The sequence below is a fragment of the Tenrec ecaudatus genome, chromosome 15 (genome assembly GCF_050624435.1).
Source record: "Tenrec ecaudatus isolate mTenEca1 chromosome 15, mTenEca1.hap1, whole genome shotgun sequence".
In the NCBI taxonomy this organism is placed as follows: Eukaryota; Metazoa; Chordata; class Mammalia; order Afrosoricida; family Tenrecidae; genus Tenrec; species Tenrec ecaudatus.
In genome coordinates, this window is record NC_134544.1 from 90,054,466 (window position 1) to 90,126,554 (window position 72,089).

At 41.8% G+C, this 72,089-nt stretch overlaps 1 protein-coding gene, 1 non-coding gene and 1 pseudogene across 2 annotated transcripts; 2 read left to right on the forward strand and 1 right to left on the reverse strand.

Annotated features, from left to right (window-relative positions):
- Positions 1–20,875: 20,875 nt before the first annotated feature.
- On the reverse strand, positions 20,876–22,697 carry LOC142427585 (uncharacterized). Its single transcript, XM_075532790.1, is given in 2 exon segments — positions 20,876–21,146; positions 21,148–22,697. Coding segments are annotated over 2 exon segments (1,821 nt in total).
- Positions 22,698–37,955: 15,258 nt separating this feature from the next.
- Positions 37,956–39,072, forward strand: LOC142427826 (heterogeneous nuclear ribonucleoprotein A/B pseudogene; annotated as a pseudogene).
- A 4,718-nt stretch (positions 39,073–43,790) lies between these two features.
- On the forward strand, positions 43,791–43,954 carry LOC142428176 (U1 spliceosomal RNA). Its single transcript, XR_012780148.1, has one exon. It is a non-coding gene; the product is annotated as a U1 spliceosomal RNA (small nuclear RNA).
- Positions 43,955–72,089: the final 28,135 nt, after the last annotated feature.

Here is a 72,089-nt window from a genome sequence, read left to right on the forward strand (position 1 = left end):
GGAAAAAGTCAACTGCTACAAATGATGAAACTGGCAGACATGAAGTGCTTGTGGAAGAAGACCGTCGAGTTACCATTGAGGAGGTAACTTATGAAGTGAGAATATCACATGGTTCTGTATTTTAAATTTTAAGTGATAATTTTGGTTTCTTGATTGGTGCCAGAAACCAGTACACATACATCAATGAGCTCAAAATATTGATATTACACAATTGTTTTAAAAGAAAACTGAAATTAATGAAGCCAGCTTTTGGTAATGAAACTTAATTATTGATAAATCTTGGATGAATCACTATGATCCAAAGAGAAAGACACAATGAAAACAGTTACTTCTGAGGGAATCATCTAGGTCGATATTCAAGGGATAAAGTTCAATTCAGAATATGACAGCGATTTTATGGATTCTAACAGGTAGGTCTGGAGTGAAATTCTCATAAGACATAGAAAACCTAAGAATATTACTATGAATAAGTTTAAAGAAAATGAAACATGACATTAGTGAGAAAACATCCTAGAATGTTGCACAAAAGATCTTTTCTATCTATCATGACAATACACCAGCTCATTCTTCAAGAGTTGGAAAGGTTGTCCATAGAGGATTTTACACCAAGGACAAACCTTACACCATGGACACTGAAGAGCTGACTTTCCCCTGCATATTTCTGGGTGTCCCCAAAAGTAAGAGAACTTCCTTGAGGCTTGTGGAACTTTCATTCTGATGTGCTGTCAATCAAGGGGGATAGAATTCTTTGGGGGAAAGTTTAGAAGAATAGCTTTACATTTTAATTTTTGTTTAGTAAAAATGTTTAAAATTGTAGAGAAACATTTTGTATATATATATATATATATATATATATATATATATATATATATATATATATATATATATATATATATATATATCCTATATCTCAGAGACGGAGCAATATGGCGACTGAGTAGCACACATGGGAGGGACTCCACAAAGGCCAGTGGAAAATAACTGCAAGAGGGATATCCTATACTTCCAGAATGAAGGATTATCAGCATAAAGTAGACACAAATTTAGTAAAAGATCAGTAACCTTTGCTGATAGACTCCACGTTGATATCGACTCTCAACACTAGCCGGCTGTGTGAAGACCCCCAAATCTCTAGACCTAATTTTCCCAGTCAAGGAGCTAGCTTGGATGATGAAGGTGCTGAGATTCAGGGACATAAGTCTACAAGACCAGCATGAGGCTGATATATGCACAAAAAGACTTGGCTTGCAGAACAAGGCAGGAGAGCTCTAGTAGGATGCCCTGGAAGCCTTAGCTCCCGAATAACAGAGATAGTACAACCTATCTGTGGTAGTCAAAAAATCTGGTGTCAACTTGACACTGTTAAGGGTGAAGGGGTAGAGTTTAACCTGTCACCCAGGCTGCAGCTTGATGACCTCATTTAGAGGTCCAATTGAGATTAATATCTCACTGGAGGCCAGACACATACTCTCTGCTTCGTCTTCCTACTGACAAGACACATAGAGCTAGGCTGATGGAGCCAGAGACCTGAAACTGGAGGAGCCACATGGAGACCCATGCCAGCACTGAGAGGCTTCCACCACCACTGGATCCAGAAGACTTTTCACCCATTGGCTTGCGATCTTCCTGTATTCAACATCATTGCATGGCTTCGTGCGTCTAAAGAAGAATTTATGTACTAGTATTCACATGTGGGGTAATACCAGACTTATGGAATGATCTAGACTGGAATAGGATGTTTTCATAATGTAAAATTGCTCATTAGTATCAAGTTCTCTCATACACACATGTGAGTATTTCAGGATTGTTTCTCTAGTCAACCCAGACTAACACACTACCCAAGAAGTGTGGCAATCACTCTACAGTACAGCCTGCAGTGATCACAAATAGTGATTAGAGTAACTCTCCACAGAAACTGGGGGAGGTGAGTTCCAGGTTAGAGATATGCAGGCAATTAGTTAGGGAATGGACCACATCAAAGCAGAAGGTGCCTCCCATAGGACTCTCATCTTCAGTAGGAAGTGTGCAGGCCAGATTCAGAACTGTCCAAAATCTCTTTGTGTCTTTATTTATCTATTTTCAGTCTCTCTTTTTCAGTTAGATGATATGATTCAGGAATGGTCATGCTTCCCAATGCAAATCTGTTCACATTCTCAATATGCCATATTCATGGATAAGGATACTGAATATAAAGGAAATGTCAATACTACCTAATGAGATATTTAAATAAAATTCAATTCCAATCCAAATACCAACTTAATCATTTAAAGAAATGAAAACGGCAACAACGACAACAAAAACCTATGACTGACTTCATACGGAGAGTCCCAGGATAAGCAAGAGACCCCAAAAGAATAAGAACAAGGTAGGGGCCTCACAGAAACCAACCTTACAATTATTACAGCCACAGCCATCAAAACAATCTGGCATTCATACAATGACAGGCATTTTGACCAATGGAACAGAATAGAAAACAAATAAATAATCCATCCACAAGCAGGCAACTGATCTTCAATAAAGGTCCAAGGGGAATTTATAAGGGACAGCAACATTCTTTTCAACAATGGTGCCGGCACAATTGAATCACAACCCTCAGAAGATGAAAGAGACCTGAAACTACAGCTCATGTACAAAAACGAACACAAGATGATCAAGGACCTAACGTCAATCCCAGAGCTATAGGGTCCATCTATAAGGAAGCAGGGACACATGTAAGTGCCCCATTGCAGGGCACTCGTACACTGTCAAACAGAGCAAAAGAAGTACACACAAAGAAACAATATAGATGAGAGCGACCTTCTAAAAATCAGACATTTTTGCATCAAAAGAATAAAAGGGGAAACCAAGCAACAAATAAAACAACAACAACAACAAAATTCTTGTAATTTTAGGCTGCAGTGTTGTATGTCTATTTCGTGTACAACTATAGACAACTGAAGCAAATATGATTGAATTTTCCTTGGAGCCAAATTTTTCATCATTTCCACCTTTCAGAATTTTGAGAGATTCAGTGCACCTTGATTAAGTGACCAACCAAGCCTAACTCCAGGAGATGGGGGACTGCAAAGGAAACCCATCTGCGTCTAGAGTTGGATGTGTTGCTCCTTCAGAGTAAAGGGAGCACTCAGGAGCTCATTGAGAACATGTGTACCAACCCTGTTAGGAAAATGATGTGCAGATGGGTAATGTCATGTGGGTGACATTTAAGGAGACCCCTATGAACCACTGCTATGAAATTATCTGAGATGATTGTGGCAGTCAAACTCAGACATGGAAGTGAGCTGAACTCATGTGCAGCTACATCACGGTCTCAAGCTTAAATCAGTCAGACAAGCACCAAGGGTAGACGGTGAGATGGGGGCTTGGTAAAATGAACAGGATCAGGTGATGCTCTGCGAGTGCACATATGAAAAGGGAACTGACTCAATTATCTCCAAATGAAAAATGCTAGTGTCCTGTGCTTATACCCCTGGATTGTACTGATATCTATGTGTCTTCGTTTCAAAGCAATTGCTTATTCCCTTCAGCAAATTCTGGCCCAAGGAAGTCCAGGTAACCAAAACCTTGTGCTTGGATTTCCCCATTGTAATATATATATATATATATATATATATATATATATATATATATATATATATATATATATATATATATATATATATTCAGTAAATGAATGGTGTCAAAGCTTAGTCTGGGGAAAATATTTTAAACTGTGTTATTGAGGCTAACAAAAGAAACTCCATTTTTGTGAGCTGCTAAGTGACTTACCTGTTCCTCCCTCCCATCTCAAAACGTAGACTGCTAGTTGACCTGTCCTTTCTCCCTCCCCTTATGGGAAAGTATCTGCTTGTGATTAATTTTAGCATGTACTCCCATGTTCCCAGGTTCTGGACACAATTAGTTTTGACTATTCTTCAATATATCATTTGTTCTGATTCAATATTGCTTCCTTTGATGTTGTAATCTGAACGGTGTAGTTAATCTTATGGTTATGGTAACCAGGTTGTTATAGTCAATTTTGGCATTGTTTCTTTTATGATAAGGAATGTACCTGGTAATGCATGCTTGGTTTTTTTAGTTGCAGAATGTTATAATCAATGCTGTGCCCTGTAATGCTCCCTAAGCCTAAAGAATAGTAGCATTAATTTTTCTTTCTTCTTCTGTCCATGCTTGAGTACATCTTAGACAAAGGATAAATAAGCTTTTTGCCTTTAAAAGATTGACTGAAATGTGGACTTGGGACTGCAAACAACAAATCACTTTTAGATTCTAGCCATCCAGTTATAACCAAATAAAGACTCTTCTAAATTATCAAGACATTATACTGACTGTCATTTATTTGAAAATGATACATTATGAAGAAAGTATTTGAAGAAAGTAGCATGGCTAGAGATAGTGGCGCAGCTTCTAGAGTCAATAATATGAACAGTTTTACAAAAGTAGACTCTCCTTGAGTTTAGGGAATAAATGTAAGGTGAGACCCATGAGCAGTTGTAATGGGGCTGTGTCCAGAGCACAAATGGAGAGGTTGTCGCTGGTTGGAGATGCTCCCATTTCAATTGAACCAGAGCCCCCTGGGTAAGGGACATTTAAGAGTGTCTGCGCACATTCTCTAAATGTTGAGGATCAACTGCATGGATGGACCTAATGTTAATGGAGAGTGCCTGTTGGGTCTCAAGAAAGTGTCTTTTGGTTCAAGATCTAAAACACTGTTCTTGGTTCTTCTTACTCTGATTATTTTCTCAAATGATGGTTTTCCACCTACTGCTCTTCTGAATTTTTATACTTGAAACCAGGATTCGACTGATTTGACATCATTTTCGATATTCCAGAAAACAAAGGTGCGTGTGTGCATGTCTATTGAGAATCTTGCATTTTTTAGCGGCTACAGAGTGAAAACATTATCTTGTCTTAAGCCCAACTTTTATAGGCCACGTGTTCTTCCCTGAGACCCTTTGGCACTCGAATCTCTTTACTTACACTGAGAGTGACCTCGATCATTAGGCTCTGGGATGTGGTGTGTCTATTGCTTGTAAGAGAAGTGGAGTTGGTGATGACCATGACCCAAGGTTGGGAAAATCCTGGCTGAATAAGCTTAGTAGCAGGACAATGCCAACTGGAAACATTCTGTCAGAGGCTTCAGGTCAGATGTGCATAAATAAAATGCAAAGCTAGGAGTGAGACATATCTTTCTACCCAGTGTCTGGTTTAACCTCTCCTGATCTTCAGAATTTGGACTGACCAGACCCCACCACCACGTGATTGATTCCTTCAAGCTTTCATGAATTTCTGGTGGATGTTGCAGTGATTCTCAGAAACCAGATACATGAGGGGATCTCCTCAAGGGAGGAGTGGGTGGGAATTGGAACTGAATGGCTTCATACAAGAGTTGGACCTTTGAGACATTATCAAGCCCAACTCCTTGGGACTGATTTGGTGTTAATGCTTCTAATAGATATTACTCTCACACATGTAAAACTTCTCAGTAATATGAGGATGTTAATTAGGAGGTGTCAGGGTGGACAGGAAAAAAATGGGTCTTGGAGAGTGTGATCTGAAGATGCCTTGGTGTCCAATGGATGTTTTCAACAAACCCTGTCCTGCCCACTCTCTGGGACACAGGACTTATAGAAGTCCAAGGTAGGGCAAGGGCAATGAGAGGCTGGAAGAAGAGAACACTGGACTCAGAAATTCTGGACATTCTTTGTCCTTTACCACACACCTCTTCAGAAAAACCTTCTTTCATTATAGACTAAGATGCATATGAGCTAAAGGAAGCAGTTACCCTAGAATGGGCTCAGAAGGAAGAGGGGAGTCTGGTCTCTAACACTTTCTGCTTATAAGGACAGGGCTCCCTCACATACAAATTATTCTTCAGGCACCAAGGTAAAATTTACCATTGGGCTAAGAAGGCTATCAGTCCTCTTCAGACAGGGCTATAGGTCTCTTGGGAAAGCAAAGCTGTGGTCTAAAGATGCTATTGCTGTGTGTTCTCCTGTGCCTGGTGACAGTTCCCCAAGGTGGGGGTCTCAGACATCTGACTTGAGTCTATGGGGATGGTTGTGACTTCAAGTCACTGACTGGGACCATCTGTTTTTGTTTGCAGGGATCCTGTCCCAGGTGCAGCTTCGTGTCAGGCCCAGGATTGGTGAAGTCCTCCCAGGAGCTTTCCCTCACCTGCAGTATCTCTGGTATCCCCATCACCAGTGTTTACACCTGGAGCTGGTTCCGCCAGCCCTTGGGGAAGGGACTGCAGTGGATGGGAGATATAAGGTATGATGGTAATACATATTATAATCCGTTCTTCCAAACTGGACTCTCCATCAGCAGAGACACACCGAAGAATCAGTTCTCCCTGCAGCTGAGCTGCGTGACTGCTGAGGACACGGCCGTGTTTACTGTGCAATGAACACAGCGAGGGGAAGTCAATGTGAGCCCAGACACAAACATCCCCTGCAGGGAAGACACTGGGCAGCAGGGGCCACGCAGGACCCACAGAGCACAGACACCCAGGCCTACACAGGCACAGATGGATGACAGGGAGAATTTCCTGTTGGAATCGGGGTTCCCTCACTTAGCTCTCAGCATCCCCAAGGATGGTGTTTTTTACTCTCTACATTTTCTCCTCACTGAAAGCTTGAGAAGGAACTAGCCTTCTCAATTCACAGTACAAATAGTCAACAGATTAACATGGTCATTCTCATTATATCTCTTAATCAAAGTTTGTTGAAGGGTCAGGTCTCTGGAGATGTCTCTCTGCATTGCTCCCTGTGGGCTGTGGGTAGTGACTGACAAAAGATCTCTAGGTCTGAGAAAATAATTGTGGTGACTTCTGGGGCCAAACTTGTGTCATGTCTTCAGGGATGCTTGCTACCCATTGTCTCCCTTGATGCAGAAACAAAGCATATGGAGACCCTCAACACTGGGAACAGGTGCACTGGAGTGACCTATCTTCTTGGCGGAGTCCTATGTGAGATTCCTCTTTGGAGTCATAAAGAGTCCACATTCTTTGGAAGGACAGTTTTGATTTTAAAAATAGCAAATGTAGAATTGGGGTCATGATAATTGGGAGGGGAGGAAGCATTCAGGAAATACAGGAAGGTTTTGAGTTTCATGGTTGCTACACTGAACCCTGAGTGACTCATCTCCACCGCACAACCCCTCAGGAAGGGATGTCCAACTGTCTACAGATGGGCATTGGGTCCCCCATCACGCACTCCCCCTCATTCACGATGATGTGATTCCCACCACCACCACCCCCGGCCTTTGTTGTTTGAGACCTGGTCTCCTCTGTCCTTCAGGATCACCTATGTTGGTGTGCTGCTTCCGTGTGAGCTTTGTTGCTTGTGGGTTAGATGGCCGCTTGTTTGCTTTCAAGCCTTTAAGTCCCCAGACACTATATCTCTCAGTAGCCGGACACCATCAGCCTTCTTCACCACACTTGCTTATGCACACTTCGTCTTCAGCGATTATGTGAGGAAGGTGATCACACAATGATTGTTTTTGTTCCTTGGTGTCTACTACATGGTCCATTCAGCACCTTGTATTTACTTAGGCCATGTGTTTTGTTGCTTCTGAGCTAGATGGCTGCTTGTTTGCCTTCAAGCCTTTAAGACCCCAGACGCTATATCTTTCGATAGCCGGGCACCATCAGCTTGCTTTACCACGTTTGCTTACACACAGGTCTGTCTTCAGTGATCATGTCGGGAAGGTGGGTGCGATAGTTTATTGTGCCAGCCTGGCCGATAAACACAAGTAGGATTAACAGAAGGGCAGAGGGATAAATGGCTCGGTGAGCTTCGCCTTGCTTGTTCTGTGCCTCAATTCAAAGTGGTGCACTACCTGTGGGATGCCTAGCCTGTGGACTTTGTCGCTGTAAGTTAAGGTCCCTTTAAGCCCACATGATTGGAATGTTCATCTCTGGAGCTGGGGACCGACAGTTGATGACAGTTGAGGACCTGCCTTCCTGTTTGTTGCCTGGAGATATATATCCCAGCTCTCTCTACAGAAGGGGACTGGCAACTGGCAGCTCTCAAGCCTTAAAGGACTGCTAGTGTCTCACTGCTTTATAATTTAACTGTTAATTTCTTGTATTATCTATCTGTATATAATTTAACGGTTCATTTCTTGTATTATATATCTATCTTTATAAGTATATTTATATATAATTACTAGCAACCTGGTTTGTCTCTCTAGAGAACCCTGTCCAACACAGTGGGTATCATGCAATGACCGTTTAGCAGGGCGAGGTGCTATTGTATTGGGGGAGTATGCATGAGGAGGCCCAATGTCCATCTGCTACCCTACTATTGAACCTATAAATATATGCACATAGGCCTATTGGCCCCATAATCATAAATATATGTACATATGTACATGTCTGTATTTAGGCTTCTCTGTATGCACTTTGCCTCCTACTCCTTTCCTCTATTTCCTTTCTCCTTCCTCCCGTCCCACTACCATGTTCAGCCTTCATTCTGGTTTCAGTAATTCCTCTCAGTTACCTTGCCCTTGGCACTCCCTACCAGTCCTCCCCTCTCCTCCCTCCTCTGGTTTTGAACCACTCACTGTTCCCTTGTCCCTGTGTTGTGCGACACCCCAATTCTACCTTGTGGACCTGGTTATACCAGAGGATGTACAGCGGTGCAGTAGGGATGTGGAAACACAGGGAATCTAGGACGGACGAACCCCTCAACACCCACGGAAGGAGTGGCGACACCAGGAGGGAAGGGGGTGTAGAAAGGGAGAAACGATCTTGCAGATCTATGTGTAACCTCTTCTCTGGGAGATGGGCAATGGGGAGGTGGGTGAGGGGAGATGCCGGGCAGTATAAGATAAGATATAATAATTATTTATAAACTGTTAAGGGACCAGGGGAAAGGGGGGAGCGGGGAGGGAAGGGGAAAAAAAGGAAAACCGAGCTGATTCCAGGAACCCAAGTGGAAGGTGAATTTTGAGAATGACGAGTGCAACGAATGTATAAGGGTGCTTTGCTCAATTGATGTATGTACGCATTGTGATAAGAGTTGTATGAGCCCCAATAAAAAGATTTATTAATAAAAAATAGCAAATGTGTCACGAGAGGAGGAAATTTCAGACTAATATCTAAGAATGCTCTTTAAAATTGAGAATAGTGAGCCTTCTCACATATTTTGAACATGTTATTGGGGAACCAGTCCCGAGAGAAGAACATCCTGTTTAGTAAAGTGTCAGCAAAACAGGAAAATGCTCAGTTAGATGCGCAGACAGAGTGGCTGCAAACATGGTCTCAAAGTTAGGAGCATGTGAGGATAATTCAAGACTTGGCAGTTTATGTGTTTGTTCTCTTGTACACACAGTTATTGTGAGTAAAACCGACTCAAAAACACCGAACAACATCCCTGATGAAGTGCGGTACAGAACATTTAGATTAATTCTGGTTAGCCAAGTAATTACCTAAAATAACAATATATTACAGCTTTTTATATTCAGAAAGTGATAAATTATTTAATATTTAAAATTCAATACATATACCATTCCTTATTAAATTTAACTATATGGCTATCATAATCAGGAAAATAAAGTTTAATAAATAAGTAATAAACATGATATACAAATATACTCTCCCTGATACAACATTGGATTTCACATTGGAATGCCAAGTACAAGATCAGCAGTTCAAAATCACCAGCCAATCCAAGAGAGAGTGATAAGGCTCTGAAAAGATGTGCCAGGATTATAAATTGTATCATTAAAATCCAAAAGGGGGGATAGTATCAGGGCGTAAATTGTGAGATTATGGTGTGCAGAAAGCTGTGGGTGACACTGAAAACTCAATACACACTTACAGGAAAAACTCAAAACATACTTACAGGATTTACACCGGTTATAAGCCTCCGGAAATTTCCCTCGAACCTTAATTGAGGAATGGAAATAACCTGGTGCTCAGATTGAGAGCATTGGAGAAAGGACTAAAGTAAATTAAAATGGCAAATCTGACTTGAATGATTAAAACTTTATCATTTGATCTCCCTTTTGATACCCTTTGTGCTTGATTTGGTTTTTAATATTTTCTGTGGGTTTTTTTTCCAGGTACAGGTTTATTGCTATGGTGTTTTGTCATTGTTGGTAATTTTTTTGACTCCTGGTTAGGTCTTTTTCTATATTTTGAAATTTTTAAACCCCAGGATGGGTGAATCTACAGAGACAATAATTAGAATTAGGGTTCTGGGGGCTATGGCAGGGGATGTGGCAGGTAAAGGGAAGTTAACATAAAGGATTTCAAGAAGGAAGACAATGTTTTGAAACGGATTGTGGTAGTGACTGTACAACACTGCTTAATAGGACTGAATTATAGAATAGTATGATGTCTGAAATAGATAATCATAAAGTGTTTTTAAGTCAATATTAAAGAATCTTAGTTGATAAACAAATGTTTCAGAACACTTTTATTTTGAACATATTTAAAAATTACTTTTATATAGCACAGTTGCACATTCAAAAGGGAGTCTAAAATTGATTATCTAATACATATGTGTCAATTTCTCAATGAAGGAAAAAGATTTCTGGCGGCTGAAACAACACTAAGGAGCAATCTCTTCGGTCCTAGAGGGTCACTGTGAGTGTGGGTTCACTTGGTGCCAGTGGGTTATGGAAATTGTGTCTCCAATTTGTATCTTATTTTGATTGCATTTCTCCAGTAGTTTGTTTTCTGTGTGTTCTGTATTTTGTTTAACAGTATTTAATATTATTATCAGGAATTGTTCTATTTTTCCATTATCTTGGTCTCCACATAATTTTCTTCATGGTATTCTTATTTTAATTATGCCCTTTCATCTGTGACATCACTTATGATATCATTTATAATATTTTTATTAAGATGTTAATGGTTTATATTGTTTATTTTGTAGTTTATTTACTCAATCCTGTCATGGAGAATTTTACAATCGCCCCACATCAATTTTAGAGCATCGTCCCCTGCCCCGCCATAGGTAAATTGCCTCTAAGATGATTTATGCAATCACAATCTGTCCTAGTGCTCCCACCCCCTCCCATCTTCATTAGTTACTCCCCAAATCCTGTTTCCCTCCCGATCTCCCCCTACCTATTCCTATAGACCCTTATAGACATTATTATCAACATGCATCCGCTCTACCTGTACTTCACTGCTGGATGACCCAACAAAAACAAACAAAAATGCGCTAAGGTGGTAAGGGTAAAAACATAATAGTATAAAGAAAAACATACAAACAATGTGCAAGAAGGAAAAGACCACCAAAAATATTCAAAAAGCCAGGGAAGAGGTTTCTGTCATAGAACCAGTAAGAAATGCTTGCGCCCAGAACAAATTGAAGTCTCGTCTGTTTGGTGGTCCCCTGGCCAAGTGTTGAATTCAACCTTGCATAATCAGGATGACCATGGTCTCTGACAGTAAGGTTGACGGAGACTCTTGCCTGTGACTAGAGCCATCTGCCAGTGGCTCAGTCTGACCAGATGCTCTGCAGATGGGTTTGGGGCTCTCACCATGCCCATAGGCCTCCACAAATTGGGTGTTCACAATGTGTGCTCTGATGCTTTTCTCCTCACTGTACTGCTGTTTTGTAATTGCCATCTTTGGGTCACACGAGCTGCTGTGCTTTCTCAGTGTGGAGTTAGCAGACTCCTTGCTTAGATGGCTGCTTGTTTGAATACAAGCTTTTAAGACCGCAGACACTGTTCTGATTGATAGTCAGGCACCTTCTGGTTTCTTCACCACTTTGCTGTAGCACCCTTATATCAAGTGATCATTTCATTAAGCTGAGGATCAAGCAGGGCCATGATGTAAGAACTGATTGTTCTTAAATTGGGGATAGGATTTAGTGCAAGCTCCAAACCCATTCCTTGATCTATTCCTTTATTTCCTTTTATTTGATAAAATTAAAATGATTTAACTTGGGAACCACTGTATAGGTCTCATTGTCCCATAGTTCAATTCTGTCAAAACTAATTGTGGAATTGCTTGCATACTTATAACATGTTTTCCAAATGATAGGGTTCCTTCCTAGACTTCTGGAAATCATCTCCCTTTTGTCTCCTCCACCCTTCAAGCACCCTAAACCCTTGTTATACTTTCTTTCCCTGTGGGCTCAACATCCCTAGGTTTCATTTTCTGAAAAATAATAAAACAAATTACACTGCTTCAAGACGGTGAGCCCCAATGGCGGCACACCTCTGAGAGACAGGCTAATGTAGATGAGTATAAGCAGACTACAATAGGACAGCCACACAGGGTTGCCAGGATAATACAGGTCTTAACACAGCACACTCGCTGTACCAAGACTTGTTTGTTTGACAACCAATAGTACACAGCTCTTGGTACAGGTCTTTTCTTCAACCCGACACCATGTGTTTTCCTGCTTAAATCCTCAGGTTACAGTGAGTCTGGGGTAGAATCAAATTCCCCCAGTGGAGTTCCCATTTGGGGATCTCACAGATGCAGCTCTGCAGCATGACTTGTACTCTGAGAGTCAGGATTCAGTTTCCCACTGTTCTGTGACATCTGGCCTAGCTTCCCAGGTAACCCCAGAGTCCTAGGTCAGCTCTGCTCTCCCAGTGCAAGACATGAAATACCCTCCCTACCTGTTGATCCCAAGAGCACCTGCAGTCCCTCCTTCCCCCAGTTGGCTGTCAGCTCTCCTTTCCCACACCCCAACAGACACGCACTTATGTTCACCCAAAATTGACTGTTCCATCCCCACTCTCCAGAGCTGCCCACCCCTACCATCACTAAGCCTCAACCCTTTGAGAGGGCCACCACCCTCTCCAGGGGACCTCACCCCAGATCCATATTGCTACCACTCAGCATCCTACCCCCTTTCCTGCCACCAATGGATCCCAGCTATAAGGTCAGGAAGTGCCCTCTGGCCAAATGACCTCCACTGTACTTACCTTGAACAGGATTTGTGGTTCATGGCACCGGTCCAGCTCTTTCCCAGGTGATCTAGTTCCCAGCCAGAAGACCTGATGGCCAGTAAACTTGAGCTTGTGCCCATTCTGCTACCTTTTCCAAGTGCAGTGGACTTAGATAGCATTTGTCCTTTTGTGCTTGACTAACTTCACTCAGCATGTCTTCCAGATTCCACCACGACTTGAGGTGTTTCATTGCTGCTTTTTAGGGATTCTATTTATTTGTGTGTATGTATCAGAGTGTTTTAAAAAATGTATCTACTCTTCTCTTGATGGGAATTTATTTGTTTCCAGCTTCGTGCTATTGTGAACTGTGCTGCAATGATCATGGGGGAACACATGTCTGTTCATCATCTCTTTCTTATTTCTTTGGGGTATATGCCCAGTGATGGTATTGGTGGGTCATATGGTAGTTCAATTTCCATCTGTTTTATGTATCGCCATATCTCCTTCCACAGTGGCTGTACATATTTACATGCCTACTAGCAGTGTACAAGAGTCCCTATCCCACCAGGCCCTCTCCACCCTTTATTGTTCTCAGTTATGTTTTGTTTTGAAATTGGGATACAGTACTGGGCTTTAGTTGGTATCACATTGTTGTTTTGATTTCCAGTTCCTGGATGACTAAAGACCTGGAACATTTCCACATGTGTTTATTAGCCATTTAACTGTCATCTTGTGTGAATTGTCTGTTCAGGTCTTTTGCCCATCTTATCAAAAGTTTGTTTTTTCCTTGCTATAAGCTTGTAACATTCTGTGGATCTTAGTAATTAGTCTTTTATCTGATGTGTCATTAGATGGAAAATATCATTTTCCAGTCTGTGGGCTCTCTTTTTACTCTTTTATTAAATAAACTTTTGATTTACACAAGTGTCTTCTTTTTCATAGGTCCCATTGATCTATTTTACCTTCTATGGAGTATGTTTCTTTTGTTAATTCTGCCAGCCCATGTATTCCCTGAACTAGGCCTCCTAGCAATGTCCCAATTTTCTCACTAATGATCCTGCTAGCTCAGGATTTTACATATAGGTCTTTAATCCACCTCGAGTTTATTTTCGTGCATGGAATAAGATATCCAGGTGGATATCCAAATTCTTCTGCCGGTGGACATCCAGATTTTCCAGCACCATTTATTGAGGAGGGCACCTGCTTCCTATTTAATGTCTTTTGGGTTATTGTAAAAATCAATTGTATGTGGATATTTTTATTGTTGATTTTCTGTCCTGATTCATTGGCCTGAGAATATTGGTCTTTAAAAAAAAGTTTATATGCTGTTGGATTCCATTGGCCAGGACTTTGTTGAGGATTTTAGCATCTATATTCATGAGAGATACCGGTCTGCATTTACAGAGGTTATTGTGGTTTGGGGCAAGGGAGGAGTATAATCAATCTACTAGAGTCCCTTATGGACTCTGTGAATTATTCTTAGAAGAGTGCACTTTTATTGTGCTTATAACAGTGGTTTCCTATACAGCTCAGAATTATCCGCTGTTTATGCGTGGTCCTGGGGTGTAAGTTTTCTAGTACAGTGGATGGCCCAAGGAAGAGGAGTGTACATTCAGAAGTGGATCAGGCTAGAGTCTGGGCACCAGTTCTGAAAGGTACCAGGCCTGTGCAGGAAAACTGCTGGGAAACCTGGAAATGCCAGGTCCCATTTCTACTAGCAGGGTGAGGAGCTTTGTGATTCCTTTCTCAAATCAAAATAGAAACACCTCCACCGACACCTAGCCCCGCTCCTGGAAGATTCCAAGCACTCCTGTTTCCCGAGTGCTGAGACTCTCCATGTGGCCTGGTCAAATCATCTGCAGGAGGGAGCTGGGCATAGCTAGGGATTATCACCAGTGGGAGCTCTCCTCCCTCTGCGGACCTTGTGGTTCAGCATCAAGCCTCCAGTTGTCTCTGCAGGCTTCTGTGGGATGCTCCTGAAGTATCAACTGCTCGGTCGGGAGTTGCCACAGCACCTGTAAGGGAAGCAAAGCACAGGAAGGTGCTGTGAACTGGGACGGCATGATTGAAAGCACAGCTGTGCTCTCTGTGGGTAAACCAATTTAAAGGACACCCGGTATTATATCCCGGTCTCCCAACCCAGCTACCACCCACAAATTTGGCGATCCCACAGCAGTAAGTTGTTCACAGGGGCGATCAAACACTTGGTTTTCCTTTTAAGCATATTTTTTCACTTGCTGTGCTTTAATTTAAAGGTAGATTTATAAAAATAGCCTTATTCTTCCTCCCAACAGTATTCCCCTCTATTGTAGTGTAAGGTCAACTTAACAGCATAATTCTGTTAAACCATTGTCTGTGGTCGCCAACAAAAGCAGTTTACCCAGACATTGCATGCAACAGAACTTTGCACACACAGAGATGGAGCCGGCTCATCATCAGGAGTGGGTCCCACTCCCCACAGCCAGCGGTCTCACTCTGCGGCCAGTGCAGGGATGGTGGTTTGTAAGCATCCCTCGCTTGTGCTGCTAAAAGAACAGTGTTCCCTCCTCACCGGCAAAGATGACAAAATAGGGCTGTGCTATGAGGCAGAATCTACTGGAAGGCAGGGAGTTCGTTTTCTCGGTGTCTTGTGTATTTCTTGTAATATGTTTAACAATCAGTTTGGGGATGTTAGCATGTGATAAGCCAAAGGTAGAAAGGGCAGGCTGTAGGACCTAAAGAGTATTTTTGAACACAGAAGCCCTGGAAAGGCAGTTATCCAGCAAGGTCACCACACCCCAGTAGCCAGACTGTCATAATTGATCCGAAACACATCTGGCTCAGTCCTGGACTCCAGGGAAGGACAGAAGACTAAATTCGGACTGCCTTCTTCCTCAACTCCCAATTCCTATTCGGGTTCATCTCAGATGTATTTTGCAACTGGGGGTAATACTCTTGAGTTTTGTTATGTGTTTTTCTGTTTAACAGTACAAACCCAGAATTGATAAATGTATAGAGGCAGCAAGACAAACAAGGGTTTCTTGGAGGTACAGTGGGGCAGTGGGTGGGGTAAACGGGAGCCGATATTAAAGAGTTCAAGAAAGAAGAGGATGTTTTCATACTGATTGTGGTAGCAATAATAAAATACTGCTTGATGTGATTGAACTGTGGAATGATATGGTATCTGTGTTACTCTGGGTAGACTAGAGAAACAAATTCATAGACACTTGTGTCATTGAGAAATAGCTTTATATACAAGAGCAATCAAATATTGAGAAAACATCCCAGACCAGTCCAGATCAAGTCCTTAAGTCCGATCTTAGACCATATTACCGATAGCTATTTTTAAAGTCTTCTTCAGACTCACAAAACACATGCAATGATGCCAAACGTAAGAAGAGCACAGGCCAGTGGGTGGGAAGTCTTCCGGATCCGGTTGCATTGTAAGCATCTCAGCGCTGGCATGGGTCCAGCATGGCGTGGTTTCTCCAGCTCAGGGCACTAGCATAGTTGCATGTGTCTTGTCAGCTGCAATGTCTCCCAGGGAGTGAACAGAGAGAGACAGAGACAGAGAGACTCCTACATCCAAGGAGGAATAAAGGAGTTCCCAGAATCCTCAGGAGAAGGCCATGCCAACAGAGGCCACACTGGCTATGATCTGAGTGACTGGCTAGACTCTACCCTTTCACTCTTAATCCTGTCAAATTGACAAATGATTATATGACTACCACAGCTAACTATAAACTGGTTTGGGCAAAAATGAACAATAAAATAAAATGATAAAAATAGACTATTTCATTATGAATTTTTTTGGTAAATTCAGTTACTGGCTTATATCATAATCCCTTTTCCTGTTCAATATTTTAAACAGTATTTGATATGTTGTACTGGCAAGGATTTCCATCAGTTTCCAGCTATGTGTGCAAAATTTTCTGTCATACATTGGAACATATTTTTCTCATGAAACATGCAACAAAATACTATTTGTAACATTCTTCTCAGGTGTAGTTCAGTGGCATTAGATTATTGTTTCAACAATTACCAACATCTGCAAAATTTCCCATCAAACATAACAGAAAACCACCCCCAAAATAATTCTGGCTAGAAACTTTCCTCTTAACATCGAATAATTAACTAAAAGTTCCTGTTTCAATTATTTTGAATAGAAGCCTGATTTAAATACTTACCCATTCCTCTGTAAGGAATGCAGCCTAAACCCTGTCGAATAACTTTGTCTTTGAGCCAGATTTTTTATACCAGTACTTTATTGTGGCACATATCTCAGTATCAAAATCTTTATAGCTATGTCTGTATATCATACTTCCTTTCACTGTATCCAACTCAGTGTTTGCAACTTGTAGCACTCTCTACCTCTAAAGCTTTTCACACTGAGGGACCAGAGATAAAAAATAACCTCAGGGAGAAAGTTGACTTGCAGGGGTGCTAAGAACCCACAGGAGCCTGGATAAAGACTGCAGTTAGAACTGCTGTGCTGACTTCTGTGGTAGCTCCACTGCCATGTTTGGAAATCTGCAGAGACAACTCCAGGTCACACTCCTGACCAACAGTCTGAATGCTTATGACCAGAGAAAATGTTACTGTGTGGCCCACAGAAGTTGGAAGGCAGTGTAAGCCCAGGAAACACCTCTCCTGTATGTGATGGGTTGCTGTCAGCAGGGGGCTCAGAATACCCATCACCCACATAGGGTACTAAGCCATGGGAAGAAAAATGACCTTCTTATGATTTCTGTGGGTTCCTGTAACCCCACAAATAACCTTGTTGTTAGGAAACCTTTTTATTCCAATATTAAAAACATAATATGACAAAGTATCTTTTACCCCTTCCCAAATATTCTGAAATGTTATGGGGACAAAGAGTTTTAGGGATGACATATACTTGATTCCCTACATGGTCAGAGGTATGAAACGATTCAGGTAGGCCTAGTCTTGATTCCATTGCATGGTAAGGATAGAGATCGTATTTAATTTCACCAGATCATCTGTGTACTTCTGATGGTAATGGATGTAAAGCTACATTAAACTTAAAATCTGCACAGCTGTCCGCATGATTGGTAGAGTGAAGACCTCAGAGAGAGGGCTGTGTTCTCCCAAGGACTCCACCAGCATTGCTTTTCTAGTGTGAGTCCCAGAGGCAGGGGCCCCATTCAGCCCTTTCCACCTTTACATACCATGCACCTCCCACACGCAAATGCTTGACACGAACCCAAAGGAAACCACAGCACGCATGGACTTAAAATTTATATTCCTTCTCACCCGGAGAGCATTTTCTGGGTGTCACGAATCTTATCCACATGAACATGAAGCATGTGTGGGTTTTCCTCTTCCTGGCAACTCCGGGAGGTGAGTGGTTCAGGGAGTCAGACATGAAGTCTGGGAGTGCAGCATTCGAGCACATGACTCACTGTGTTTCTCTCTATCCCCAGCTGTACAGGCCCAGGTGCAGCTACAAGAGTCAGGCCCTGGACTAGCGAGGCCCTCACAGACCCTATCTCTCACTTGTGCTGTCTCTAGATTCTCTTTAACCAGCTATCATGTGACCTGGGTCCACCAGGTTCCAGGAAAGGGTCTGGAGTGGATTGGGATAATATGGGAGAATGGGGGCACAAAGTATAATCCAGATCTCCAGTACTGAGTCACCATCACCAGGGACACCACCCAGAACCATGTTTATTTAAAACTGAGCTCTGTGAATCCTGAGGGCACAGCCATGTATTACTGTGCAAGATACCCAGTGATGGGAAGTCAGTGTGAGCACAAACACAAACTCAGTTTCAGCAGAGACAAGGGAATGAAGGCAGTGAGGCTTTCCTCTCAGAAGCTGTGGTTTCCCCACCTTGTCAGCACTTCTTCAGGGACCACCGTGCATGGACTCTAGGGAACCTTCATGCATCTGACCATGCCTTCTTTTCATTGGAATGGGGTTTGTCTATCGTTCACCAGGCAGATTTCAGAGCACTATGTATTGCTCAGACCTCAGTTTACAATTTAGATACAACCTACTGCCATTTGTTGTCAAACTTAGAAATATTTAATACAGTTAAAAAATGATCATGTTGTCTCAAATTTTGTCTACATCCTCAGATATATCTTGAATTTTTTCATTCTAATGAATACTCACTAGTGCACATTGTGCGATAATTTCCTCTTAGAACACCCTAGAAAATATTGTCTATGCCAATACTGTTGTTAGGAAACAATTATTAACAAATTCTCAAAAAAATGAATTCAAAAGAAAAAGAAGTACAAAGTGAGGTAAGGGTCTTGCTTCATTTTTCTGCAGGTAGATATCCATTTTTTCTGGTACCATTTATTAAAGATGGCATCTGCTTCCCATTTAATATTTTTTGGGACCTTATCAAAGATCAGTTGCTTGTATGCTGATGTTTTTACTTCTGGGTTTTTGGCTCTTTTCCAATGTTCTGAATATCTGTCATTATGCCAGTACCTCTCTGTTTTGACTACAGTGGCTGTAAAGTATGTGTAAAGTTAAGGTAGAGCAAGCCCTCCGAATAGCCTGATTTAAATACTTCCCCTTTCCTCTGTAAAGAATGCAGCCTAAACCCTGTGGAACATCTTTACTGTCTTTGAGCCAGATTTTTTTTTACCAGTATTTTACTGTGGCATATATCTCAATATCAAAATCTATATAAATGCCTATATCTGTAGATTATACTTCCTTGAGCTTGTGCCCTTTCTGAAACTTTTTCCAAGTGCAGTGGACTTAGTGGTTAAAATCCTAATGTAGTTGACTGACACACTGAGGGAAACCAAGGAGGGTATTTGCAAAGTCACTATATAGCCAGAGCTTTCCTTCTGCGTGAGATCACTGGTATGTGATGTCACATGACTACCTGTGGAGAGTTTACCATCTTGACTGAATTGAAGGCTTTTAAATTTTGTAGATTTATGTCAAGAAAACTTAGAAACACAGGTAAAAGTTTGTTACCCACACTCATTACAGCTACATGATAACTATCCTACAAGAAAGCATTAATGAGACACGGGCTCTTCATTTAAAAAAAAAACTTTTTTATGATTTCAAACTTTACAGAGTAAATTGTATTCCATTGAATTCATACATTGATTGCAATTCTCAAGACATACCAGCATTCTTCCCACTTCAGCCCTCCTTGTGTTTTTATATTAGTCCTCCTTCTTTCCTATTCCTTCTTGCTTTCAAAAGTTCTGATCCATAAGCAAAAGCTCTCTTGATTTAGTATGGTTGATTTTTCTAAGGAGTGCATACCTCTCAGATGTAATTTTTCCCCTCTGAGCCTGTATATTGTTGGGCTGAAACCTGAGTCAGAGGAGTGAGTACAGTTCCAAGAGTGAAGAGTCACTAGAGGCCATAATCTGGGGATTCCAAGTCTACATCAGACCAGTAAGCCTGATCTATTTTATGATTTTGGTTTGTTCCACTTTCTTCTCCCACTCGAATCAGGACCCTCTTTTGTGATCCCTTTAGAGTAATTAGCAGTAGAAGCTGGGCACCATCTAGTTCTTGTCTCAGGGTTGTGGTGGTTGATGGTCCATTCATCCTCAGGATGAATTGTCCCACACACCTTCTATTTTCTTTATTTTTAATTTATTGTACTTCTGTGCTGTCACCTGGGGGAGGGGGAGGTAACAAAGAGAATGCAAGTGTGGCAGGCACAACTGGCAAGCAGGTGGGCAATCTACTAGTTGGAACATCTGTGATCCAGAAACAGGTTCAGCTCTCTTTCAGGCACTGAAAGCTGGAAGAGCATACACTCTGCGGAAGTCTGGAAGGTCATTTGCCCCCAAAATGGTGGGCCATGTCAGTAGAGGGACAGCAACACAGAACATGGGTACCCATATGGTAAGTCCCAACTGTCCTTTCCCACACTTGGCCCAGGCCAAACTCCAGCACCTCTTCATTTGTTTTGAAAGCGTTGTTAAACTAACTCCAATGAAAGGTTTCTTGTTGAAAATTTCTCATGTTTAACAAGATCTGACATCCAATATAAGATGTTCCACATTTAATTCATGCAAAAGGCTTCTTTCCTGTGTGAAATCTCTGATGTGCTGTAAAGCATTGCGTCTGGCTGAAAGCTTTACCACACTCACCACAGACATAGGGTTTTTCTCCTGTGAATTTGTAGATGAATTTGAGATTTCCTTTAAGAATGAAGCTTTTGCCACATTCACTACATATATGGGGTTTCCCTCCAGTATGAGTTCGCTGATTAACAGTGAGAGAAGTCTTCTGGATAAAGCCTTTGCCACACTCACCACATACATTGGGGTTTTCTCCTGTGAATTTGTAGATGAGTTTTGAGATTTCCCTTACAAATGAAGCTTTTGCCACATTCACTACATTTATGTGGCTTCTCTCCAGTATGAGTTCGCTGATGAACAGTGAGAGAAGTCTTCTGGATAAAGGCTTTTCCACAGTCACCACATACATGGGGTTTCTCTCCAGTATGAGTTCGCTGATGAACAGTGAGAGCAGTCTTCGTGATAAAGGCTTTTCCACATTCATCACACACATGGGGTTTCTCTCCAGTATGAGTTCGCTGATGAACAGTGAGATCGTTCTTCATTAAAAAGGCTTTGCCACATTCACCACATACATGGGGTTTCTCTCCAGTATGAGTTCGCTGATGAACAGTGAGAGCATGCTTCCAGATAAAGGCTTTTCCACATTCACCACATACATGGGGTTTCTCTCCAGTATGAGTTCGCTGATGAACAGTGAGAGCACGCTTCCGAATAAAGGCTTTTCCACATTCACCACATACATGGGGTTTCTCTCCAGTATGAGTTCGCTGATGAACAGTGAGAGAAGCCTTCTGGATAAAGCCTTTGCCACATTCACCACATACATGGGGTTTCTCTCCAGTATGAGTTCGCTGATGAACAGTGAGACCATCCTTCCTGAGAAAGGTTTTTCCACATTGACCACATACAAAGGATTTCTCTCCAGTATGAGTTCGCTGATGAACAGTAAGTTTACTCTTCCTGATAAAAGCTTTTCCACATTCAACACATACATGGGGTTTCTCTCCAGTATGAGTTTGCTGATGAACAATGAGAGCAGTCTTCGTGATAAAGGCTTTCCCACATTCACCACATACATAGGGTTTCTCTCCAGTATGAGTTCGCTGATGAACAGTGAGAGAAGTCTTCTGGATAAAGCCTTTTCCACATTCACCACATACATGGAGTTTCTCTCCAGTATGAGTTCGCTGATGACCAGTGAGAACATCCTTCCTGAGAAAGGCTTTTCCACATTCACCACATACATGGGATTTCTCACCAGTGTGAGTTCGCTGATGAACGGCAAGCTTATTCTTCCTGATGAAAGCTTTACCACATTCACCACATATGTGGGGTTTTTCTCCAGTATGAGTTCGCTGGTGATCAGTGAGAGCAGTCTTCCTGATAGAGACTTTTCCACATTCACCACATATGTGGGGTTTCTCTCCAGTATGAGTTTGCTGATGAGCATTGAGATCACTCTTCCTGGTGAAGCCTTTCCCACATTCACTGCATATATAGGACATTCCTGCCACATGAGAATCCTGATGTCCCTTGAGGTATGACCCACTTTTGAAAGTTTTCCCACATTGCAAACATTTATATAGCTTTTGTCTTTCATGACTTTTTTGATAATGTTCATTGAGTTTGAACACTTTCTTGAATTTTTGCCCACACTGACTGCATTCATAGGTCTTACCTAGTATATCAATAATCTGGTGCTCATAGAGCACAGAGTCCTCGATGAAGGTTGTTCCACATTTATTACCTGTGTGTGGTTTATCAATTTCATCAGACTCCTGATGTTGAATGCATGGTGACTTCATGAGCCTGGGTGGTTCACACTCAGGGAATTTCATTTCAGTACAAAATCGCTCTTGTTCAATGTGGAGAAAAGTTTTCTCATCTTCACTGAGCACAACTGACTTCTGTATTTTGTTGCTTCTGTTCTGATTTAATTCTAGAATGATTAAATCTGATTTTACAATTTTTTCATGTAATCCAAACATCTCATCATTTTCCTTTGGAGGAAAATTATTTTTATGCTGAGGATATGTATTAAATTTAGAGCATTGTTCTATTCTGTCCATGCGTCTTTCAAATTGCAAGTGCTCAAGCAAATGATCATCATCTTTCTGGATTTCTATAAAAGAACAGAACATTAACTCTTTTCAACATCTTGGTTTACAATGGACCCCTTAAAATACGCATTGATACAAAGTAGATCTTTAGTGACAATCCTCTTTTATGAATATAAATAAAACACTATCCTTAATGGTTATTGCCCATTGAATGAAATACAATCATGTAAACAATTCAAATGATAAAAAATAGTTTTTATAGAAAATCAAGTTGGATATGAAAGTGATGAATAGACACAGATTTGATATTTGCTTAAAGAAGTACATGAAAACATAAAACAAACATAACAGAAGGAAGACATTGAGACCAATAGACCACAGGAGTGATAAGACTTGCTAATTCCAGTGATTAGAGGTTAGATGTATTCATTTCATCCATCTTTACTGAAAGACAACTAAGTACTAGACAAAGTTGGAAATGTAAAACATGCCAAATGTTCTACTTGGGAGAAAACCATTTTCTACAGGTATATATGAAAGGGACTAGGGTACAGAAACACATTCTTTATGCTAATGGAGCCTGTATTCTAGCTCACAGCTCTCATCTTACATTGTTGTCCTTGGTGGCGTGTAGGTGGCTGTGATGCCAGAAGCACTGCCACCCAGTGTTTAAAATACAAACAGGATCACCCATGGTGTACAGGTCTTAGTGGAATCTCCAGAAACAAGGACTGGGAGGAAGACCTGGTGATCAACTTCTGGAACATGAACTCCTCAGGTTTAATGGCAATGAAGTAACACTGAGGAAGTACTAAATCCTTAAAGTACAGTCAACAGTAATGATGTGGATGGAGGAAGAGCTTTGGGGACCTTCAATGCTTGACATGGCATGACTGAAAATGAGAAAAAAATAGCTGCTAACATCCTCTAATCATTGGAAAATGGCACACATGCAATATTATCATGAAAAATTTGCAAGTTGTCAAAACAAAACAGAATGGTAAAAAATTGATAGTGTATGCATTATTCAACTGTAATAGACTGGTACTGGCTATTTTTAATTAGGTAATCAAGTGGTTTATAAGGCTGAGATTGACAAATTCAAGAAGATTGGCATCATATTCATTATCCAAAAGCACACTTCAGTGTCTTCCCTGATGTATAATCTTGTCAGTGGTAGGCTAATATTCATATGCCTGCAAGCAAGACCAGTTAGTACAAGTGTTATTTAGTTTTGTGCGCCAATTAAAGCAAATATAGAAGCATTCACTAAGTTGGAGAAGAGTCCCAGTCACATTCTCTTAATTAAAAATCATGGCCACAATATCCTCTCATTATAGTGCTACCTTAATGATACCTCATACAAGCACTGGGCTAATTACTATCTGCCAGCAGCTTTAACTACAAAAGCAGACATGTTGTTATTGTTCTCCCCGCTCAGGAGACAGTTACTCCACTCCACCTACCCTCAGCACTGGTCTTAAGTTGGTCAACCAATTATTTCAGGGATCCCCAAGGTAAAGATCCTGCCTACCTTGTTAGGTAGGTAGGTGTCTGCCTGTGCATGTGGGGGGGGGGGGTGTAGCAGGGGGAGCTGCATGCCATGAGATTATATAAATTGGTGAAAGAATGCAAAGCCTTTTTATTTCTGCTCTTCAATTACACAACTCTCCTTTAGGAACCATCCAGAGGGCATTTAAGAGACAAAGTGATAGTTGATTCCTTTAGTGACAGCAACAAAGAGAACCTGATTGCTTTTAAAGCTAGGCATCTTTCAGCTGAGTAGCAAGAAGTCAGGCGCCTGAAGCAGCTGTACACTAACATCTTCCTGGAGGGCAGTTGTGGGGAAAACTCTATCTGGAGATTGCGCATTCGCAATTCTACCTTTGGAGCTTGTGGAGGTTTTCTTCCAACACTAGTACTGGTCTTCCAAGCCCTGTGGTCAGAAGTATAGAGATAAGGCTGCTCACACTTTCATCTAGGTTCTGTTTTCCACAATAAAGAAATTGATGGGAGAGGGGATAAAGGAGAGCTGATATCAAGGAATTCAAGAAGAAAATGTTTCAAACTGTGGTAGCAATTGTACAGTACTGCTCCATGTAATTGAACTATGGGATGTAATGATATCTCTAAGAGCACCCCCAAAAATATATTTTTAAAATATGTATTGAAAATTTCACATGAATTTTTCAGCCTGACATTGATCAATCATACAATGATGTACACTGATGAATGTAAAATTTGGGGAAAGTATCAGTAGTTGGAAAATGTGACCTTAGTAATAGAAATGACACGCAAGTTTACTGATAAAATTTTGGTACTAATGATGAATTCATAGCAAATTCCTTATTAAACACCAGAAATGGAAACTACACATATGGATCTTTCGGAATGGAACAAATGGAAATCATATCAACCACATCTATAGAAAGAAATGGTGGAGAAGCTCATTAGTCAAAACACGCCTAGGGGTTAACTGTGGAACAGATCATAAATCGCTAAAATCCAAGTAGAAGCTAGCCAAAGTAGCTAGAGCACAAGCTTAGAGACTATGTAAAGAATAAACTTGAGGAATAAAAGATTGACTGAGGACTAATGACAGAGACCAGATGGGATGTGGGATGACATGAAAGCCAACTTACACATGGAAATCAAAAGGCTACTCAAAATACAGAAAAGAAAAGAGAGCAATATTGAATATTCTATGCATTGTTTGAGTAACAGCAATAAAATCTATTGGAATATACTGCAAAAATATTCTTTAGAAGCAGCAACGGTCATCGTTCGTGTATTGGAACCTGTTAAGAAATAGTGGGTCTAAGGAAGGCACACTGTAAACTAAGGAATACACAGCAGACATGTGCGTAATGAAGAAAGCAAGAATATAAGATGCTGATTGGAGGAACAGACAACGTCAAATAAAAATCTTCCAGGTAAAAAAATACTGAAGGTACAGTGCTAAAGTATGTTCTAAGCTGATAACAATTTTCTTGCTAGGAAGATGATTTTAGATACCTAAAAATAACAGAAGTCATAAATGTGTTTCACCAAAAGGAGTAAAATATGGAGAAACATGTCTGTTAAAGAATTCCAACAGAGAAAGCAATTTGGCCATCTCTCTAAGAAAACAGAATAACTTATGTCACCTGCATGAAGAAAACTTTAAAGGAACAGGACAACAAACAAGAAAATGGACACCAAAACCTTTAGAGAAACTCCGAGGGGGGAAGCTAAGGAAGCCCAAAGGAGACCTGCTTATGGTGGGGGCTCAAGATCCAAGATGGTGCTGCACAATACAAATGGCAATCCACTCTTACTCAGTAGGGGATGAATGTGCTGAATTCAGAGGACAGTTATAAATTAAGAGTTCTCTGTTTGGAGAGAGGCTTGCAAGATAGATTTTCATAGTAAAGTGGAAACATAAAAGAAGGGAATATTTCAGAATGTTAAAGAAAATTATGGCAGCAAACATATAATAGTGTAAAACAAGAAAATAGAAATCTCATCTCATAAGAGCTACAGGTGCACTTCCCTCAACATCTAGGACAAGTGAACTCTCACATTCAAAGTAGCACACACTTTTATGCAATTTCGGACACGTATCATAGATATGAGGCCTTCTCCTTGTTGAATCAACTACCCCAGCCAACTCCCCTTAAGGGATTTTGACCATGCATCTGAAAAAATTCCACTATAGCTTGCTTCTACTACCAAACACAGTTCTCTTGTTCCAACTGAGAGAAAGCTTCTGGGGTGACAACTAGATAACCTGTTTATGAGAAATTACAGACTCTTAGACACCAACATTAACGTAACGTTTGTAAAGCCTGTAGAATTTTGTATTTCTAGGAAAATAATGTTCAAAGGAACAAAGTAAATAGTGTTCTCTCAAGGGTAAAAGACCTAACCCACTAACCTAGGATGAGACAATGCAATGAGAATCGACCTCTTTGAGAATACCACAAACACCGCAAAGTTTTTAACACATAAGACAGGAAAAGCCAGTGACGAGGTCAATGACTTGAGAATTCTCCTCACCAATGGAAACCAGGTTGCGATAGTTCTCCAACATCACATCCTGATATAGGGTCTTCTGAGCAGGGTTCAGGAGCTGCCATTCCTCCTGGGTGAACTTTACAGCCACATCGTTGAATGTCAGTGGTTCCTGTAGTAAGAGGAGTCTACTAAATGAAGTATTTTCCATTTGAAAATTAAAAAAAACTCTTACAGTAAAGAAAACAAAACAGTAATAAAAACTACAGTGGTAGTTCATTCCATAATGTGCCATTAACCAAGGACAGGGTAGAAAATATCTGACCTTATTTCTTCATTCGCGACCATCGGCCCAGAAAACTAGCCCTATTTTCAGAAAGAGCTCCAGTGTTCTGAGAAATAAATGTTTTCAAATACGCATTCTCCAGGTCAAATAATGTGACCCCCACAATAGCTAGCTCTCCATTAAGGAGCAGACTTAAAGGAGATCCCATAGTAGAGGAATCATTTCTGTGCCTGGCTACTTCACTGTGCCTGAAAGTTATCTGGAGGTCAGAGCAATCAGGTTCTAGAGCCAGCCCAACATAAATGTAGCAAATGCCTGGGGAGGGCACAGGGCCGGTTTGAAGTCAACTAACACCAGGTCAAGATGGTAACTCAGCATCTTGCTTGTTTATAATTTTACCCGCTTATGATATGACCCATTAACTATGTACATGCTACCTGCATGACATGAACGCCTTATGGAAAGATGTGTAAGCTCCATTATATATCCCCATTGGAAAATATATTCACTCTCTCAGTCCTGACATGGGAAGAGAGCCCCTGTGTCCGGCTGTCTGCTCTCTGTCTTTTAATATTTGCCACAATTGCAATGTCACTCCTGAGGATCACTTTTGGAGTGTTGGGGACCCTAGTGCCCGAAAATAATGCACCCACTCATAAAATTAGAATTTTGAGGTCCAGTAACATTATCTGAATGTTCTAGAAATAGCTCAGCTTTACACTCACACAAAGTAGATAAACACCTATTTGTTATAAAATGGAATTAGGGTTTCTACCGGCATCACCATTATAAGAGGCTCGGTACCTTCAGTGACAAGAAGTATCAGGAACAGTGCAGATCGGGGAGGTCAAACATACCTCAACTCTCCAACATTTTTTGTCAACTCTAAAACAAGTCAGTCCTTCCACACCACTCTGTCTCACTTCTGGGTTTGATAATCTGTTGCTGTGGTCACCCAACACTCAATAGATCAAAGCGGTCTATTAATGAACAAGGTACAACTCAGGATCAGGAACAAGAAGCTATAACTCAGAACCAAGATCAGAATGTTCACAGATATTATCTCCCTTCCTGAGTGCAGAACAACTTTCTAAGCTCTTAATGGCCACTTTAGGACAAGCTCCTCTGGACAACCTTAGGACAAATTCTCCTCAGCCACCTTTGGACAGAATTACCTTTACTTTAATTGCAAGGTCCTCTTGAACCTGCCATCTTTCACCACATGCTCTCCAAGGGGCCCTCGTAGTTCTGTTGGGTGGACCTCTGGAGCCCTCCCAACCTTGCCTAGGCAGGGAAGGTGCTAGGTTGACCCAAGAAGCCATCATATCAAGAGGGAGAGAGAGAACTGCCTGCAGGCATGGTTTGAGAAGAGACAGTGAGAAATTAGCCTGTCATCTGAACGGTTGATTTGGTTTTGTTAGCCCCTGCAGCCACACAGTCCAGAATGAACCCACGGATTAGGGATTTGCAGCTTCCAGAAATTCATGAGCCATTTCTTTGAATGACAACTCTGAGCCACCTGTGTGAACTTACTTGAGAGCTTGCTCCACTCCATGAGCCAACAGCGTGCTGTCTGACCTTCCCAATTGGGTTCCTCAGCCCCTGCAACCTATTATGTGACCAGATTCAACAACTTCACCTTGTGGACTACTGTCCTGGTGATCTGGTTCATCAGCCTTTGCAAACACATCAATGAGGAGAACCCTTCAGACCAGCGGTTCTCAATCTATGGGTCTCAACCCCTTTGGGGGTCGAATGACACTTTCACAGGGCTTGCCTAAGATCATCAGAAAAGACATATTTCCAATGGTCTTAGGAACCAAGATACCGCTCCTCTATCTGTATCCAGGAAGTCCACCCACATGCAGATACGCCCACATTCAAGTAACGGGCGTGAAGACTATTACCCATGCTATACATGCTTCAAAACAAAATTTCATTTTTTTGTCATTAGAAAGAAATATTTCACAATATATAATTACATATTGTTTTCTGATTACTCACTATGTTTTAATTATGGTCAATTTGTAACAATGAAAACACATCCTGCTTACATTGTGATTCCTAACAGTAGCAAAATTACTACAAATTAGGAACGAAAATAATTTTATGATTGGGGGTCACAACGTTAGGAACTGTATTAAAAGGTGCGGCATTAGAAAGGTTGAGAACCACTGCTCCAGAGTGATACCTGACCTATGGACTTGGGACTCACCAGCTTCCACATCTTGAAGAGTTATTGACTTGATGGCTGTTTACTTTTGTGAGATACCGCAGGGCAGATCATGGACATCCTGAAGCTCTACCTCATAGTGAAGGTCTACTGCTGGTCCTGCAAAATGAACTGTAAGATTCTTGCATCAAGAGCTGTCCAATGAAGATGACGACCAGGGCAAAGGAGACACAGTGACAGGTCCACACAGAGCTTTCCAGCCAAGATCGTGGAACAGGCCGGCAAGATCAAGAGGACAGTATCACTAAGGAGCTGATATAGATGAATTGAAAAAGATGGAACCAAGAAATGAGCTTATATTCAGAAGGCACAATGTCTGAGAGGGACAGAGAGAACAAGCCTGCTCTGAAGAAGAGCAAATCTGCCTACATGTTTCCTTAATATGAATCCCAATGTGTAGCCTATTGATTCTGTTAGCAAGTTATATTTTGTTACTTAATAAAACTTGTACCTGTGATTCTGGACTATAATTTCTATGTGGCCACTGAAAAGAAATGAATGATCTGAGAAGGAGATAACTGTGTAAAAATAACTGCTGTCAGAACTGGAAAACCATTGGAGGGTAGATTTATGTTTAAGTTCACCTCATATGAATCAGGGCTAATGCTGATGGTTGGTTCTCTCTCCTACATCTATAATTAGAGGAAGTGAGAAGCCGTCAACCATTTTTAAATTAGTATTGCTACAAGGCCCATTTCAGATGCATTAATGAGAATGCTGCAGTTTGGGAGATTATTCAACACCACCTTCAGAAAGAAACATTACGGAAAGTTACTCAGACAAAAAACCCATGGAATAATGGACTCTCCTAAAGAAGTGATCTTATTTCTCCTTAAAAACTGAGCATAGTGTTAAATTTGAATGATTCTCATGGGTTGGCCATAGAATAATGAATTATTAGTTGAAAGCTAATATCATCCAAAGAATCCTTAGTGATGTATTATGTTCAATGTCAGTAGTTTAGTGTTATTCCTGTGATCAACATATTCTTAATCTTCTCCATCTCAATGTTGAAGTCAGAGTCAAAGTTTATCTCTAACTTCTGCTATTTCAAATTTCCACTTTCCAAGGAACCAAATCAGTATTATACAGGCTTCTGCACTTCCAGTAGGAAATACAAAAAAGAAGAAAATGCAGCAGAATTACCTGAGCCTTGGTCATTTTCTTTGGTCCTTATAACACGGCCAGCAACTGGGATGCTCTATGCTTGTCTTAACTCTATCAGCTCCAATGATGCTCACAAATGTCAGTCTCTCATGAGGACATCCCAAAAATAATAATACCCAAACCAGGCACTTCTTCCTTCTTCCTCTAAGCTGCTGGTTGGTGAAAATCTGCAAGCTGCTACAATGCGAGAAATTTAGTTCCAGATGCTGTAAGGGTTCCTGTCCATCTTCTTAACACAGTCCCCAATACTGTTAACGGTCTCCTTATTGAGTGACAGAAAACATGTTAATACCATGAGCAATAAAAGTGAAAACTCAATTTTCAGATCTGAGTAAAAGATGACTTTACAATAAATAGGGATTGGATAATCAAATATACATGTCAAAAAGAAGAAACAATAAATCTGGACCACTACCTCAAAGCACACAGAGTATTAATTCCTTACTGTGTGACTCTCAAGGAGAATGATAAATCAATGAACCTTTATGATGATTATGTTAATTAAAGCATCTGGAAAATTTGAAATGAGCTATATAACGAACTATTATAAACTGAAGATTATTTTGCTGGAGGAACTGTAAATTGTACAATCACTTTAGAAACACTTTAAAAATCACCATCAAGTAGAGTTACACATATAAGCACCCGATAGGACAAAGGAGAACGGTTCTACAGTGTTTCCAAGACTACAGAGCCACGACAGGCAGCTAATGGGTTAGCAGTCCAACACTTACCACTTGTCAAAACCACAGCTCCATATTAAACACATATATCACCTATTAGTTTGAAATTTAAATATGTATATATGAAGTAAGAAGTATACATCCCCCATAGTGAGTGCACTTTTGAACTCCAAGACAAATAACATTTTTAATGTAGCATTATTTACAATAACCCAATGCACTTAGTTTGCCTGTACGCCTTTCTAGCGATGGCCGCATAACTCCTTCCAAATGTTTAGGTGGGTGTGTCGTTCGACAATGTGAATGAGGAAAAGGAGATCTGGTGGCATAGTGGTTACTGTTGGGCTTCTAACAGCAAGGTCAGCAGTTGGAAACCACCAATTTCTCCTAGAAAGAAAGATGGGGCTTTCTCCTTTCACGAGTGACATGGCTTTCTAGTCCACTAAAGAGTGACACTCTTGGAAACCCACATGGGGCAGTTGTACCCTGTCATATAGGTTTGCTATGAGTCAGTGTTAACTTGATGGCAGTGAGTTTGGTTTTTTGGTTTAAGAGAATTGTGAAAATTGCCAAACAATAGATTGGTACCCTTGAGACTTGGAGTTATGCAAATAAGCTGCCTGACAACCTAACCTGGAGCTGAGTCACACTGGACATCCTGGTAGGTTTAACTGAGACATTTCTGAGACACAAATTGGGATCTCACTACCATCCAAAAAAAAAAAAGAGAGAGCGAGCCAGGAGTAGGGGCCTTTGGATCCCAGATTCTTGCACTGAAACTCTTCAATGTAGAAGACAGAGAGCTGTGCCACAAGAGAAGAAGTGATGGGGAGAAGCAGCAACACAGACATGGTGGCAGCAGAACCAAGAGACTGAGACAGAGCAGTGCAATTCCCAGGCCACAGAAAAAGAGAGCTGAGTGCCTCTGGGCAGGAGGTTAATACATGAAGTTGTATACATCTGAGTATTTATCTGGGGAACCAGATCTGCCAACCTACACAGAGTTCCATGAGGCTAAGGGACAGAGTGGGCACTTATCTGCAGAACTAAAAGACCTTTGAAACACTTGCCTATTCAGGACAGAAGCCAAAGGGCTGCAGGGCCTGACTTTAGCTGCAGGTATGGCTGTCAAGATGCTGTCCCAAAGTAGAACTGTATCTTGAGTCATTTAGGATCCAAATTGTGTGTTAGGGTACAAAAGTTACCCCTATGCCAAATATAACTTAAGGAGAACATTTATTGAACTTTAAGAGAAAACAAAAGACAAACACACACCGTATGGATAAGTGAGACCATTAGCACGAGGTCAAAATAACAACTGAGTATTCACAGCCTGGGCCCTGGGTAACAGGGCAGAGAACAAAAGGCATGTCCCAGATCATGACTGGTGGCAGATCAATACATCACAGGTACAGGTGGGACTTCAGCAGCAGGAAAGGGACCATAATTAGGACGTGCACCTTATTCAATAGAAGAGCTTACAAGACTGGTCCAGGACCTTCATACACAAGCAATCAAGGCAAGACTCATGACAATGCCCCTTGTTCTGTCCTCAGTAAGGTGACCTCCATCAAGCATACACCTAGGCAGGCCCATGGAGAGGGCTGGCTGCAAAAGAGTGCAGGCAATCTACTTTCTCATGCATTCTCCCGGAGGGGGAGATGCTCTGTATCATTGGTTAATGATCAGAGAGAATTTAATGGCGGCTTAATCAAAGTGGGGACGCAGCAAATGGACACTGAGGTATCACTGTCCTCAGTAACCCAAACCTAAAACCCCACTCACTGCCATCGAGTGGATTCCGATTACAGCGCCCCTTTAGGAGAAGTTGGAACTGCCCCAGGTGGGTTCCCGAAAGTGTAACTCTTTACAAGGGTAGAAACCCTGCTTTTCTGTCCAGGTGTGACTTGTAATTCCGAACTGCTGACCTTGCAGTTAGCAGCCCAATCTGTAACCACTTAGGCCACCACTTTTTGCAAATTGGAGGGCTCAGAACTGAAGAAGCTCTAATACAATTATAAACGGTTGTCCATCCACTGAATTCTGTCATTCAGGGAGAGGCGCAAAGCCCTCTGGCCCTGACGGGCAGGGCACCCCGGGTGATTGTGTGTGGGCGCTCTCCCCGTCGGACCCCAGAAAGCATGGCTCCCGCCTGCTGCCCCCCACCCCCCAGCTCCTCTGCCCCGCCTCGCCCTCAGGAGCCCGGGTCCTGACGCCGCACGTCCGCGCGTCGCTCGCCCTGTTTCAGAGGCAGACACGCACTTGTTCTCCTCACTTACCGTCGTCCCGACAACTTACACTACTTCCCAAAGGCTCCACCGCGCCGCCGGTGCGCAGGATCCTCCTCAAACTCCCGCCGCAGCTCCCGGCGCGACGGGGACGCTGTGCGTGACTATGGCGGCCGCCAAAGGCCAAAATACACGCCAGATGCTGGCGACACGCACTTCCGGCCCCGCCCTTCACAGACTTGGTGGAGGGCGCCCTGCTTAGATACTTGCTGTACAAGAGGAAAGAGTGAGTGAGTGAGTGAGTGAGTGAGTGAGTGAGTGAGTGAGTGAGTGAGTGAGTGAGTGAGTGTGTGTGTCCCACTTGTTCTAATTTCATACACCTTATTTGCAGGGCCTTACCTATTCTTTGGTTGGGAAGGACAAAGCAGTGGACAGAAAGGCCATATAAAAGCAATCCATCACTCCACTCTGGTTCATGAGGTTAGTCACTCACTTTCAAATACATATATATTTTTTCTGCTGTGAAATATCAACTAGTTTTGGAATTTTATTGTTTGGGATCATTTAAATGATGTTTTCACTGACTTTCATATATTTTTTCAACATATATATGTACATATATGTACACACTATACTTTACATTTCTCATTATACAGTCATAGCTATAAAACAGGAAGTCTTGGTCATTATCTCTGATGTTCAATTTGGTAGGGTGGTAACACATGTCTAGCTAACACATGAAATGTGATCAATATAAATAAAAAACTGGATTGTAAATTTTAAGGTTTGTTTTTTGAATCGTCACAAAGTAGTGCCATCATGTTATTGCTAATTTATTTATGAATTAAAAACTCATAAAAATTTAAGGATTGTTTAATAACCTGTGGGGAGATACGCGTTTATGGTGTAGTTTAATTATTTGAATAATTCACAGTGGAATAGATTTGCAATCAGCATAAAGGTGAGTACTATAAGCTGGAGGTCAGATATACACTACCGTTCTCCAACTCCTTCACCATTTCTAAACCCATCAATTCTCTGTGCTTCACTCCCTGCTCAGCTGGGTTTGACAAATCCATCCACTAGCTGCACAGACTCACACCACACTCACAGGTATGTAGTTAATTGGAGGTTGAAAACAGGTTATACATTGGGATGAAACTTAATTTGAAATCAGGGGCTCGAGTGGGAAAAGAATACTTTGAAAATGATGATGGTGGCATATGTGCAAATGTGCTTGACACATGTGAGGAACATATGGATTGTGATAAGAGATGTAAGAGCCCCCCAAAAAGGTATTTTTTTAAAGAAAAATAAAAATTTGAAAGTAACAAGATACAAATTGTATGTAGTTGGCTAACCAGGGGAGCTTTCGAAGCAGATAAAACTTGGAACAAAAATATTCCCTGTTGATACAATTCTTGATCAGAGCATCGGACAGTTCTCTACCAGTGGGGTCTCTCTGCTGCTCACTGGTCTAACTCCAGGTCAGTACAGAAGTTCTGCATTCGGTCTCTGCACTAGCAACCTCTCTACTGCTATGTGACCTAGCTCACAGGCAGTGGATAGCAGGTTTCTCAGCCCTTTCCTGATATCTACATTGGGTAGCTCAGGTGCCAGAATCCCTGCCATCAGATTCTCTGTTACTAACTGACCTGGAAGATCTTCTAGTTAGACCTCTCCACTGTACTGCCACTTGACTCACTACCTTCCTGCAATCACGGGATCACATCCTAAACAATAAAGTTTACAGACACGGTATCACATTTGTGACCATTCTGCTTACACATGGCTCTGCATTATGGTCAACCTACTTCCCAGCCAGTATGCTTTCTGTCATCCAAATGACTCAACCACAACCATCACCCATTTGTTGTTGTTACCTGCCATCCAGTTGGTTACAACCCCATAGGGAACTGTACACAACAGAACAAAGCACAGCACGGTCCTGTGCTTTCTTTAACATTGCTCCCATGCTTCAGCCCATTGTTGTAGACACTGTCAGTCCAGTTCCTTGAAGGCCTTCTTCTTTCCATACCCCTTCACTTCACTCCAAGTTAGTTTGTCCTTTGAGCAATCCCAGGTACTTTCAACTGTCTTCTTCAGGACCACAGTTCAAATGGATAGATTTTTTTGGCCTTACTTTTTCAACGCCAAACTTTTAAAACTCACATGCAAATCATTTTTCAGGCACTAAGTTAAAATTTCGCTTTTGGGCACAGAAAGTTGTCAGTTCTCAGCAGAACTCTAGGTCTCTTGGCAAAGCAGAGCTGTGGTCTAAAGATGCTTTTGCTCTGTGTTCTCCTGTGCCAAGTGACAGTTCCCTAAGGTGGGAGATTCAGATATCTGACCTGGGTCAACAGGGATGGTTGTAACTGCAAGTGATTGACAGAGACCAATTATCTTTATTTACAGGAGTGCAGCCTCAGCAGTCGAGAACAAGACTGGTGAAGCCCTCCCAGAAGCAGTCCCTCACCTGCACTGTCTCAGTTTTCTCCATCACCAGAATTTCCTGCTGGAACTGGATCTGCCAGACCTCAAAAAAGGGACTGCAGTGGATGTGAGCGATATGCTATGGAGTAGTACAAGTTATAACCCATCCTTCCAAAGCCAGAGACACACTAGGAATCAGTTCTTCCTGCAGTTGCACTCCATAAACACTCAGGACACGGCCATGGATTACTGTGCAAGGAGCACAGTGAGGGGATGTCAGTGTGAGCTCAGACACAAACCTCCCCTGCAGGGGAGACATGGGCAGCAGGGGGCACACAGGACCCACTGAGCACAGACGTGTTAGAATGAGCACTTCCTCTCTTAGCTCTCAGCATCCCCCGGATAGTTTTTCTCTAAATTTCTCCTCACTGCAGGCTTAATAGGAGAAACTAGCATTCTCTGTTTGTAGTCCAAATATTAAAAGTGACCCCGACCCTTCATTGGCATCCCATATGATCAATTTTCCTTCTTGGCATACAGATTATCATGATTATTATCATTTATCTGTTCATCAAAACTTGTTGAAGGGTCAGGTGTCTGACTGCTTTGCTCCCTCTGCAATGTGAGTAGTGACTGGCTGATTTTCTATGTCTGAGATAATTACTGTGGGGACACCTGGGGCTGAACTTGTGACATGTCATTAGTGATGCTTGCTACTCATTGTCTCGGTTTATGCAGACACAAGTGTTCCAGGCAGAGAGAGATCTCTAACATAGGAAACAGGGGAACTGGAATGACCCGTCTGGTTGGAGGTGTCATTTTTGAGATTACTCTTTGGAGCATAATGAAGCAAACATTCAATGGAAGGAAACTTTAATTTTAAAAATAGCAAATTTGCCACAAGAGGAAGAAATTGCAGACTAACATCTCAGAATGCTCTTTAGAATTGAGAATAGTGGGACTTCTCACATATTTTGAACCTGCGATCAGAGAATCCAGTTCCTAGAGAAGGACATCCTGCTTGACAGAATGTCAGCAAAATAGGGGAAAATGCTTAATTAGATATACAGAGAGTGGCTACAAAATTGTTCTCTAGGAATAAGTGGGGACAGTCCAAGATGTGGCAGTTTATGTTTTTTTTCTGATGTACATAGAACCATGATGATCAAAGCTGACACCAAAGCACCCAACAACATCTCTGATGAAGTGTGGTGCAGAATGTTTAGATTAATGCTGTTTAGTCAAGTAATTACCTAAATTAAGAATATATTATAGTTTTTTACATTCACAAAGTGTTAAATTGTTTAATGTTTAACATTCAGTATACATACCACTCCTTATTCAGTTTACCTGTATGGCTATTAATCAGGAAAACTATGTGCAATAAATACATAATAAATGTGATATACAAATGAATACAATTGGGGACTCCACTATCATCCACAGTTTCCTGCAAAACAGAATCTCACCATTTAGACAAATGCAGTCCCTCCTCCTCTTACTTTCCAGGCATCTTTGGGAAATGATTCACTAGACCTTACTCTCAGGTATCTCTGGGTGAGTGTGAATCACCTGTTATATGGTGAGCAGAATAGAGTGTAATCCTTCACAGAGGGACTCCACATAGACCAATGGAGTAAATTTTAAAGTAAAAATTATATGCTTATACAACTGAGGTAAACTTATTTTATATAAGAGTATTAATCCCTAATAAAATGTAAAAAAAGAAAAGAGGAGAAAAAAATGATTAGGGCAAAGACTGTACAGATGTGCTTTATACAATTGATGTATGTATATGTATGAACTGTGATAAGAATTGTATGAGCCCCTAATAAATTGTTAAAATTAATAAAAAAAAGAGTATTAAATCCGCTTAAGTGAAGTAACCATTAAATAAATGATTCTGTAAGAATTAGATTTCCAAGGCGGCGGAACTACGCGGGCCGGAGGGAAGCTGAGCCGCAGCGCACCGGCCTAGCTATGTCGGAAACGGGTGACGAGCAGCCAATGGAGACGACCGGCGCCACGGAAAACGGGCACGAGGCCGCCCCAGAGGGCGAGTCGCCGGCCGGGTCCGGCACCGCGACCACGACCACGACGGCGACCGCGACTGTAGCCACCACGGCGACCGCCGCCACCCCGGCCGGCAATCAGAATGGCGCTGAGGGAGACCAGATCAACGCCAGCAAGAACGAGGACGCGGGAAAAATGTTTGTTGGCTTGAGCTGGGATACCAGCAAAAAGGATCTGAAAGACTATTTTACCAAATTTGGAGAGGTCGTTGACTGTTCAATAAAAATGGATCCTAACACTGGACGGTCAAGAGGGTTTGGGTTCATCCTCTTCAAAGATGCGACCAGCGTGGAGAAGGTACTAGACCAGAAGGAGCACCGGCTGGATGGTCGGGTTATTGACCCTAAAAAGGCCATGGCCATGAAAAAGGATCCGGTGAAGAAAATCTTCGTTGGGGGTCTGAATCCTGAGGCCACTGAGGAGAAGATTAGGGAGTACTTTGGCGAATTTGGAGAGATTGAGGCCATTGAGCTTCCCATGGATCCAAAGTCTAACAAAAGACGAGGCTTTGTTTTTATCACCTATAAATAAGAGGAACCTGTGAAGAAGGTTCTGGAGAAAAAGTTTCACACTGTCAGTGGAAGCAAGTGTGAAATCAAGGTGGCCCAGCCCAAAGAGGTCTACCAGCAGCAGCAGTACGGCCCTAGGGGCCGTGGAAACCGCAACCGAGGGAACCGAGGCAGTGGTGGTGGTGGTGGAAGTGGAGGTCAGAGACAGAGTTGGAATCAGGGCTACGGCTACCAGCAGGGCTACGGGCCCGGCTATGGCGGCTACGACTACTCGCCCTATGGCTATTATGGCTACGGCTACGACTACAGTCAGGGTAGTACAAATTACGGGAAGAGGCAGCGACACGGTGGCCACCAGAATAACTACAAGCCATACTGAGGCCGTGGCAGGCACGACAGCTGACCGCGCCGCTCCGTTTGGATATCAGTGAACACAATTATGTACCAAATTTAACTTGGCAAACTTTCTATGGCCTGTCCCATGTGCATCTTATTTAAAATTTTCCCCCTGGAAATCACTCTCCTGTTTACTATTTCCAGAGCTAGTTGTGTTAGCAGCGTGTGGTGTATCAGAGGCCGAGCAGCATCGTGGGCCTAATTTAACACCAGGTTCCCCCAAACCCGAGGGGTGGGTGTGCGCCCTGCTGCTGCTCTGTATCCTGGGCCTGCAGGCCCTGGTGGGTAAAGAGTAAACTTGTATCTTAGGAAACCAGTGTCACCTTTTTTCACCTTTTAATTTTATATTATTTGTGTCATACATTTCCTGTTAACGGAAGTGTTAATTTTACTGTACTTTTTGGTACCTTTTTGGGAATCTAATGTATTGTAAGGTATTTTACACGTGTCCTGATTTTGCCACGACCTGGATATTGAAGCTATCCAAGCTTTTGAAATAAAAATTTAAACCCCCCCCTAAAAAAAGAATTAGATTTCCACGTGCAGAAGAATGAATCCGTGTATCAGATCATGTCCCCCACCCGCCACACACAGGCATACAACTAAAAATATCCAAAGATCTAAGCATGAACAATAAAGTCATTTTTAAGTAAGTATAAGAGTGTGATTTAAAATTTTTATTTAATGAGAAATAACCATATGACAGCAGAAGCAAGAAGCATAAACGACAAAGTAGGTTAAAGTCTGTCTTATCACAAAACTGGCTTGTGACCCAAGACCAGAGGCACAAGTGTGGGTAAAAATACTAATAATTATGGCTAACGGGGGCTGTATAATCTATCTGTGGGGTCAGTTAAATTAAAGACATAAAAGTTAACTCAGAAGCTTATGATGAGTAAATTTTGTTATCAAATTGTTAATCTTCAAAGACTTTTTTTAAACTAAGGAAATAGAACATGGAACACATTATGAACTCTGAACACAATTGGAAACCTGCAATGATGGGCACATGTGTGGATAGAAGAACTGAGGAACTGTTCCCCATTGGGACATTGTGCTCACCTATTCTTTTAGGTATGAAGAGTTGTCCTCTGATAGTTTCATAGGAAAATCTTACAAATTTCACCCTATAGCATTGAAGTAGCCTACCTCAAATTCTTTGTTTTTCCCCCCTAAAAGCTCAAAGAACATGGACAAAGAGCATGAGGTGAGTCTCTGGGGGATACACAGCTGAAATTTTAAGAATTCCATTTGTAGTTTTACACCTATAAAGTTAAGATGGTAATGGTGCCTCTACCCACATTTGTGTATTTATTCAAAAATGCAATAAAGTGATGTGTTCTCTCCATTTAGTATAGTAAAATTATACATACCTTACTTTACCCAGAATGCAGTGTCCTTCCAAAAGCACATCCAAAAAGCATCACTGCCATTGAGTCATTTCCTCTCAAAGACACAAGGGGCCAGAGTAGCACTTCCCCTGTAGGAGTGTTAAGTTGCAAATCTCAATGGGAGTGGAAAGCCTCATCTTCCTCCCAATGAACCACTGGTGGTTCAAACTGCTGACTTTGTAATTAGCAGCCCCACTCATCATAAACAACACGCCTGAGACTCCCTATGATACTTAGGACATTCTTATCTGCTCTTGTGATGACCTTCTCAGCAGTCATGCACTTCACTTACTGGTGTCAACCCTTCCTTCTGCTGATAAAACAACCCAGCCCTGGGAGAAGTGCCTCAACTCTGGAATTCCCAGGTGTCCAAATTCAATTATCAGGACTGAACACAAGTCACCTTTGAGTGCTGATCCGGGTTTTCCTTGTTACTATGTTAAAAAGTGATTTTACAGAGAAAAAGCAAGCGTGAATGTGCATGGTGGAGAGACACAGTGGATGTGTGTGAGGGTTTTGCTGACTGGAATGTCTCTATGTTTGCAGGTGTCCAGTGTGAGATGCAACTGGTGAAGGCTGCGAGAAGCTGGAGGCAAACTCTTGGGGGGAAAAACTGTCTACTTCTTGGACTAGTGGGGCAGGATCATCACTTCCTTCAGCTGAGGCAGGGCCCCATGGAAGGGTGCTGACAGCTCAAGGAGCGGATGCAACAAGTGTCGTGTCCTTCACCTAAGGGACAGTTGACAGTTCCCCCCTTGTTCCCTGTAACATCGCTGAAGCAGGATGACCTGCAAATCAGCTATGCTCCTTCTTCCCAGCTTCCGACTCCCCTCGACTAGCCATGAAATTCCTTATGCCTTGCCCGTATAAATTAATGTGCTGCAGTTGCTGGGAAGCCTCCTTCCTCATCAGGGAAAAGGCTCCACCTGCCTCAGCTTCTTGTATCAGGTCTCCTGTCTTTCTTCCATCCCCCACCATCCTCCTTCCTGTGCTCCTGGTCGCTGCAACCCTTGTGGATTTCCAAATGTAAACTTTGAGCAACAGGTTGGCCCCAATTTGACCCAACATGTTGTTGGCAGTAGCCTGGTTTCTATCTAATAAAGTCACTATTACTTACAGATCCTAAGCCAAACATCACAAAGAGGTGAATTCATTTCAAATACAGATACCATCCCAAATGGACACTTTCTTATGTCTTTTTGAAAAATTGGTTGTTAGGACAGGGGCTCAAACTCACACTCAGATGTGTGACAATTTCCCCCTGAAAGCATTTTATTGGGAGCTCTTACAGAAATCATACCAATTCACGCCGGTCTTTTCTTTCTTTCCAACTATTTGTATTTTTATCTCTGCAATATTACTTTATCCTTGCAATTGAATTTTTTCTCTTTATACTGCTTCTGTTTGTTTTCCAGGTTGCTAAGCACAGAAGGAATAGGAGCACAAACATAAGAACTACTGCAAGGGTTTATAGGGGATGGAGAGGTTAGGGCGGGAGTTAGGGAGAGTAGGTTTGAGGGAGCAAATGATGCACGTGGGATGGGGAGGGAGCACTCTTTAGAACTGATGATGATTACACAACTCATTTTAAAAGTGCTTTAACCATGGAGGCAGGAGTGAACGTTCAAAAATAATTTGATTGGGCAATGAGTGTACAACTCTTATTATGATTGAACTACTGAACTGTGTGATATGTGGATTACATGCCTATAACACTATTAAATTGTTTCGAATGAATAAAACCATAAAAATAAATCCACAGATGATCATGTACTGTAGTTAGGAGGCTAGAACATAATATGTCAATAGTATTTTTTTTCTTTTTCTTTATTGTCTTTTATAATAACCCCTTACTTTATTGCTTGCCTCTCAATACATGATATTCTAGATATTATCCCAGTCATCAGATTTCCTGTAATTAGTGTTCAATGCATCAAGTCTGGTCTTCAGATGTTTTTGAGGTTCAAGTGGGATAGACTCAAAGGTTGTACTTTGGCTCTCCTGGACTTGTTTTCATTTGATTCCGTTTCAACCTGAATTTACTTATAAGGCCTGTCCCACAGTCAACATGGGCCTGGTTTTAGCTGCTGATAGTGAGCATGTCCATTGTCTCTTCTCACAGATGGAGTCAGTCTGTGCATTCCATCTGGAGAAGGTCATGTTATAGTCGCCTTTTGTGTTGTTGGCAAAAGGTATTTGCAATGAAGAAGTTGTTGATCTTGCAAAGTTCTGTCGTGTGATTTCCAGCTACATTTCTATCACCACGATCATATTTTCCAATTACTCTTCCTTCCTTTTTCTTTCCAATTGTCAACAATTATCAAAGTATCTTGATTGCATGTGTGATTTCAGACTGCACACATTGGCAGAATTCTTCAATTTCTGCATCAGTAAATTTAGTAATTGATGCATAAATTTTAATGGAAGTTGTATTGATTGGAGTTTCTTATATCTGGATAGACATTATCCTATCACAGACAGCATTGTTCTTCAAGATAAAATTTGAAATACCATTTTTAATAATTAATGCAATGCCATTCCTCTTGACTTTGTAATTCCTGGCATAATTAAACTGTATGATTTTCTGATTCAAAATGGCAAATACAGACTATTGTAGTTCATTAATGCCTAGGTATCTGCCTTTATGTACACCATTTCGTTTTTGATGACTTCTAATTGTCTTAGGTCCATACTCTGTACACTCCAAGTTTCAATGACTAAATGATATTTTCAGTGGTTTCTTCTTATTTTGAATCCTGCCCCATCAGCAAATGAGGATTCTGAAGGCTTTCCTCCCTCAGGCTTTATCGATCGACAGCATTATGGTCCACAGTGCTTTGAGAAGGCACTTCTTCCTCAGTCGTGTTTTGAGTGTCTTCCAGCCTGAGGGGCTCGTCTCTCGGCACTATCTTTGACAATGCTCTTGTTCTATGCATGCAGATTTCAGTATCGCACACGGTTTCATAGCTATCCATATGTTTCCCTTGGCTAATTTATATGAAAGGGAAAACTTACTCCTTGTTTGCAGTCTGGAAGCTCTGTTGAAACCTGTTCCCTTGGTTACTTTGCTGGTACTTGAAATACCAGTGGCATAGCTTCCAGCATCACAACAACACACAAGGCGCCACAGGATGACAAACCGACAGGAAAGTGATGCCCCAGTGAGGGTCGCAGCAGTACATCAGTGCAATACCATGTGGAGTGTTTCCACAAGCTGCTGAAGCACGCATCTATGCCAAGAAGTTTGGAAGACAGTGACTCATCCAACTGACTGGAAAAGAGCCATGTTTGCACTCATTCCAAAGAAAGGTTATCCAACAGAAGGTGAAAATTATTTTAAAAATCACTGACATCAAATGCAAATACATTAACAGGAAACTCTCAGAGATTCAGGCTGGATTTAGAAGAGGTTGTGGAGCAAGGGACACCATTGCAGATCTCAGATGGGTCTTGGCTGGCAGGGGAGAGATCATGATCACGAAGGTGATTTTCCCAGGGCGAGGCTTATCCATTGCACTCCGGATGTGCTGACCCCTGCGATTTCCCCAAATGTGGGAAACGCGACTGCATAATTTGTGGTAGTGGGGGACTGCGGTCACGCTCTTCCTTTGGTCATGCTTCAGAGCAGACCTGTCCTTGGAGAGGGATCTTACGCTTGGTTAAGGAGAGGGCCATAAACAAAGACCCTGGAAAAGATGGATTGACGCAGTGAATGCTGTCAATAGTATGTTTTATTGAATAAAATAGAGGGAAGGTTTGCGGGGGTGGGGAGAGGATAGGTGATTTGTTCTTCAGGAGAAAGGACTAAAATATTTCACAGGTTTAATATGGGGAGATTCCAGTAGATGAGATGTCACACTTCTCATTTACAGAGCTAAGGCACAGATTCAAGAGATAAGTGGATAACAATTTGGGGCCAAGTTGAGACCCAACAAAATAAAACCAGGGTCTTTAAGGTCAAGACTTCTGAGTACGCACTGTTGTATCTGAAAAGTTTGACCCTAATTATCCACTATTGATAAGTGCCAATTGGACAAGGCCACATAGACTTTCCCTGGTACCTAGAGAGTAAAGCTACTTCAAACATGTTAGGAAACTGAGAGCTACAGGCCTAAGTACTATGAGACCCACTGGATCAGATACAAATGTCCTCAGGAATTGTGGTTTCAAGGAGTCATAGCCATATCCTTTACATGGAAAACCTTATGTGTCCTTGTTTCAGACCAGGCTGCTAGTGGTGCCATTGACGAGTCACAATACATTGATCATAGTTCTAGTTAAGATTTCTAGAAATAATTTCATCACCTCAATATGTATGCGGTTCCTTGTGCAGTTAACAGCTACCAAATGCTCTGTCTCACTATCACTTACCAAAAACGTATTTAGTGTTCCTCCTGAAAGGAGTCTCTGCTCTTCCTTCAGAATGTACATTGAAATATTACTCATGGGGTCACAAAATGCCTCAAGCCCACAAAATGCCACAGGCCCTTAAAAACAAGTTGACACATTCTTTTTTTTCAAATCGTCTTATTAGGGACTCATACAACTCTTATCACAATCAATACACACATCAATTGTGTAAAGCACATATGTAAATTCATTGTCCTCATCATTCTCATAACATTTGCTCTCCACTTAAGGCCCTGGCATCAGGTCCTCATTCTTTCCCCCCCCTCCACACTCGCTCATGAACCCTTGATAATTTATAAATTATTATTTTGTCATGAATTTCCCTATCCGATGTCTCCCTTCACCACTTTTCTGTTGTCCGTCACCCAGGGAGGAGGTCACATGTAGATCCTTGTAATCAGTTCCAACTTTCCAACCCACTCTCTCCCTCTACACTCCCAGTATCACCACTCACACCACTGGTCCTGAATGGATCATCCACCCTGGATCCCCTGTGTTTCTGGTTCCTATCTGTACCACAGTACATCCTCTGGTCTAGCCAGACTTGCAAGGTAGAATTGGGATCATGATAGTGGGGTGAGGAGGAAGCATTTAGGAACTAGAGGAAAGTTGTATTTTTCATCATTGCTACATCACACCCTGAGTCTCCTCCCCGAAACCCTTCTGTAAGGGGATCTCCAGTAGCCTACAAATGGGCTTTGGGCCTCTACTCCACACTCCCCCCCCCCCGCCCTTAGTCACTATGGTAAGATTTTTTGTTCTGATGATGCCTGATACCTGATCCCTTCGACACCTCGTGATCGAACACGCTGGTGTACTTCTTCCATGTGGGCTTTGTTGATTCTGAGCTAGAAGGCCGCTTGTTTACCTTTAAGCCTTTAAGAACCCAGACGCTATTTCTTTTGATAGCCGGGCACCATCAGCTTTCTTCGCCACATTTGCTTATTCACCCGCTTTTTCTTCAGCGGTTGTGTTGGTAAGGTGAGCATCATAGAATGCCAATGTAATAGAAGAAAGTATTCCTGCATTGAGGGAGTACTTGAGTTGGGGCCCAAGGTCCTTCCTCCACCTTAAACTAAACCTATAAATATATGCACATAGATCTATTTCTGCATCCTCATATATAAATATATATGCATATGTACATGTTTTTATCTAGGCCTCTATAAATGTCCTTTGCCTCCCAGCTCATTCCTCTATTTCCTTTGATTTTCCTCCTGTCCCACCATCATGCTCAGTCCCCACCAGGGCTTCAGCAATTCCTCTTGGTTACATTACCCTTGATCATGCCCTACCAGGCCTCCCACACTCTCCTCACCACTGATTTGGATCACTTGTTGTTCCCTTGTCCCTGGCTTTGTTAACACTACTGCCTTTCCCCCCACCTTCTCCTCTCCCATGTCCCCCGGAATTGTCAGTCCCATTGTTTTCTCCTCGAGATTGTTTGTCCAGCCTATCTTATTTAGACAGACCTGAGAAGATAATAACATGCACAAAAACAAGACAGAGCAAAACCAAGCAACAATATACAACAAAACAACAACAACAAAATAATGACAAAAAACAACAACAACAAAGTATAACAAGAAAGAAAAGCTTGTAGTTAGTCCAAGAATCGTTTGTTAGCCTTTAGGACTGTTTTCCAGTCCAGTCTGCTGGTACGCCATGCCCTGGCCCCAAAATCCACCTTCAGCATTCCCTGGGGACCTCGTTGTTCCATTCCCTTGCTGCTCTGTTGCACCCCCTTAGTATTTTGCCTAGGTGTGGTGGGATCAGGTCAGGTGCAATTCCCACACTCTGTCTCCGGTGTTGTCCCCTGTAGGGCTATGGGTCAGTGAGGGGCGTCATGTCTCATAGTGGGACTGGCCAAGTGGTCCTTTCTGTGGACTGGCTGTTCTAGTTGGGAACATCGTCCTCATGCCAGATGTGAGGCCAGATGTGCTCCACTTTCTCCTCCTCCCACTTCATCTGCTCCCCTGTGCTCTGATTAGATATGTCCGACTCCGAAAGCTGCAGATTCAATGCCAACCTTTGAAATAAATTGTTCTGGTGAGTGGGTCAGGTGTCCACTTAGTAGTTGAGATTGGGGCTGGATCCCCAGACTTCTCCACTGGTTCCCTGCTCCAACGCCGACATGTTGCATTCAAATCTTGGAGCACTGGGTTGAAGTCTGGTTCCTCTTTCCCTGTGGAGATTTAAACAATACCCTCTCTTTGGGTGGGTTAGTGCCCTGTGCCCCCACTAACCATTTCTTTTTTATTACTCTTTTTTCCTTTTGCCCAGCTATTTTTTAGGTGTCTGTCATGTGTATCCCTGTATTTGGTCTGGTCCCTGCCATATTACCTGGTCCTCACCCCCCAGGAATGTTTGTATACAGTAGCTTTTTCCCTATGCCTTAAAAAAAATTTTTTTTAAAGCTTACCTGAGCAGACTCATGTGGTACTTGTCCTTTTGTGCTTGACTTAGTTGGCTTAGCATTATTTCCTCCAGTACTTCCCATGCAGCGTTGTGCTTCATACGTTCATCACTGCTTCTTAGCGATGCATAGTACTCCTTTGTATGTATATACCACAGTTTTTTAATCCAATCATCAGTTGATGGAAATTTGGGTTGTTTCCAACTCTTTGCAATTGTGAACGGTGCCACAATGAATATTGGAGCACAGATGTCTGGCCTTGGTTTGTTTCTTGCCTCTTCTGGGTATATGCCCAGTAGGGGGATTGCTGGGTCATATGGTAGCTTGATTTCCATCTATTTAGATATGGCCAAATCGATTTCCATAGGGGCTGTACATCTTTACAGGTCCACCAGAAGTGGATGAGAGTTTCTGTCGCCCCACAGTCCCTCCAACACTTGTTGCTTTCTGATTTTTTTTAATTGGGCTACCTTTGAGGGTGTTAGATGGTACCTCATTGTTGTTTTAATTTGCATTTCCCTTATGGCTAAAGATCGGGAACATTTTCTCACATGTTTGTTGGCCATTCAGATTTCTGCCCCCTGTGAAACTTCTGTTCAAGTCCTTTGCCCAGCTCTCAAGTGGGCAATCAATTTTGGGGGTTTTTTTTGGAAAGCAAGCAGAGTATTATAGATTTTAGTAATAAGGCCTTTGTCTGATGTGTCATTGCTTAAGATATTTTCCCAGTCCGTGGACTCTCTTATTATGCTCTTGGTGAATTCTTTCGATGTACACAGGTGTTTTATCTTCAGTATATCCCATTTGTCAATTTGTGCATCCTCTGTGTTTGTGTCCTTCCGTATTTCTTTTTTTTTTTTTATATAGTTAAAGTTTATTTTTTAACAATTTATTAGGGGCTCATACAACTCTTATCACAGTTCATACATATACATACATCAATTGTGTAAAGCACATCTGTACAGTCTTTGCCCTAATCATTTTTTTCTCCGCTTTTCTTTTTTTACATTTTATTAGTGACTCATACAACTCTTATCACAATCCATACATATACATATATCAATTGTATAAAGCACATCCATACATTCCCTGCCCCAATCATTCTCAAAGCATTTGCTCTCCACTTAAGCCCTTTGCATCAGGTCATCTTTTTTTTCCCCTCCCTCCTCTTTCCCCCTCCCTCATGTGCCCTTGGTAATTTATACATCGTTATTTTGTCATATCTTGCCCTATCCGAAGTCTCCCTTCCCCCAGTCCTTCCGTATTTCTAATAGCCTGTGTATTCCCTGTGCCAAATTCTCAAGTTGGTCCCAAATCCCGCATTGATGGCCCTAATAGTTTGGGGTTTAACTTCAAGGTCTGTGATCCACCTTGAGCTTGGAGTGAGATAAGGGTCTTGCTTCATCTTTCTGCAGGTAAATATCCATTTTTTTCTGTTAAAGAGGGCATCTGCTTCCCATTTGATATTTTTGGGGCCCTTATCAAAGATCAGTTGTATGTATGCTGATGATTTTATTTCTGGGTTTTCAGTTCTTTTCCATTGGTCTGAGTATCTGTCATTGTACCAATATCAAGTGGTTTTGACAACTGTGGCTGTATAGAATGGGCTAAAGTCAGGTAAAGCAAGCCCTCCCATTGTGTCCTTCTTCTTGAGTTTTCTGCTAATTCTCGGCTTCTTCCCTCTTCATATGAAGTTAGTAATCAGTTATTCCATTTCTTTGAAGAAAGATAAAGGTAATTGTATCGGGATGGCATTAAACTTATATAGGGTCTTTGGCAGAACTGACATTTTTGACTATATTGAGTCTTCCAATCCACGAACAAGGGATATTCTTCCATTTGTTGAGGTCACTCTTGGTTTCTTGTAATAGTGTTCTGTAGTTTTCCCCATATAGATCTTTTGTTCTTTTAGTCAGGTATATCCCTAGATATTTCCATTTGTATCTGGCTATTGTGAAGGGTACCACCTTTTTTATCTGTTCTTCTGTGGTCTTATCCAATGTGAATAATAATCCGGTAAACTTGTGTTTGTTGATCTTGTATCCTGTCACTCTGCCAAACTCCTCTATTGCTTCCAGTACTCCCCTTGTGGACCTCTTGGGATTTTCTGTATATAAAATCATATCATCTGAAAATAATGACAGTTTCACCTCTTCCTTCCCCTGAAGAATACCTTTAATGTCTCTTCTTTGCCTTATGCTATTAACTAAAACCTGCAGAACGATATTAAATAAGAATGGGACAAAGGGCATCCTTGTCCGGTTCCCTTTTTCAGTGGAATTGTGTTAGTTTTTTCTCAATTGACTACCACGTTGAGTGTTGGTTTTTCATATAAAGCTTGTATTGTCTTGAGGAATTCCTATCTTCCATTCCTATCTTCTCAAGTGTCATAAACAGGAATTGGTGTTAGATGTTGTCGAATGTTTTTTTTCTGCATCTATCGATATTATCATGAGGTTCTTATACTTTTTCATGTCAATGTGATGAATAATAATAATTGTCTTTCAAATGTTGAACCATCCCTGCATCCCTGGTATGAATCCCACTTAGTCATAGAGAATTATTTGTTTTACATACTTTTGTATTCTGTTGGCTAGTACTTTGTTAAGGATGTTTGCATCGATGCTCATTAGGGATACCAGTCTGTAGTTCTCAATTCTTGTGGGATCCTTGCCCGGTTTTGGTATCAGAGCTATACTAGCTTCATAGAGGGAGTTCGGTAGTTTGCTGTCTTTTTCTATTATCTGGAAGAGTTTGTGTAGTATTGGTGTTAGTTCTTCCCCAAATGCTTTGTAGAATTCTCCAGTGAAGTCATCTGGTCCAGGAGATTTTTTGTTGGTAATCCCTTGATAACCTTGTTTATTTCTTCTATTGCTATGGGTCTGTTGAGATTTTTGATGTCCATTGAGGATAGTCTAGGGAGTGATTGATTTTCCAAGAATTTGTCCATGTCTTCCAAATTGCTCAATTCCTTGCAGTACAATCCTTCATAGTACTGTGTAATTATCCTTTTTTGTTTCATTCGGGTCTGTTGTAATGTCCTCTGTGGTCCCTTATTCTTGCTATTAAATTTGTTCCCTCCTTTCTTTGGTTAGGTTTGCCAGTGGACTGTCGATTCTGTTTATTCTTTCAAAGAACCAACTTTTAGCAGCAATATTTTCCCCATAGTTTTCTTATTTTCCCTCTCCTGAATCTCAGGCCTGATTTTTATAATTTCCTTTCTTTTTCATTAGTAGGATTGTCCTGCTGACTGCTCTAGTTGTTGTAAATTTTGTGCAAGCTTATCAATCATGAGTCTCTACTCCTTTCTCATGTGTGCATGTATCACTATGAAACTTCCTCTGATAAGTGCCTTCCTTGTGGCCCATAAGTTTTGGTACATCGTGTGCTCATTCTCATTGGTTTTTAGAAATTTCCTAATTTCATCTCTGATCTGTGGCAGTACACATTCCTTTTGCAGTAGAGTTATTCATCCTCCAATTGTTTGCTCTTGTTTTCTTTGTCTTCGTTTTGTTGATTTCTAGCCTTATGGCACAGTGGTCAGAGAGAGATCTGTATATCAATGTGCTTAAATTAATGTAGATTCACCTTATATGCCAACATATGGTCTATCTTTGAATATGTGCTATGTGGGCTTGAGAAGAATGTGAATTTGGATGAATAGCTCTGTAAATATCTATCGGGTCAAATTGTCTAATTGTAGTGTTTAGATCTCTAGCCTCATTGTTGAGTTTCTTTCCCTATGATTTTTCTCAGTGAGTGGTGTGTTGAATATAATTTTTGAGCTGTGATTTCTTTTTTCATCTTTAAGCGTGTTTGGTTGACATATTCAGCGGGTCTCTCATTCAGGGAATATATGTTCACAACAGTTAGTGGTTCTTTGTCTACCATTCTCTTGAGTATTTTATAGTGTCCCTCCTTATCAGATACTTTGGAAATCATCAAACTGATATTAGATTTATTTAAGACCACAGTGCATTAAAACACAAAACCAAAACTAAAACAAGTGGTGCATATTCCTGACCAGATTTTAGAGAACAACTGTGTTTATGGCCTTTAAACAACTATCAAAACACTTAACAACATAAGGCATTATTAGGTTGCCCTTTATTGTTGCTTGATTCATTCATTTCAAAAATATGGTATCTCACTGTAAAACTTTACAATTCCCTAATGACAAAGACATTTAACATGTTATCATATCCTCACCAACATACCTTAATCTTTGGTGTCTGGTTTGAGTTTTTGGTTTTCTGAGGCTTGTGTGTGAGGAAGTGATAGGTTGTTTTACTTTTTATTATTTAATTTAAACTTTCAGATATATGTGCAGCAATATTATCTTCTGGTTGTTCTTCTGTTCCCCTTGTTGTCATTTGTCCCCAAGGGCTCTTTTTTGTTTGTGTTTTCTTTGTGGCTTTCATTGATCACTATTGCAGTCCTATAAGGCAGAAGTGATATTTCCTCTATACAGATGAGAATTTTCCAATGACTAAAAAATTCTTAGTATCCATGGTGATGCAATGGCTTAAGTGTTCAGCCACTAATGGCAAGGTTGTTAGTTTAAACCCCCCAGCCACTTTGCAGGAAAGCGATTAGGCTGTCTGCTTCCATAAATATCTGAAGTCTCTAAAGCACTGTGGAGTAGTTCCACTCCATTTTATTGGGTCACTATGAGTTGGAATTGACTTGGTGGCATCAGCGTGTTTCAGGGTGACTGTTCTAATACCTTTTACCTACATGACATGTGGCCCTTTCCTCTCATTAAACGAAGATTCTCATCAGCTCTGTGGTTGAGAGAATTTCTTTCTTTTGACATTTTATTAGGGACTCATACAACTCTTATCACAATCCATACATACATCAATTGTGTAAAGCACATGTGTACATTCTTTGCCCTAATCATTTTCAAAGCATTTGCTCTCTACTTACACCCTTTGCATCAAGTCCTCTTTTTTCCCCTCCCTTCCCGCTCCCCCTTCCCCCAAGAGAATTTCTTAAGAGGAAAAAAAAATCTTATACTGTGTGCCAAATTTACTCTCTCCCCTTACACCAGATTGAACTTTACCCAGGTGGGGCCCCTATCCTACAACAGTCATACACTGTTCTCACATGAGAATGATAGGTATTTGCCTCAAAGGAAATGTCTCCAACTCAAATCAGTACTCAGACTTAAATTTATACCATATTGAACATTTTGTATTAAAACTGAACACTTTACTAGTAGTTACATTTTACTAGTAGTTTTCTATTTATTGGATTGTTTTTGCTCTTTTTCTTGCTTTGAATTAGTATTTTATAAATATTATTTACATTAATTGAATTATTAAATTATTCTTGCATGAACTTTTATAAATCTATCCTGTTTTATAACATGAATTTTTAACAATCTTATTTTATGTTTAGACAATAATACATTCTTTCCATTGAGCATAAGGATAATTTAATAACATATTTCCAATTCTTTCTTCCTTATCTTCTGTCCCTTTTTAAACAAAATCACTTGAATATAATAGATAAGTATACAAATTTGTTATTGTTTTAAATATTAGTTATCTTTAAAGACAATTAAAATAATAAACAATGTTAAATTTTCCTTAATTTAATTTATTATCCCTGAAGAAATTCTTTCAGTGTTAGTATCAGACATATACTATTGTAAACTTGATTATAGTGGATTTAATCATGGAAAAATACGGTACAAGGTCACTTGATTTCCCTCTTGACTCAACCTGAATTTTCTCTAGGGTTAAATATCTTTTTATTTTTCTATGAGAGTAAGTCCTTGTCTGTTTTAAACATATTATGAATAGACTTTTATTTCTTATATTTTATTTTTATCTTTATGTAATTATTATTGTCTAGAAGTGTTGGACACACAGAGACAATAACTGATTAAATCGTTTATCAAGGACAGGGGTGGGGACAGGACTGAGCAGCACTTCACACTGTTGTACAGAGGGTCACTTTAAGACAGAACTCAACTCAACAGCACCTAACAACAAGAAACCAAAGGAGATCTACACAAATGGAAGAATGTCCCTGGCTCATGATAGGAAGGCTCATTATGTAAATATCAATATTACCCAACACAAATTTTAAATACCATTCAATACTGACCCAAATAGTAACTTCATTCCATAATCAAATGTTAACACTAATTACTAACTTCATATGAAGGGAGAAGAGACCCAGGATAAGCAAGAAAGATCAAAAGTGCAACAAAGTAGGAGAACTCACACTACCCAATCTCAAAACCTATTATACAGCCACATTAGGCAAAACAGCATAGGACTGATCAAATCATAGGTACACTGACGTGTGTGTGTGTGTGTGTTTGTGTGTGTGTGTGTGTGTGGTGGTGCGGGGGAGGGGGGGCAGAGACAACTCACAAATAAAGTCAACCACCTGTAGGCAACTGATATTCAAGAAAGTGCCAACAATTAAATGGGAAGAAACCATTCTCTACAACCAATGGTGATGGCAAAATTGGATCTAAATCTACAGAAGAATTACACAGGACCCATATGACTTCTCATGTACAAAACTGAACTCAAGATAGATCAAAGACCTACCTCCATGTACAGACCCATAAAGATCACCAGTGGGAAAACAGTTACATACTTAAGGGCCCAAATACAGGGCATACACGTTTCAAACACAGCAGAGGAGGTCCACATAAGAGAAGCAAAATAACTGAGTAATTCTTTGTATAATAAGACCCATATATACATCAAAACAATTCAATAAGAGAATTAACAAACAAACAAAAAAAAAGAATTAACAATTATTTCCTGGACTGGAAAACAATCATGACCAATGACACAGGGGCAATTATATACCACTAAAATATATAGAATGATGCAAGACTTTAATAAGAAAAAAATCCAAATAACTCAACAATAAAGGCAGTAAAAATTATACCTAGACGGTTAATCAAAATAGGCATCTAAATGTCAAATAGACACATTAAAAATGTTCCTGATCGAGTGAGCACTCGGCTTGCAGCAACCATAGAAAATGTTCCTGATCATGAGCCATACAGAAGATGCAGATATGAAAAAAATGTAGATGTATCATTTTACACTGAAAATGGTAGCCCATGAAAAGAAGGAAAGAAAAACAGAAATAAATGTACCAGAGAAGAAGCAGAGAGATTGGAACTCCCAGACACTGCTGCTGGTAGTTCTGTCCAACTACTCTGTAAAGTGATATGGTGATACCACAAACAAATGGGATAATAAACTGCATGTATTCCAGCAAGGCTTTTAGTGGGTATACTAAGATCACAAATTAAAGATAGACATATGAATGCCCATGTTCATCAAAGTACTCTTCAAAATATCATGAAATTGGCAATAACCAAAAGCCAACGAATAGAAGATTGGATAAAGCAACTTTGGTACATACACAGAATGGGATACTATATATGTGTAGGACACCGACAAAGCTCATCACTACACAGATAGACCTAGAGAACATTATGCTCAGTCAAAGCAGTCCATCTCAAAAGGGCAAACATTGCATAAGCCAACTATCAGCATAAACACCAACACAGAGTCTGAAACCTATTCTCAGATTAGGTAATCATTTCATATGATGCCCCAGGCAATGTTGTTACATGACTTTAGCTCAGCTCAATTTAATAGTATCACTTACTTTGCTGTTATTAAAGGAATGGAAATATTCCATTGGACTTAAAGCTGGAATATCCTGGAATGGAGGCGCAGATGACTGCTAACCCAGAGTCGTGGGCTTCAGAGTATGATGCAAGGATTTCAAATGGTAAAGCCAAATTCAGAGGAGGGAATGTTATTAGAGGTTCAATCCGTGGGTATCAGAGTTGAAGTTCTTTCTTTGTTTCTTTTGCTTGGCTTTGCACTCTCCAGAAACAAACATAAAAAATCCCCCCAACCCCACTTGCCTTTCCAGCACTCTCAGGTGCATTCAGGGTTATTATATTTGATGATTGTTAGTTCTGTGATGTGGCTTTGTTAAAGGGAGTGGTGATTAATCTAATCTTCTGACTTTGATCATTTTTAAGGGAGCACTCTGAACCAAAGTCTGGCTTGGGACCTTAAAAGTATCCATGTCTCTCCCTCGGGGGAATTATGGGCCCAGGAGAGAAATTTCTGACCCTGTCCAGGATAGAACTTCTTTTTCTCTTTTCCCTCACCTCCCCTCCCAACACACTCACATCTTTTCCCCAAGTTACAGTAGTTTACCACCTGTGACCATAACATCCTGTTTTGGTGTCATTCGCTTGTACACTTAGGCAATTATATCTTACAGATGACAGGAGCTGTATTATGGGGGAAAATATTGTTCCCTCTGTTCCTCTTGGTGTCTATGTGGATTAATCAGTGCAGTAAACTCGTATAATCAGATATCATATTTTTCCAAACACTATAATTAACAGCTATTTGCCCCAGGACACTCATATCTTCCCCTCAGATATCTTTCTAATGAAAGCATCTCGCAAAGAGCACATTAGTCTGCTGATGAAGAGCAGCCCAGGCTAACCCTTAAACTCTAGAAACGAGAGTGCACAGCCCAGGTCTGCCCATTCACTGAACAGATATGATTATGCACAAGTTCCAATTGAGTCTGCTGACCTAAGGTTCCCTGGTGGCAATTATAAAAAGGAAGAAAAGATGATGAACAAGAGAAACAGAGGATATCTGTGATAGTTTCCTGAACAGGATGTCTTTATGTTTGCAGATGTCTAGGGTAAAGAGCAGCTGGTAGAGTCTGGGGGGAGACCCGAGGCTAACTAGACAATGTCTCTGCATTTACCAGCAGTTATAAATGGATTGCATCAGCCAACTCCAGGGGAGGGCCTGCAGTGGGTCTCAATTACTAGTACTAATGTTGGTACTACACCCTACATAAGCTCAGCGGGTGGCTGATTGGCAGTCCCCAGAGATAATGACAAGAACATTCCCTATATTCAAATAGTCAGGCTCAAAGTTAAGGACATAACCTTGTATCACCATAAAAGAGACACTGTGAAGGGAATCATTAAATGTTTATACACAAAACTCCCTACAGTGGGACACTGGACTTCAATGATTGCTGAGGACCCTCAGACCCAGGGCTCAGTTCCAGCAGACCAAACAGAGAGGAGTTAAAAGCTGACTTCCTGTCAGTGTCTCCGGCTTCCTCTCTATCTTACCATTTCCCTTGAGGATCTCTCTAGATGTGTGGGTTTGTATCAAACACTGAATTAAAAACATTTCATTGTAATATGAGGAAATGCCCTTCTGTTCCCAAAGAGCAGAAGACCACACATGGAGGCACATCATGCAGAGGGAACAAGGCAAAGCTGAAGGACCTGTCTGCTCTGACGCAATCCTGTCCCCAGGAACTGCTATGAGGAGGAGAGGATATAGGATGGGTAGGGGTTCCCTGAAATGTGCTCAGTCCAGGGTAGACCAGCGAGAGCACAGTGGTATCCTCAAGCCACAATTGCTCATCAGAGCTGGCAGGTGGGTCTGAAAAACTGGTGGCCTAAATCCTGCTACCATCCTAAGCCACTGACTGGGAATCAGGACAGAAGAAGTGACTGGTTTCAGAGGACACATTTGGGGTCCTTGGAATAGTGTGCTCCTGTGCTTGAAGCAAGGAGAGGTACTTATTCCTGAGGAAACTCTACACTTTCCCTTGTGGGTTTGATTGTGTATAAATACCCAAAGTATTTATAATGTGTCAGCTCTTAGAGACCATGTTAATTTAAATAATTTCATTTCATAATTTTGATTTAAATATAAGTGAAAATCAATAAATTTTAATGTAGCTTTCATTTTATTTAACTCATGATTTTCAGGACACACGCAGGCACCATGTTGGGAGGAAGCGCAGTCAAAAGGAGAGATCCAGGTGCTAGAACAAGGTGCTGATCCTCAGCCCTGTATGCATTCCTAGCTTACAACCAGGCCAGCTGGCCAGACTTAAGACAAAGCCATCTTGGAAGAAAAGGCTCCATTCATCTGTTGAGCTTTTCAATCGGGCACTAGAAAAGATCTGGAATGGAACCATCTCCTCCATGCCATCTCTTAGTGATAGAGTCAGAAAAACAGAAACAAAATTTGAAGCTGCAAAGTTTTATTCTTGTTTACCAATTAACTGAACACAGCTAGTGAAAATTTGATTATATATTCCTTTGATCATAGTTTTATCATTTTGATGTTCCAGAATATTGAAGTACTTAGTGCACCTGAGTATATGACTGACCAAATCTAACCCCATGGTTGGTGCACTGGAAAACAAGCCCAGTATATCTGAGTTAAGAGTCTAAAATGTTCCTTGATAGTTCAGGGAGTACTCATGAACTCATTCAGGATATGTTTAGTAGACCTGACGTCCTTCTATTTTCAAAGGACAGAAAGCCATACACGGAGGCACATCATAAGAGGGAACAAGGCCAAGCTGAAGGACATGTCAGCCTTGATTCAAATCTGTCCCCACTAACTGCAATTGGGAGGAGAGGATATAAGATGGTTAAGATTTCCCTAAAATCTGCTCAGTCCTGCATAGACCGGCAAGAGCATAATGGAATCTTCAAGGCACAAATGCTCATCAGAGCTGTCATGTGGGTCTCAAAAACTAGCTTGCCTAAGTCCCGCTGCCGACCTCAGCCACTGTGAGTCAGGACAGAAGAGGTGATGGATTTCTGAGGATACATTTAGGTCCCCTCAGGTCGTGTGCTCCTGTGTTTGAAACTAGGAAAGGTGTTCTTTTTTCCATAAAACTCTTGTCTACAGTTTCCCTTGTGGTATTGATTGTATAGGCCCCCAAAGTATTTATAATGTGTCAGCTCTTATAGACCAGTGGTTCTGAACTGTATTAATGGCATGACCCTTTAATAGAATTCCTTATGTTGTGGTGACCCCCCCCAACCATAAAATGATTTTTGTTGTAACTTTATAACTGTAATTTTGCTACTGTTATGAATTTGGCGACCCCTGTGAAAGGGTTGTTCAATCCCCAACGGGGTCACAACCCACAGATTGAGGACCATTGTTAGACATATTAATCTAAATAATTTCATTTCAAAATTTTAAATTAAATATAAATGAATATCAATAACTTTATGTAAATTTCCTTTTCTATATCTCTTGACTTTCAGGAGACACTCAGGCATCACGTTTGGAGGAATTTAAGTCCAAAGGAGAGATCCAGGTTCTAGAACAAGATCCTGGCCTTCAGCCCTGTATGCATTCCTAGCTTACAGCCAGGACAGCATGCCAGACTTAAGACAAAGCCATCTTGGAAGAAGAGGCTTTATCCATCTGGTGAGATTTTCAGTCCGGCACTAGATAAGATCTGGAATGGGACCTTATCCTCCATGCAATCTCTTAGTCATAGAGTCAGAAAAACAAAACAACAAAGTAGTTAGAATTTTAATCTGCAAAGTTTTATTCTTGTTTATCAATTAACAGCACAACTGCATGAAATTAGATTATGTTTTCCTTGGAATCATATTTTCTGCCATGATTTCCACATTTCAGAATATTGGGGTTTTTTAGTGCACCTTCAGTATGACTGACCAAATCTAACTCCAAGCAGTGTTTATGACTATTGTTTGCAGATTCACAGTGAATCAGAACTGACTACAGGACACCTAACAAGTACACAGCATCAGCAAAACAGTATCTGCTATATTTAAGACTAGTATTGCAGTCACTGTATCAATGCCTCTCCCTGAGGACTTTACAGAAGGAAGTGTCTTCTCCATAGTCATTGCAGTCAGCACAGAATATCTTCAGATTATCACACTGCAGTCTGAGGACACTGCCACCTATGACTATGTAGAAAACACTGTGAAAATTCACATCCTGAAAATGTCCCAGAAACCCAGGACAGAGGGAATGACTTTGACAATTTGCATGCTGTCTCTCTCTATTTTTCTCCACGTAATAGTTAAAGCTTTGAGGAAAAAAAGCTTTCATTTCCTGTGCAATATTTTCCAATTGGGGGCTGTTAAACCAGGTCCACAAATGAGAAGAAACTTTCTTTGACTCAAATCATACAATTAGGCCATACACACAGTCACCAAGTCAATTCTAACTTATAGGAGCCTTGTGGGGTCTGGAATGCAAATTATTTGGAGGCACACCCTTTAATCATCCATCCTAGAAGCTGGATTTCAGGTGGTCAATGCCCTACCCACTGTGCATCTAGGGTTTCTTAATGCTCATAGCACTTAAACAAAATAAAACCAATGTAGTACTGTTTTAGATTCCTTGGGGGGTGATTCTGATGCACTGTGTCCCATTCTGCACAGAGCAGAACTGCATTTCTATTTTAAAGGCCGAGACCTTTGAGAACTAATTCATTAAGCCTGACTTACAAGGTATTCTGGGTGAATCACGATTTGGTTGAGTGCAGTGTTGTAAGGACTTAAGCTTGACTCGTGTGCCCCGATTTTAGAATTTAGAAAAAATGGTGTCCAGGTCTCTTTAATCACTAAAATAGGTAACCTTTCTCTTCCACACCCAGTTTTGCTCCTTCACAGTGTATTATTACCCAAAAGTCAATATCCTCCTTTTCTCAGAATGTGCCCTTTTTTCTCATACCCCATTCCACCCTACTTCACAAACTTAAGATTAATGCTTATCTTAGTTTCTATAAACTGCTTCCTGAAAGAAATGTGGAAGCCTCAACCTTTCTTTGCTTACACTTTGTAATATCCTCAACCCCTACTGATTGCCAAACCGACTATGGTTTTTGCTCTTATAAACCTACCAGAATATCATTTTGTGCCTTGGGGAATTTCAGAGAGTTTGAATCCTCCCAAAGTCCACTAGCTAAAATAAGGATTCCCAATCTGGACATAAATGAAATTACACCACTTATGCACATCAGAAGACTACATTAGAAGAGTGAAATGGAGGAGGGGTCAAGATGGCAACCAGGTGAGCCACACATACTGAAGGCTCTTTTGGACATGGTGGGTTAAGTGTCCTGGTAGTCGAATGGAAGGATTCTGGTGAGAGATGCCCCTGGATCTGCCCCCCACCCCCACCCCACACATCTGCCCTGAGCCGTAGACTCAGTGATCTGGGATCGATTCTTGGGAAATCTCGGCTCATCAGGCTGAGTGACCCCAGTGCACCCCCACCACTGCTGTGAGCAGTGATTTACTCACTTCACACCCAGGCCGGGCCTCCACACCAGGAGCTGCTTGGCTGCCCCGCTGAGACACGCAAAGCTATGGTGGGACTCCCTACAACAGCTGCCCACACATGGGACCCCACTAGGAGAGAAATTTCCCTTTCTCGCAGTTCCCCTCTCCCCACGTGGCAGCAATTTGCCTGGGCCCGGTAACTGACCTGAAATCTACCAGTAGCTGGCTTGGTGACTTGCACTAGGGAAAATCCGCCCCCATTGTTGCCTGGGACCTCGCCACCAGCACCCTGGTCTGCCTGCCTGCTCCTGTCAGCTTCGCTACTGCTCCCTGTCAGGGAGGCTGCATGACGGTGCACCCTTTCAGGTACCAACGCTGGGAACTCTCCACCAGCATGCACCCGCTGCCGAAGCCCATCCAGCTTCTACCCACAGAGCCACTTCAGGCTGGCCCATGCCACTGCGGTGGCCTGAGGGGTCCCAGTGCTGGCAGCCCCAAGCGCTAAGCCTGCCTGCCCCAGCCCGTTCCCACAGTGCAGAGGGCTGGCCCCACTGCCCCGTGTTTCCCACCAGAACCACTTCTGCCCTTTCCTGGCCTGGCCCATGCAACTGCAGAGCCCTGTGCAGCCCTGCGGGGTTCACAGCACGGCCCGAATGATAAGCGTTCTTGCCTGCTAAGGAGGCTAATGACAATCTTTGGGTTTCCTGCTGGAGCTCTTTCTGTCCACTCCAGATGGCCCAAGCAACTGCAGTACCCCAAGGCGTCCCCAGCACCAGCGGCCCCAAACGCCTTCTAGCCCCAGCCCAGTTCCTGCTGGCAGAGGAGGTGGGCATCTTGGTCTGGCATTTTCCACAGCACCTCTTGCTTCCCCAGTCCTTTCAGGCTGGTGCAGTTGGCTCGCTGCTGTGGTGCGTTTCCTGGATGCCTAACCTCTGCCTACTGGCTAAACAAAACAGACCTGCAGGGACCTTGGGAAGAGCATGCTTGATCTGAAGAGCATTCATTCCCACATAGCCTGGCTTTGGAGCCCTTGATCAGCACCCTTCGGGTGACAGTGCGCTCTCCCCAACATATGCCTTCAATTCAGCATCTTTAAAAATTGGAGGCAAAGGGGAAAATAATCTGTTTTTCTTTTTTTTTCTTTGACCATTTGCATTATTATCATTTCTTTTTCCTTTTTTTTTGATTTTATGTTTTTCCCTATTAAATTTTTTTAAACAAGGAAAAAGACTAAGTGTGCCCTGACAGACCAGGTCAAAGGATCCTAGGAGCATACATTTAGGCTCCAGCCTCCACTCCAGTCACTGAAACTTCTTACCACTGTTGGCCACTGAACCATCAATGGACTCTGCCTACTAAGGAGTCTGACCCACCTCTATAGAAGGTCATATGTAGCCCCCAGAAGCACCTTTAATAGTAACTAATGGAAGGTGTTAAGGGGCCCCTGGTGTCCCAGAAACATGGGGCCTATGAACCAATCGAGGAAAAATCAACAGACCACAACAGTCCCTACAAAAATCCAGAGACAAAACACAGTAGCAGAGTTAATGACTCTCATAGAAGAATCAGACACAGATCTGTCACAGAAGGAAATCTTCAGAAGTCTGCTCAGAGTAATACAGGAGCTGAAGGAAGCAATGCAGAATAAGGATAAAATGATAAAGGAGGTGAAGTCCACAATAGAGGGGATGAAGTCCACACACCAAAGGGAAACACAGGTGCTAACGGATGAAGTAGCAGAAGCCAAACACAAGCTTACAGAATTTACGATTACGCTTGAGGAGGCAGAGAACGGTATCGGTGATCTCGAAGACCCACAAACAGACATATGCAATTGGGAAAGACCGTCAAATAGGAAAATCAAAGAAGCAGAAAATAACCGGAGATCAATGACAGATGCTATGAAGAGGAATAATATTCAAATAATTGGTCTACTGGAGGAGAACACACCACAGAAGTCGACAGCCAAGATAGTGGAAGAATTTCTGGAAGAAAACTTTCCCACCTTAATGTGTAAGAACCAGACACTCGTACAGGAAGCTGAATGAAACCAACTAGATTAGACCACAAGAAGAACTCACTAAGACATATAAGAGTAAAAACATCCACCTTTGAGGAAAAAGAGAAAATTTTAAGAACAGCAAGAGAAAGGAAGGCAGTCACATACAAAGGATATCAGGTAAGAATATGCTGAGACATATCAGCAAACACTATGAAGAGGAGAAAGTGGAGAAACATCTTCTAATAGCTGAAAGAAAAAATGCCTCCTCCAGAATCCTTTACCCTGCGAAATTATCCATTAAGATAGATGGGAAAATAAGGGTCTTCCAGGACAAGGAAAGAATAAAAGAACATGCTGCAAAACACCTGACCCTGCAGAAGATACTGGCTGACTCATTGTGGCCAGAGGTTCAACCTCCACCAGAAACAAGCAGACCACCATATACCCCATCTCTATCCAGAAGCCAAAATGCCAGTAACAATTACCAAGACAACAGGGCCTAAGAGAGAAAAGAAGACAAAATAGAAAATCTCTACACTGATATGAAAGGATAGGAAAACACCCAAAACCCAAGACAGGGTGTAAGAACATTGAATGCACAGATTTTAATAATAACTCTGAATTCCAATGGACTCAATTCATACACGGAAAGAAAGGAGACTGGAGGACTGGCTCAGAAAACATAATTCATCAAGATGTGCCTTCAAGAGACACATCTTAAGCACACAGGCAAAAATAAACTAAGAATAAAGGCTGGCAGAAGTATACCAGGCAAACGACAACTTAAAAAAAAGCATGGTGGCAATCTTAATCTTTGACAAAATGGATGTCAAGGTTCAAACCATAAAAAGAGACAAGGAGGGACACTACATAATGCCTCAAGGCCCATTAAACTAAGAACCAGTTAGCATATTGAATATTTATGCACACATTGGAGCGACAAATTTCATCAAACTATTAAAAAGATGAAAAAATAAATCACATATTGAACCATCATAGAAGGTAACTTGAACACTATCAGGGAAAGACAAATTAATTAGGCAACTGGGCCTGACATTTGTACCACTTTCCATACAAATCCAAATAATTCACATTCGTCTCAAGGTCACATGGGTCATTTTCAAGAAGAGACTACATGCTGGGACACAAGTCAAGTCCGTGTAAATTCAAATACATAGATATTATTCAGACGTCTTTCTTGGATCATCACGTCATAAAGCTGGACATTAATAAAAGTACATCCAGAAGAGCAAGGGCAATCAATTGGAAGAGCAAGAGCAATAAAAAAGATAAACAATTATCTCCTGCGACATGAATGGGAAGGCCCAGATTATAGAGGATATTAGGAAGTGTCTAGAAAGTAATGAGAATGAGAATACAACATATCAAAACTTATGGGATACTGCGAAGGCAGTTATCAGAGGTAGCTTGATATCATTAAATGCATATAAAAAAGAAGAGAGAGGGGTGAAGACGGTGTAGTATGGAAGAGACCAGACCAAAACCAGGGATGTACATGGTAGGCAATGGTGGAGGAGGAGGGGAAAGGAAAACAAAAGGATGAATACAAGGAAGAAAAGGGTAGTGGGGTCATGGGGCATTTATCCACCCAAGGGGAGGGTATTGTTTATATCTCCACAGGGAAAGTAGGACCAGACTTCAACCCAGTGTCGCAAGGTGTGAATGCAATATCCCGGCGTGGAGGAGGGAAACGGTGGAGAGGTCTGGGAGGCTGGCCCCAGCACCATAAATTAAGTGGATTCCTGCCCCTCCCCCGAAAAGAATTTGTTCCAAAGGACCACATTGACTCTGCAGCTCTGGGAGATGGACATATTTGATCAGAGCACACAGGAGCAGATGAAGGGGCAGGAGGAGAGAGTGGAGCACAGCCTGGCCCACGAGGCCGTGAGGATGATGTTCCTGAGTAGAGCAGCCAGTCCACAGAGAGAACAACATGACTGGCCCCACTATGAGACATGATGCCCCTCAGTGATGAAGGGCGATACAGGGGACAGCACCGGAGACACAGTGTGGGAATTGCACCTGACCTGATCCCACCACACCGAGGCAAATCACTGGGGGAGTGCAGCGGAACACCAAGGGAATGGAGTGGCAAGGTCCCCACGGAATGCTGAAAGTGGACTTTGGGGCCAGGGCGTGGTGCCCCAACAGACTGGACTGGAAAACGCTCCTAAGGGCCAGCAAACGATCCCTGAACTAACTACAAGCTTTTCTCTTGTGAACTGTTTTGCTCTGTTCTTTGTCAGTGGTTTGTTTTTGTTGTTTTGTTGTCTGGTTGTATACTGTTGCTTTGTTTTCCTCTGTCTAGTTTTCGTGCATGTTAGTGACTCCACAGGTCTGTCTGAATAGGACAGGCTGGATGAACTATCTGGAGGAAAAACAACGGGACCGACAGTTCTGGGGGGACTTGGGGTGGGGGGTAGGGGGGGTAAGGAAGTGGTGTTAACAAACACAGGGACAAGGGAAAAACATGGGACCCCAAATGGTAGAGAAGGGGGAGTGGCAGGCCTGGTGGGAAATGATCAAGGGTAAGGTTACTTAGAGAAGAGGTATACTCTAGCCCAGGTGGCGATGAAGCATGGTAGTAGGGCAGGAGGAAAGTCAAGGGAGATGGAGGAAAGAGCTAGGAGTCAAAGGGCATTCATGGAGGTCTAGACAAAGACATGTACATGCAAATATATGTAGGAGGATGGGGAAATAGATCTATGTGTCTATATTTATAGGTCAAGTATTAAGGTGGCGGAAGGACCTTGGGCCTCTACTCAAGCACTCCCTCAATGCATGAATACTTTCGTTTATTAAATTGGTACTCTATGATGCTCACTCTGCCGACACAATGGCTGGAGCCAAAGTGGGTGAACAAGTAAATGTGGTGAAGAAAGCTGATGGTGCCCGGCTATCAAAAGAGATAGTGACTGGGGTCTTAAAGGCTTGAAGATAAACAAGCGGCCATTTAGCTCAGAAGCAACAAAGTCCACATGGAAGAACACACCAGCCTGTGTGATTGAGTGGTCCCAAAGGGATCAGTTACCAGGCATCAAAGAACAAAAAATCATATCATTGATTGCACACCTCCATGATTGGATCGCTGAAGACAAATGGGTGCATAAGCAAATGTGGTGAAGAAAGCTGATGGTGCCCGGCTATCAAAAGAGATAGTGTCTGGGGTCTTAAAGGCTTGAAGGTGAACAAGCGGCCATCTAGCTCAGAAGCAAATAAGCCCACATGGAAGAAGCACACCGGACAGTGCGATCACGAGGTGCCCAAGGGACCAGGTATAAGGCATCATGCAAAAAAAAAAAAAGATATAAGTGTGTGTATGTATGTATATATGTATATATATATATATCATATTAAATGAAGGGGGAAGTGCAGAGTGGAGACCCAAGGCCCAAGTGTCGACCAATGGAGATCCCCTCATAAAGGGGTTTAGGAGAGGAGATGGGTTAATTAGGGTGTGAGGTAGTATCGATGAAGAACACAGCTTTCCCCCAGATCCTGGATGCTTCCTCCCCCCAACTACCATGATCCGAATTCTACCTTGCAGGGCTGGATAGCACAGAGGCTGTACACTGGTGCATATGAGGGTTGGAGGTACAGGGAATCCAGGGTGGATGATACCTTCAGGACCAAGGGTGTGAGGGACGATGCTGGGAGAGTGGAGGGTGAGTGGGTTGGAAAGGGGGAAGTGATTACAAGGATCCACATGTGACCTCTTCCCTGGGAGAGGGACAGCAGAGAAGGGGGGAAGGGAGACTCCGGATAGGGCAAGATATGACAAAATAACGATGTATAAATTACCAAGGGCATATGAGGGAGGGGGGACTGGGGAGGGAGGGGAAAAAAAAAGAGGACCTGATGCAAGGGGCTTAAGTGGAGAGCAAATGCCTTGAGAATGATTGGGGCAGGGAATGTATGGATGTGCTTTATACAATTGATGTATGTATATGTATGGATTATGGTAAGAGTTGTATGAGTCCCTAATAAAATGTAAAAGAAGAAAAGAGAAAACAATGATTAGGGCAAAGACTGTACAGATGTGCTTTATACAATTGATGTATGTATATGTATGAACTGTGAAAAGAATTGTATGAGCCCCAATAAATTGTTAAAAAATAAAAAAATAAAATAAAATAAAGGAAGGAAAAAAAAATAAATAAACAAGGAAAAAAAAAGAAGAGAGACTTATGACAGATAATATTATCACAAAACCTCCAACAAGTAGAATAGGGTCAGCAGAAGGACCCGTCCAATAGCAAAAGAAAAGAAATAATAAAATTCAGGACAGAGTTAACCAGTGGAAAGACAAAAGATAAATGCAACTAAAAGCAGTTTCTATGAAAGGATCAACAGAATTGACAGACCACTGTTGAATCTGTCCAAGGATAGGAAAGGGCAAGCATCCATAGCCAGGATGAGGGATAACACAGGGGTAATTACAACAGACCCAAATGAGATTAAGCGGATAATCAAAAACACTATGAAAGTCTGTATTCTAAAGAATTCAGAAAAGAGGAAGACAAGGATAGATACTTGAAAAAACAGTCCATCCCTACATTATCTCACACAGAGGTCAAGAATGTCAACAAATCTATTGCAAAAAAAATAGAGGGTCATCAAGAAGCTACACAAAAATAGCCTCTGAGCCAGAAGGTGTCACAGCAGAATTCTACCAAGAATTCAAGGAAGAGTTGACTCAGATTCCCCACAAAGTATTCCAAAGCATAGAAAACGGTGGCAAACTCCCAAACTCATTCTACGAAGCCAGCATAACTTTGATACTCAAACAGGGCAAAGACCCCAGAGGTATAGAGAATTACAGACCAATACCTCCAATGAACATAGATGTAAAAATCATTAACAAAGTAATAACCAATAGAATACAAAAGTATATAAAACATATTACCTACATTGACTAGGTAGGATTCATGCCAGGGATGCAGGGATGATTTAACATTAAAAAATCCATCAAAATTATACACCACATCGAGAAGAAAAATGATGAAAAAATATATGATAATATGCATAGATACAGAAAAAGCATTTGACAACACGCAACATCCATTCCTAATTAAAACACTCACGAAGATAGGAATGGAAGGTAAATTCCTCAAGCAGGTACAAGCTATCTACGAAATGCCAACAGGCAACATCATAGTTAATACAGAAAAGACAAAAACAATTCCACTGAAAAAGGGTACAAGACAAGGATACCCCTTGTCCCCATTTCTATTCAATATTCTACTGGAGGTTCTAGCTAACAACATAAGGCAGCAGAAGGATATCACAGGGATCCAAATGGCAGTGAAGGAGTGAAACCATCTATTTTAAGATGATATTGTATATTGAAAACCCCAAAAGCTCCACAATGGGAGTAATTACAGCAATAGAGGAATATAGAAGAGTGGCAGGATACGATATCTACAAAGAGAAGTTGGTATGTTTGCTATGCACATCGGACGGAACCATGGAAGAAAGCATCAAGAAAGCAGCACCCTTCACAGTAGCCAAGAACAAACTGAAATATCCAGGAATATATTCAACAAAAATCCTAAAGACCTATACAAGGAAATTTACAGGATCCTACTACAGGAAACCAAAAGCAAACAAATGGAAGAATATCCCATGCTCTTGGATTGGAAGGCTCAACATAGTAAAGATGGGGCCGGCCATACAAGCTCAATGCTGTTCTGATTCAGATACCAACAACCTTCTTCAAAGAATTGGAAAAACTGATCACCAAGTTCATATGGAGAGGGAAGAAGCCCAGAATTAGCAGAGAACTCTAGAAGGACAAAGTTGGAGGATTCACCTTATCTGACTTTAATACTTATTACACAGCTACAGTGATCAAAGCAGTGTGGTACTGGCACAATGACAGATACTCACACCAGTGGAAAAGAATACAAAGCCCAGGAATAAAACCATCAGCATATAGACAACTGAACTTCAATATGGGTCCCAAAACCATCAAGTGGGAAGGGGATGCCCTTTATAACAAGTGGTGCTGGAAACAATGGATATCCACATGTAGAAAAATGAAAAAAGACGTTTACCTCACCCCATGAAAAATAAACTCAAGGGGGATCACAGACCTAGAAGTAAAACCCGAAACCATCAGGATCATCAAGGAGGGAATCGGGATACACCTAAGATCATTGACCCAGGGAAGTCATAGGTTCACTGCAATAGGGAAGGGTACACACACAGGTGAACCGGAAATCAACAAATGAGACTTAATAAGAATAAAACCCCTGTGTGCCTCGAAACTTGGCCAAGAGGGTGACAAGACTACCCACAGACTGGAAGAGGATTTTTAGTAATGACACATTGGACAAAGAACTCATTACTAAAATCTTTAACACCCTCATGACCTGCAAAAGGAGGAAAACAGTTAACCCCTAACATCATTACAGGTACAGTAGGCGCAATTGTACAGCGATAAGTAAAGATCATAGCAAAGTTATAGAGAGCATGAGAGATAGAAGTATTGTAATAAATGGAGTAACACATGATTCATAGTAGCATGCTCACCTCAGCCCCACTTGATGGTCCACGTGGAGGGAGAGAGAGATCTTTAATGCTAGCCCAGGCATTTTATATTCTCCAGGGACATGCAAGCCCCCTAATTACAGGTGAGTACAAATGTCACAGAAATGGGGTGTGTTATAGTTAATACAGCAATGAGAGGGGGTAGTCTAGGAACATACATGCAATAGTAAGAGGAGGGATTGGGGGTATACATGTGATAAGATGGGCGGATAACTTAACTTTGATGTCACACTCAGTTTGGCCTGTTCCCTGACTCAACTGATAGAGATCATTATAGGTAGGGTGAGAACACTTGGTTGCAGGCCTCAGGGAGGAATCGTTTATTGTCCCCAGTAGCAGGGAGTAAGGCTTGCCATATAGTCTGGTGTCTAACTGCCCTAGAGGCCTACCCTGTAGTCTGGTGAATAACTGCCCTAGTGACCTACCCTGTAGTCTGGTGACTAACTGCCATCAGGGAGGATGTCTGTAAGCCTCTGACCTCTCTCAACACCTAAGGAAGAGGGTAAAATAACTGAAAAGAACTTTCACTAGGGAGGAGACCCATGTGGCCAACAACCATATGAAAAACTGGTCCCAGTCGTTAGGCATAAGAGAAATGCAAATTAAAACAACCATGAGATACCACCTACCACCTTGAGGCTAGCTCAAATCAGAAAATCAGAGAGCAACAAGTGTTGGAGGGGTTGTGGTGAAATAGGAATCCTCCTCTACTGCTGGGGGTCACGTAGATATGCACAGCCACTGTGGAAAGCAATCTGCAGATACTTAAAGACAATGGAAATTGATCTACTTTATGACCCAGTCATCCTTCTACTGGGCATATACCCAGAGGAGGTAACAAATAAAACATGACCAGTCATCTGCAATGCAATGTTTATTGCGGCACAATTCACAATCGCAAAGATTTGGAAACAGCCTAAGTTTCCAGGGGATTAGTAAACTCTAGCACAAAGCACGGATGATCACATGGAACACGTCGTTTCATAGGAAGAGTTGGAAGGAATCACGTTAAGCGAGGTAAGCCAATGTCAAAAGGACAGGTATAACACGAGTCCCCTGAGGTAAGGAATACAAGAACAGACACTTATCTCGCAAATCACAGGAGGCATCACAGCTAGTCAAGGGGAGGTCAGACAAAACCCAGGGAGGTAATATATGAGTCCAACATAAAGAAGGGGAAAAGGGGAAGGCGGAAGGAGAATGGCGGTGGGGAGAAACCGAGATGATGATATGGGGGGAACAAGGCACTAAGCCACCCAGGAAGAGAGGATTGGTTGTGTCCCCACGCACCAAACCAGGGGGGCAATGTAACAGGTGGAGGAATCCATAAAAAGACTGGTCTATAGGGCCGGCCCCAATCAGAACCAGCCTGACCACCACAGAAGGGTGTGCATAGAGAATAACATTAGACCTTCTGGTGAGAGAAAGGAACTGACCTACCATACCCAGAAGGAAGCAGAAGCAAATAAACGGGGAGTGGTGCAAACCATGGCCCACCAAACCCTGAGGACAATAGCCCCGCTCAGGGCAGCCAATGCCCAGAGAGGACCATATGCCCGGCCACACGACATCCCACACTGACCCATAGCCATATAGGGGGCAACACTGGAGGCACAGTGTGGGATTTGTGCCCGAGCTGACCCCACCAACCAAGGGTGTGCAACAGAACAGCAATGGGAGCAGAGCAAGTAAGACCCAAGGGAAAATAAATAGACTCGCCCAGGGTGTGGTACCCCATCAGACTAGACAGGAAAACACGCCTAAATGGCAACAAACAGAACTTGAACTATTTACAGGCTTTTCTTTCCTGTTTTTTTTTTTTTTTGCAAGTCATTGGATTTTCTGTATTGCTGCAGTCATTGTTTTTATGTGTCACTTTGTTTAGTGCAGTATTGTTTTTATGTGCATATTACCTCTACACATCAATCTAGATAAGCTAGGATGGATAAACAATCTGGAGAAGAAAACAATGCTAAAGATGGTTCCAAGGAACCTGGGAGAGAAGGTGGGGCAAAGGAAGTGGTGTTAACCAACCCAGGGACAAGAGAACAAGAGATCCAAATCAGTGGTTCATAATTGGTGCTTCAAAACTAGTGGCAAGGAGGGTTTGGGAGGCCTGATAGGGAGTGATCAAGAGCAATGTAATCGAGAATTACTTAAATGAAAATGAAGGCTGAGCATGATAGTGGGACAAGACCAAAGTAAAAAGAGAGAGCGCAAAGAACTAGGAGGCAAAGGGCATTTGTAGAGGCCTAAATACAGGCATTTAGATATGTAAACATATTTATAAATGATGATGGGGAAATAGATCTATGTGCATGTATTTACAGGTTTAGTATAAAGGTAGGAGATGGACATTGGGCCTCCACTCAAGTAGCCCCTCGATACAAGAACACTTTGTTCTATTATGATGATGCTCACTTGTCTGACATGAGCAGTAAAGACAAATGTGTGCACAAGCAAGTGTGGTGAAGAAAGCTGATAGTGCCAGGCTATCAAAAGATATAGCGTCTGGGGTCTTAATGGCTTGAAGGTAAGCAAGCAGCCACCTAACTCAGAAGCAACAAACTCACATGGAAGAAGCACACCAGCCTGTGTGATCACGAGATGTTAAAGTGATCAGGTATCAGACATTGAAGAACAAAAAAGCATCATTTTGTTCTCACCTTCCCCATATGAAGGCTGAAGACAAACGTGTGCATAAGAAAGTGTGGTGACAAATCCACCCAAGGGGAGGGTATTGTTTATATCTCCACTGGGAAAGTGGGACCAGACTTCAACCCAGTGCAGCAAGGTCTGAATGCAATATCCCAGCGTGGAGTAGGGAACCAGTGGAGAGGTCTGGGAGGCTGGCCCCTTCACCATAAATTAAGAGTATTCTGCCCCTCTCCCGAAAAGAATTTGTTCCAAAGGACAACATTGACTCTGCAGCTCCGGGAGATGGACATATCTGATCAGAGCACATGGGAGCAGATGAAGGGGCAGGAGGAGAGAGTGGAACACAGCCTGGTCCACCAGGCCGTGAGGATGATGTTCCCGAGTAGAGCAGCCAGTCCACAGAAAGAACAACATGGCTGGCCCTACTATGAGACATGATGACCCTCAGTGACTGAGGGCGATACAGGGGACAGCACCAGAGACACAGTGTGGGAATTGCACCTGACCTGATCCCACCACACCGAGGCAAAGCACTGGGGGAGTGAAGCGGAACCACAAGGGAA